At 39.0% G+C, this 52,301-nt stretch overlaps 1 protein-coding gene across 2 annotated transcripts; it reads right to left on the bottom strand.

The window, feature by feature from the left end:
* Positions 1-333: 333 nt before the first annotated feature.
* LOC120738016 (carbohydrate sulfotransferase 15-like) lies at positions 334-40,444 on the bottom strand. Of its 2 annotated transcripts, none has more exons than XM_040039022.1 (8): positions 40,167-40,444; positions 13,458-14,063; positions 11,753-12,092; positions 7,862-8,002; positions 4,343-4,499; positions 2,946-3,102; positions 1,402-1,549; positions 334-857 (listed from the first exon to the last, which is right to left on the bottom strand). In XM_040039022.1, the coding sequence occupies exons 2-8, from the start codon at positions 13,896-13,898 to the stop codon at positions 835-837; spliced, it is 1,407 nt and encodes a 468-aa protein (XP_039894956.1). In that variant the 5' UTR covers positions 13,899-14,063; positions 40,167-40,444; the 3' UTR covers positions 334-834. The 2 variants fall into 2 exon arrangements, with proteins under 2 accessions (XP_039894956.1, XP_039894957.1); XM_040039023.1 differs by lacking the exon at positions 40,167-40,444 and adding an exon at positions 37,175-37,447.
* Between the last annotated feature and the right edge of the window lie 11,857 nt (positions 40,445-52,301).

A 52,301-nucleotide genomic window follows, 5' to 3' on the forward strand; every position in this document is an offset into this window, starting at 1 on the left:
AGACAAACCATTGTATTAATTTTGAGGATAACATATATTCCATTTCACATCTGTGTTTTTAACCTTTTAGTCTTGAATGAGGCCAATTTTAAGATTGTAGTTACATCTTCTTCACAGTAGAGGGCGCTGTTGTTTCACTAATCCATTGTGCCCCTACAAGCTCGTTTCACTATGCCATATTTACAATCCTTCTGATAAAGGTACAATCAAAGTAATTTGTCTCTCTGAGTATAGCTATCTTGGAAGAAAAGGACCAAAACTACTAGATCTCATCTTTCAGTCCTGTCAGACGTCTTCCTCTTTAAATTAATTAAACATAAAGAGACAACGTAATATCTTCAGTTTCACTATTTAATTTTTGTACATCTGGTTAAAAAAACAACAACAACAATCAGGGCCAAGAACAACTCAACTCTCTCTCACACACTCTCACACAAAACCACCACACTTGCTTGTGCTATTTTTCTATCTTTGATTCATCTCTGCTTTTATAACTTAAAAAAATAATTTAAATAAAAAAACATAGATTTTATTGTTTTGTTTTTTTAATGGGCACTTGAGAGAGATGAAGTCCAAAGGGGCTGGTTGACACATCAGTGGTATTTTTTTTCTTTCTTTCTTTTTCTAAAATAACAGGAGTTGTGATGTTGGGATATTCAGAGTTTAGAGTTATTCTCCCAGAGGAAGGAGTCATTCTGCAGCACTTTGGCCAATTTTTCATTGAACGGTGTGTAGAAGTCCCGCAGGATGTCTTTAGTGATGGGCAGCATGGGTCCTAGGTTTTTGTCGGCTGGCCTCCTGGTGTTTGACGCCGGGCTTCTTGTGATTTCTGACTCAATTTCTTTTGTCAGCAGGCCCTGTGAAAAACACAGAAACATTTCTTTCACACCCCCTCGTTCTGGTCCACTTATTTTGATTTTGATGCAGCACTAAACAAATGGAACAAAATAGTGAGAAAGGCAAAAGATTCTCTGGAAGGTAATCACACCTTAGATGGTGTTGGCAGCTCTTTGAAGAGCTAAGTCTGAGCTTTGGGGCAATTACACTGTGGGATAAACCAGTGAGTTCAGATAAGGAAGCTTCCACAAAGCTGGAAGGGGCTGTTTTTGGCTGTCATATTCATACACTCAAACCTGTGTGCATGTGTGGTAAACTGTTCACGATTACTCCTAAGTGGAGATTTTATACTCCCCTATTCTGCATCGACAGATTTTAATTATATCGTTGCATGCCATTTTAAAGTGACATTTGTTTGCACAGGTTTTAGGTCGGCGCATTCGTTTTTCTAATAATCACAATCACTGCTACACTACATATCCATATTTGTATGTATCTAGGGCACTGTTTGGAACTGTACTGATCAGAGTCCCCATGACTACACTTACTCACTTGTTCACTTACCCAGGTTAAGGAACTCGAAGACTTGATGCATTGTGTATTTCCTGTTAGAGGCATGGTCTTCCAACCTTAGGACCAGAATTTGTTTCCTGCTGAAGATGGTCAGCCAGTCCATTAAGTACACAATGTATAAGCCAACTTGCAATCTGACCTGAGGGCACAGAAGAAGAAAGTCAACATGAGATAAGAAATTCCTATGCAAGGCGCTTTTTCTTAGCAAAATGGTGCATGCATCCTCTTCTTTAAGGAGATAAACAGGTGGAGGGAGGAAATTTTAACTGCTTTCTTTTTCGTCTTCTCCATGAATTCGGCTCAGTGATGCTAGATGCTGTGTAGGCATGTAAATGTGTAGTGTTTATTATTTGAAGTGAGAGAGGGAGATAAGAAGGAGGGAAACCTGCATCATCATCACAACCAAACTAAATACTTTACGGCCAAACATTATATAGTATTTCAATTTAGTTTTGCATCATAATAAGGTGATTTTCCCTCTTTTGTAAAAGTGCAAATTGAAATAATCTAAAGATTTAATAATCTTTAAATTATTTTCTGGTCAAAACAAGTATTTTAAAGATCTCAACTTGGGCTCTGGGAACACAGGATAGACGTTTCTTTTAATTTTCTGAGGTTTTATTTGAGACGTAGATTAAACCACTACACAATTCATCAACCCCAGAAATAAATGAGCACACTGATCTTTTGTGAGATCTCATCAAAGCATTTGCTCGTAGCCTAACCCTTGTTGAAATTGATTTTTGGATTCCTTTGTGACAGTTCACTGCAGAACAGTAGGTGTGCACAAAATACCCTGTCCTTTCGCCTTTTTAGCGAAAATTGAAAGGCCATTTAGAATCGATGATTACAAGCCAAGTCAGCAATTCCTTCTTTGTTAAATCAATTTGGTACAACAGTTTAGGTCAGACGTGTTCTCATGCTGGGGTTTATTTGTTTTTTTTCTCTAAGACATTAATCCAAGCTCTAAAACCTTTATCAAGAAACCACAGGCATGAGAGTCTGCTGTAGGGACAGCTGTAATGCTTCTCACGTGGGCTAATAACTCTTATAGATATTTGCGGATGAACAATTAGGTCATCGCTAGAGAGCAAACATGCTCATGAAGGGCCATAAAGACTGTTGGAGAACCTCTAAATACAAGGCAGCATAAAGGGAAAGCCAACAGAGGACAATCCTCATCCCCATCTCACACAGTCTGCCTCAGGGTGCTATGAGAAAAGCTGACCTAACACCAGCCCGGGCACTGGCTGGCACTAATACGTGGTCCATGAGTAAGAAGCAAGTTCACAGGAAAACGAGCTTTTGTAGTACACAAAGAGGCTTGAGGTGTTGAACTGCTCAGTGGTCCCACAGTGCTGCCAATCCTTTCCATTAAGTCTGTCCTGCGAACTTTAGCGTTTGCTAATGAAGCACGGACTTCTCTCCATCTGTCTTTTCTTACTTTCTTCGTTCCCACCAGCTAATAAACTGGTCACTAAGTGCCGCTTTTCAGCGGAGCTTTGAGACAAAAGCAGGAGGCGGGGAACACTCACTGGCATGGCGTTGTTGACGGTGGTGTTGTACACACAGGAGCGCATTGTGAACTCCGTAAGGCACCCCTCAAACAACTGCAGTGACTCTGACACCTTCTCGTGGAAATCCTCTGCAGACTTATTGGCACTACCAAAGTAAAGGTAGTCAGAGTACAGCCTGCAAGACAAGAGACAAATTTGAACATGGAAAAGACACCTTATTATGTTTCAGGTTTTTGTCTTCAAGCATTTACAAGCTGTAATATCACAGGTATATTTCCTCTTCTCTGGTATTTTTAATATGTCTCCTAATTAAACTGTAGACAGTCATCATATTGGTCCAGCAAGAGGAATCCCCAGTGCCTCAGCCTCCTCTGACAGCAAATTCTTTTAGCTTGTTAAGCCAGCCAGATGTTTATTGATGCTGGCACTGGTCTTGACTCTTATCTCTGTCATCTTAGTGCTTCCATTATACTTCTGTTGTTCTCTCTTAAAATGAAAAAAGATATTTCGATTTTAATTAAGCTGCCAGATTAAGTGACAATTAAATGAATCAAAATAATCATTTGGGGTTCAATTTACTAAAAATTGCTACTCTTGTTTGCTTTCAGCCAGCCCTTGTGAAAAATTTCTCTCTGTAATTAATTTGATCAGTCAGTAATGGGTTCCAGAATTGACAGGCCTTCACAGAGAAACCCAGATGTCCAAATTAGGACCTACAATTTGGTATTTTGTCGTTTCCAGTCAGTCTGTTAATGTTTTGTATTTAGGCTTTTTTTCTAAGTCAACCAAAAATATTCACAGTGAACTCAACTCAGTTCTTAATGGTTGACTCTATGACTGAAACATGTTTCTGCTGCCTCCTGTCAAATGAGAATGAAAGGGAATTGTGGCGACACTGATCCATATAAACTCTAAGTTGCAATTTAGTTTGAAATGTAAGATCCTATAGAGGAAATGCGGTACAGGGTGTAAACTGATCTCACCTAATAAAAATGACACAGCTAATCTAATTGAGCATGCAACTCATTTTTTCCTAGAATTGTTTCGGGGGAGAGGTTCCACGGGCCACGATTTGACAGACAGAAGCAATTACAGAGCATGCTTAGACATTCTCAGAAGTAAAAATCAACATTAACAGCGTTAAGAACCCTCCCCACCCCCGTCTAAACACATTATCACACAGGCATTCAGCTGTAAGGTCTCCACATGTCTGATAAAGGCATCATAGTGATACTTTTGTAGCAGCCTGTCTGAGTAAAAGTCAACACATCTCTTGTGACAACAGGTCTTTTGTTTCTTATGAACCTGGAAAATGTCTGTCTGTGTCAGCAGTGTAAACACTTATGATAGGGGTGCAAAGACATGCACATCAGAACTAGATCTGCATCATCGCTAGCAAAGCAGATTTCTCCCACCTTTCCACTGGATCCCTGAGCATGACAATGAAGCGGGCATCAGGCTGCAGGGCATGGATGAAGTCCTGGATAAGGAAGGGAGGCTCTCCCTTTGTTGTGTTGTCATAGAAATATACCCAAGCGTTGTTATCCCACATGGTGGATGCGCTGGCTTCTCCTGGAAAATACAGCCACAGTGCTTCAAGTAAAAACATGCACACATACACAAAAATATTGTGCAGTCACAGACACTTTTAGTTTTTAGTGTAAGGCTCATTATTTGTGTTTTTTGTATATTTTTACCAAATATACACAGTACAGGATCCCTGTTAAATTACATCAAATTGCTGTTATATGTGTTATCTTACACCTAATAATCTACAACAACATAAAAACATCATACTAATACACTTTTGTATTGTTATTTTAGCGTTACTATTCTTATCACCATAAACGTATTTTATTGTAAAATGTGATGTTGATTGATATTTAAAAAAAACAAACAGGATTTGGTATCTCGTTTGGCTTAAATGTAAACTGGCCAAATGTTATTAATCACTGAAAGTTGGGTTTTAGATGGTGGACAATACAAAATAAACAGTTTGGTTATTAAGAAATAATGGGCATGTATTGGGAAAACCATTGTTGTTGTTGTTTTTGCAACTAATTTTTAAGCCTATTTTCATTTTTCATTTCCGTTTTAGTTTGTCATTACCTGCAAATGATTGTCTGAGATTTAAATCGTTGTTATGAAACTTGAAACATACAGCCTCTAAATTAAAGCTTGAAGTAAAACATGAAAGCAAAGGTCAATAAAATGAGATGTTCTAAAGCAAGTGCTCAATGGGAGAAAAAAGAAAGAAAAAAGACAAACAGCAAGGGCAGCTAAATAGTACAATGACTGCAGTCTTCAAATCCTTGTCCAGACTGGTGCTCATACCAAGTCAGAGGACATTGTTTCTCAAACAATTTAGGACCATAAACTTTATCAAGCCAAGCTGAGAAATGATATCCTGGATTCATTAGACTGTCTGCGCCTTCATTATCCTCTTATCTGTGAAGCAAAGCTGTATTTGGAAGGAACACAACAGGAGCCTTATCTGCCTCCCTTCCTCAGAAAAAAGGGACGATAGCCAGGGCCTATTTTTTTGCGATGAAAACGGTGAGAGCGAAACAGGATCACTGTTAATGCTGTTAACACCTAAAATGATACACACTGTGATCAAGTCTATTTAAAGGTCTCTGTATCCATTAAAAGGGCTTATTTTGGTCCAGAAGGAGGGCTGTACAGGACAAACAAATGCAGGAGCCAGACTGGTCTCTCTGGTGTTTCATAGTGGCTGGGTCTTGGCCGGGGGTTGAAAAGAATCAGAAGCCCAAGATCCTGGCCATAGGCCTGCGCCGTGCTGGGCTCTCCCAGGGCATCGTGTGAATACTGAGTGGGGTTTTGCTCCCCCACACCCCTCTAACTAGGATTATTTATTTGAAATCGCAAACAAAACAGTACAACATGCTAAGCTGCACCCAATGCAGCGAGCCAAGTGTGAAAAGCCTGTTGTTGAAAATTGAAATCAGTTTTTCTTTGCGACCGAGCAATTTCTTTGACACAGTGTTTAAGCGATGGAGGGGGAAAAAAGACAGAAACAGATAGTTGCAGAGGGGCTGGAGACAGGATATGCAGATAGAGGAAGGAGGTTTGTAAGACTTCACCACCCCACTGCGGGTATTATTGCTGTCCTGACACACACACACACACACATTCACACACGCACGCACACAAAACAATGATTCCCTTATACAGCACTTCAGTGAAGTGGCTAAGTGAGGCAGACGGAAGTCCAGTATTATTAAGCTGTTAGAGCCTCTCTTTAAGGCTGAGTCACTAGCTCGTTCAGAAATACCTTCCCTCACTGAAGTGAAAGTGGCTGCTACAGAGCGGCCCCATGCTTCATCCTCACTACCTGCTGCTTTAATAGTAGTTTTGTAATATTGGACACAAGATTACAAGCGAAGTTTAAAGTGAGTGTCAGGTCACCCCAGGCCCAATGCTATTGGCTGCAGCCCGACGAGGGCACAGAATGCTGCAGGACCACGTTCTATAGATGGATCACAACAGATACATGACCCGAGTAATTAATAAGATTCTCAGTAGAGAGTGGGGAACAATAGCTGTTCCCTGAAGCAGTGAAAGAAAACAGGAAGACAGAGGTTACACTCAACAGGAAATGTTTCCGCTTAGAAAACTACCAAGAGATGCGATTAGCAAGAAGTCAGGCAATGTTTTACACACTATCGCCTGTATCTTGTTGGCTTAGCTACCCAAAAACATGTTATTCTGATGATAATCAGTCTGTAATAGTTGGGTATTTTTTTGTGTGGGGAAATGCTGATATGCAGTTTCCTGTCATAATGTGCAACTCAAAGTTTGATTTACTGTGCTTGCATAGCACAAAAAGTGCAATATGATATTCAGTGTTTGCATTCTGCGCAATCTTAGTTCATATTAAATGCAAAATGTAGCTGGGTCACTTTGGAATATGAAGGTTTTGATGACAGTTAGATTTGAACTGGATCAAGGTATGATTCGTTTGAATTATACCTGCTCCTATCACCTCATATTACTCACGGTGTATTTATTCAAGAGACATTTCATTTAAGAGCATCAGTTCTTGTTTTCTTGTTCAAATATTGCAACAGTCCACTTCAAAACTTTGCCTTTGGACTCAAATAAACCACATAGATTTGTTCCTCTACTGCGCAAAATTGTATGTCTGCCCTGAGACGGACTGCTGCCCGCACAGGCATCTTGTCCTCTAACTGAACCTCTATATCGTTGCACTCAAGTCATTTCTGTTTGCTTGCAAAACTTCCACTTCTAAATCTCTGCTCCTGCTCCCAGCATTTTGCATAATGAGTGACAAACCAATTGCCAAGTGGTTAGTACTTATATCACATGGCTGCTAATCATCTGAGCAATGGGTACCAGGTTTTATGACCTTTCCCTGCTCTTTGGCAGTCCTTGTTAGATCCATTAAATTACTGCAATGGGACATAAACCAGGAAGGTAATGTTGCTCACATCCACTGGAGGCTGCTGTGCAGTAGGCATAGGGCAACTACAGTATATGTAGGTATTCAGTTGTGCTGACTGTTTAATTCTAAAGATTATAATCTTCCATTGTATAACTTTTAAAGCCTTTGTTAGCAAGTTACAGTAGCACCAAGTAGAAACGACACAGAGTGAATTTTCAACCACCCGGAAATTAAACTAGATTTGGGCCAGATGGTGGATTTGAACCAAGGACCTTCTTACTGTAAAGACCACCATGCTGCCCAAAAATATTTTAAGTCTATTTTATAAATCTCGGTCCCAATATGTTACTAAGACGATAATTATCCGTGTTATCCACACTGGCTAACAACTAGTGGTGCAGAGCCCAGTTGGAAAATGCTTCAATAAATTTTAATTCGAAGTGTTGCAATAATATATGTTATAATAGTTTCATTTCTACAAATGGGAGCTGGCTGTCATCTCACTTACCTATGATCATATCAGGTTGGCTGGATCTGCTGGTATTTGCTGTGAGGTTGCCCTGGATTTGGTAAGCAGCCTGATCGAACAAGTCCAAGTAGTCTTCCACTGGGTATCGATCATGGAAGCCCTCACTGAGACGAATGATACCTGACAGAGAAAAAGACGTTGACTTTAGGCAGGTATATTTTAGAATTTTTTGCTAAGTTATTACACTTAAAAAGCTGTTGGAGTGGATACGTTGGCTTTAAATGGGATTCTAGAAGCAAAAGTGGGTGTGTTTTCAGTCCCGCCTTCTTGTTTCTCTACATGTGTTTCTGTGCTCACACTAAAGGGGGTCATTAGGGTTTTGTTGTTGTCCTGACTGCAGGATGACCTAATAAAATCCAAGTAAAGATCCAATCCAAATTCAGCAGGGAGTACTGTCTCTGCTCACTTTCTTGTGTTTCCAATTAAAGGCCAATGTCAAGTTAATCCTTAAAATGCAGGACTAGCAAATGTGTTTTCCATCTTAGCTGCTGTGGTGTACATTATAATTATAATTTAGTAGGCTATCGTGGAGATACGGTTTAGGACTTGGGAGTATCCGTGCAGCATAAGGATAATGAGGTAACTCAGGCGGCTGTTACTTTCAGCGATGCTTTGATGGTGTCCTATTAAACCACCTTTTCTTAGGAGGAAAAACATGATTAGAAAACTCAAGTAAACTCTCCAAACACCCAGTCTGCATCATTACTCATCCAGAACGGTCACACTTGTATGAGGTGTGATGGCTCTGGCGAGTCTTGCTTCAGTGCTTTTCTTTTTTTTCCCCGTCCCTGTGCTTTTTCATATGAATTAAGCATAGAGCAGTTTTCAAATAGGCTGTGTTTCTTGATGGGAACTGTACACAACAGACACATCTGCTTAAGATGCAAAATGCTCCTCCAAGAAAGTTATGTAGCACGGATCGCATCAAATCACCTTTTTACTGCATCGACCGAGCAGCGCCTCGAGGGGGATCGAAATAAATAAATACAAAACAAGACCATTTGAATTCTGAGAGCTCTCAAAGGATGTCTTAAGAGAAAAGTGCTGATTAGCAGCCCGAAGTTCATGACTAGAAGGAATAGAGAGAAAGAAAGTGACAGCAAAGATGAAAGCGCACCCAACGAGGGGGGACAGTAACTGAGGGGGACCTGTGTCCTTGGGATATAACTGCATTTGCTGCTATGCAACATCACAAGCAGCAGAAAACACGGAGCATGAGGCAGACAAATTAAGGCAAACAACTCATCCACAACCCACAGCTTTACGAGCTTCAAATAATTATCAACTCAAACTAAACCCAACACATTAAAATAAGTATTGCATGCAGACTGATCAATCCACCAATTAGGTTTTGTGAGTCTCGAAAGGATTAGGGGCATAGTCAGCAACTGGATAAACTTCAAAGGGATAGATTTGGCTGTGACACTTAAGCCTCTTTTGATATTTGTGGTGAGAATTTGGATGATTTTTTTTTCCAAAGATTGTGGCCAATACTGTATGTAGTGCCCTTAACAAGGAGTACACCAAAGCCATGAGTGAATTTATTCAAATCATTAAGTAACCTTTAGACAGACAGCTGCTGGAAAAATAAAATGTCAAATTAGTCGTTGTTGAGTAGAAGAATAGCCCCCATCCCCAGAAATCACGGTGAAAATCGAGCGCTCGTATTGCACTCGTGTTATAGCGTAGCTTCATTTACTAAAAGATAATTATAAAATAATCTGAGCACTGCATATACAAAATTCAGTATAAAGCTGTTGTGTTATTGACTTCTGATTTTGAAATCAGAACTGAAAACAGAGCCATCGGTCAAAAGGCAGATCGCTCCCCTACCGTTTAACTGCTGGGCTTTGTATTTCTTTATTTCAGGCACACATTAGTGAGACACACGCGCTGACTCACTCGCTGATGTCCGCATCCTGGGCTGATGAAGGATTCCCATTATTCATGAGTCTTAATGACTCTTTCAGTATCAAAGGGAAACAAACAAAACCTCATAGGTATGATGATCTGCTTGTTTAGAGACAACAATGCAAGAGAGAAAAAGAAATCTTGGCCTACTTAAGATTTTTACTACAAGCCTTATTATCAGCTATATTTGTAATTAAAAATATTTCAGATGTAAGAGGAAATCGAGTAAAGCCTTCGTGGTGTCTAAAATCACTAAATCAAACCAAACAAGTGATTTAACATTCAACTTAAGGGTGTCCAGGGGGTTTTCTTCTCACATGAGGTGCATTCAGTCTCACTCCCGGGTCTTGCGTAGCTTTTAATCCCATCTGTGATGGTGTGGTGGTTCTTTTTACATCACAGATGCTCATGGAGGAAGAACACCACAATGTCAGCCACACTGTTAGAACTGCCATACGACCCAGATGTCTGCTGCGAGGCGGCTCTTACTTCTTGACGCACAGGGTTTTCTCTTTGTTTGTGCAAATGACTTGTTCGAGTTACCACCTGTTCAAACGCCTTGAGTGCCAAAATTATAAGCCGGAATTTTGGCAGTAATTTGTGTGCGTCTAAACAAACAAGCCAATATATTAACAGATAGTGTTAAACTCTCCATGAAATTGGCCAGTATTTTCACTATTTATCCATTATTTATTCAATATTCTATCCAATAAGAAGTAACAACTTTAATTGCCTTTATGCAACAGCTCTATCATAAAATGGAAAGATTTGTTGTGTAATTAAATAAACCTATAATTGCTCTGTTACTCTTTTCAAGGAGAGTGTAAAATTCAAATTTATGCACAGTGGGAACAGCCCAAATGATGCACCTAGAAGCTGAGGGAAGCAAATTTCACGGTAGAGAGATGTGTCGCAAGGAGCGACTGCAACATTAACGTGCTAAACAAGTCCAAAATAACAGCATGCGTGGGTTCAGTGTGCCTGAAGAAGCTTCGGTTGTTTTTATGTTCCTTTCAAGTGCTTTCTACCACAGAGATAAGTCTATGTCACAGATGACAATAAAGTACAGTTAATCTAGATCCTTCTGCGTATAGTTCTAGTCGAGCTGTTAATGAGCTTTGTTAGCACATAAGCTTAACCACACATACCAAGATGAGAAAGTTGCACTGGTAAGAGTCTAATGAAGGTGTAAAAGTATGCAGGAGGGGAACAGGGAATGGTTATAATTCAAATTGCTGCATAAAGATTGTAAATATACAATTAGGGATGTTGATCTGGGTCAACTCTCAGGCAGAAAATTAGCAGTTTCTGTTAATTGTAGTGCTTTTGTTTTGAGTATTAATTTCCCTGTAATTATACTGTAATTGCACTGGGAAAAGCTTATATAGCACCTTTCTTCTTAATTTTGAGCACTGAAAGCACTTTCTACTATAAGTCTCATTCACCCAGTGACACACACATTCATACAGTGCTTTTATCTATGCCTAAGCACTTTTATCTAACATTCACACAAACATCAGGGGCATCAGGGTTCAGTATCTTGCCCAAGGTTACTTGGGAATATAAAATATATTAATATAGATACATAATATGCTGGACAGCCGGGGTAGAAATTGGTAGAAAGCCTGAGACAGCCAGAAACTGAACTATATGGAACTAAATGTAAAAACAAATACATAAATGTGTATTTGTTTCAGAAAAGTCTTACTCTAACATTATTGTCAGTCAATACCCAAAGAACTCAAATTACCTACTAAAATATGCAGAAACTGTGCAATTCACGCATAAAACAATATGATGATAGTTATAGTATAGACAATTTCAATATTATGTCACTTAGTGGTTTTGTGGGGTCCACTGAGGCTATTTCACTGCCAAAATAATGACAGTGACTTGAGCTTAGCATATGTCATGGTCCCAGGCTCCCGTACCGCTCAAAATTACGTGTTCCTTACTCACCAAAACGTTTGCGGGTCCACCAGTGTGGCTCTTTGAAAGTTGTGAACTTCACGTCCGGGTGCAGCTTTAGTCTATCATACAGGTCTGTTGTGCCGCACTTTGGCTGACCAATGATATAGAAATAAGGAAGGCACCGCATGCGGTAGAGTTTCCTGTTGTGATGAAGCAAATGTTCGTGGAAAGTGTTCCTCAAGTGCTGGAAAACTGTTCTGAAGCGCCGCGAATAGCGTCCATATAAGTTTGTCCTGTATGGGTCGGAAGTGATATTCCCAGTGTATTCCTCATACCAGCAGGGGTTCTTGACACCAGGCAGAAATTTGCGAGGGATAACAGAAAACATCTGTAAATGCAGAGAAAGCAGGTTGCATCAGTCTGTTAGGCCATTTAGACATTTCACGCAAAACTTTTTGTAAACTCTCAATTATCATCGCACGGTAGAAGATGAATATGTTTGAGGTTTTTTGTATAGCCTACAGACCATTATTTTGGTAGGACTAGGCAAGCACTGTGTGCGTTCATGACAAGTTTGTGCAGCTAGAATGTGGTCTCTGGCAGATCAGACTTATAATAAATTAGAAACACAAGCAAGTGGCTTCATGCTAAATTTGTTGAGCAATGTTCCAATAAACACCAGCACACTCTATCATATCTGTACTGCTGATGCTCAGCCACATAGTCCAGCCATTCATACCTTTTTCCTTGTTCTGGAGGCTTTTTTGCATTCAGTCTGGTCTTGAATAGTTAAAACGAACATTAGCTGAATTGTGTTTGAGGGACTGATTTGGCCAGAAGGGAACATTGCAATTTGTGGCCATAAAAACAATCTAACTCAGATCCATTATCCACCCTCACACTCACAAAAAGAGCTTCAAATTCATTGTTGAGTAAGTGTGGAGGTGCAAACTCACAAAATGTTAACTTTCATTCTGGTAATTTTGTAACCAGATTAACCTCTAATCTCATCTCACACTTTCTGGTAGCAGTACACATGAGCATGCATGCATTCATTCACATTGTTAAGATGTTATTTTTTTCTTTTTGTTGATGAAAGGCAGCAAATAATCACGTCACTATGACTTGCTTGCACTTTGTAAGACGTGGCTACTTTAAGGACAATTAATGCCGGATCCGTCCACAGGTGCAGTATTGATTGTCCTGCAGCCACTCTCTCCAATTCATTAGGTTGTTCAATAAGAAATTAGTTATATTGCAAATAGCCCAAGCACAAGCCATTATCATTACGATTAGCAATTAATTGAACTAAGCTTTGAGGTGAGACGAACAGTAAGAAAGCCTTAAGGCCAACATGCTGAAGGACCTCGAGATGGCTTTGAGCTTAAGGGGACCTATGTAATTATCTGGTTTGGCATAAAGAGTTATAGAAGGATTTCAGTGCAGGTTTATCTCTTTATGAATTAAATTAGACACAGTAGCCAATGGGGAATTACACCAGAGTAGCCGTATTCAGCCCTGGGTAGACAGCATGTAGGCAGGAATGCTGATTTCAATCACCTTTTCAACACATTTAATTATAGCACAAGGCTCTTCGGGCTGATTAAAGGAGTAATATAAATAGTTATATAGTACTGAAGTATGAATTTAATCAGTTTTAAATAAATCAATTTTGTGATAGCATTTGATATTCAAAGCCAAAGTCCATGCGTTAAATTGGAAAAAGAATATATAGAATAATTTGGATACTCACATGTGGCTCACTCTTAACCAGTGCTTTAAGCTCCGGAAGCTGTCTACTGCTCTGAAACTCCACCTTAGATGCAATGGATTTGACCACCATTTTAATATGTATGTAATCCTTGACCGAGGAGAGATTAAAGGTTAAAGGTCCTGGGCTGACCAGGCTGCTGAAGTGATAGGGAGAAGGGGTGAGGAGAAGGCCCTTTTTGTCCCCAGTCAGAATGTATGAAGCCGTGATGAGGAACATGACAGCCAGGCCAAACAGGAAGCTGTAGACACGGATCTTTCGGAACCACCCCAGGTTGCTCCATCGTCTTGGTAGATCCCGTTTTACCTCCAGAACTGCAAACAGGTTCATAGGTGTTTCATCCACCTGCAGGAGTAGCGGTCTCTTGCGGTAGTCCTCCACCGTGGAGCCCAGCAGGCTGTACTTGTAGTCCATCTGTGTCATGATGTCCACAGCCTGTGAGTCCCGGGCGTCCCAGCTCAAACACAGGGAGGTGTTATGGAGCAGGAGCCTTTCAGACAGGATGTTTTGAGATGGGTAAATAGCCAGTAGTTGATATCCATAATGGGTTATGGAGAACAGCCCACCTCATCCACTGACTTCTGCTAACTAAATGGAGAGAGACAGAGAAAGAAAGAAAACTAAGTGCGATGACTAGGAGTCAACATTATCTCACTGTTTTCATTGTCTGGCTGAAATATTGTAAAAGAGCAGAATTATTATAAAAAAACTCATTTAAACCTCTCTGATTGTGTGAAATTGTGACGTTGCTATATTGTAATTACCTGCTGTGAATATGAAGAAAATATAAAATTGCAGCAGCTCACAAAATGTCAACATTTCTACCTCAACAAAGCGGTATAATCATGAGAAAAATGTAACTAATTGGAATGACTTCTTAAACTTCCTGTTTCAATCAGACATTACAGCAGCACTCTACTCATTGTCCATCCTCCCATCCTTCCTGTGCATTGGAATCACAATATGGAAGAAACGATAAGGATGAGAGAGACATTCAGCCCAGAAACTATGAGGCTCTCACGGGGAGGGACATGGATATAAGAGATACGCAGCCGGGCCTGGACCACAGGAGGGATTATATTATCAGAAAATAGTATTCCTCACTGTGGAGTCACTTGGATCAACACTCACCTGCAGATAAAAATGAACGCCAATGTCTAAAGGGTGAAAGAAATGTTGATCTTTAAAGATAATGCTCTTGCAGTACTACCTTCTGGTTTTATCCTTGAGGTTTTCTTTGTGTCTAAAGGTAAGCCATAATGATTTGCTCTGAACAAAATACAGCAGGATGACAAAAAGCATACTTTTTAAAAGGGTGAGCAGAATGATTTTATAGCTGAAGGTTTTGGAAATGTTTCCCATCTTCACACTTGGAGCTGCATATATATATATATTATACCCATGCAGTTGAAGCTGATGTATGCCATTCCTGCTCTTGCTCGCATACATCATAAGATAAGGGCACCGTGGAAGTGAGTCATTGCTCGTCCTCGCAGCTGCTGATATTGTCTACCCACAGCTACCCATTGCAGCTCTGTATTCTAGCAGCTTGCAGGCAGAGCTGATAAGAAGACGGAGTGACTGCCTCCCTGCTCAAGCAATGTCATTTACCCCCCGCTGGGCCATCAGGTTCACCCCACAGCAACAGTCTTTCTAGGAAACAGGTGTCGAAATAACAAGCTCTGCTCTGAAAAGGCTCCTTTCCAACCTACAAGAAGTTCATCTGACAGTACCTTCAGTTTGAAAAAGAAAGACGCAGATGTAAAATATGTTTTTGCTTTACGCCAGCAGAATAATGGATCTTAATCGATAGCTTCTTCAGTTAAAGGATTGTACACTGTAATCACAGCACTAAAGTTAGGATGACATTTACAGAATTAGACCTAACAAGCCCGCTGATTACTGTTGATGAGCATATCACTCTTCTGTATCACTCTTCTGTTCTGTTCCTTTATCAGTCAATTGGGGGTCATGGCAAAGACTACAAGGATGAAGGCAAAGAAAAATGGTGCATGAGGGTTACATATGAAGAGAGATCGAGACAGGTAAAACAGATGGATGGAAAATGCAAAGGCAAATAAGGGACGGTGTCATTGACACAACAATGTCACTCTCAAGGGAAGTTGCATCTAAATCAATCAGTCAGCTAGCTGTAGCAGTGGGTGACTGGCAGCTTGACAGATCTGCTATACTCATAAAGCAAATATGTTGCTCCTGTCCATCAAGTATGATGAAATAGCTTAACTGGAACTGAAATATGTGTAGAGGGCAGTGGACAAAGAGAACACAAAGTTGCATCATCTACCTTTTTCAGCTGATAAACCTTTAAATCTGTAATAATTAAAGCGTGGATTTGAAGACTATCTGCACTGAAGGCCACCCGTCACATTCATTTTTCCACCTTTAGCATCCTTAATGCCTCTGAACACTGCCTGTAAGAAAGTAGCTGAAAAGTTTTTTTGCAACTAAGTTTTAAAGCATTAGTAATAATTCTTTCAATAATGTGTAATTAATCTATATTAAGCATTAAAAAGGCAAATATTTTAAAAGAAAAAATCTTAAACTATTATCTGGCCACTAGCTATTCAGTTCAATTCTTCCTATTAAATTCAGTGTACTGATACTGTGTTGCACCAACAACAAGTCAACCAAACAAATTTAAAGAGGAAACACAAAAATCTAGGTATAGTTTTACTGCTGATATCTATCTGTACTGACATCTATAAATAAGAGAAACACCCTTCAATCATCAATATTATTATGAGTGTTGACTTTGCATAGTTTGTTCACCAGCTTCCCTTGGCAGCACACATGTTTGAAACGCCACAGACACAACAACCAGCTGAGCAGAATCGCGTGAAGCGTAAATAAAAAAAAATACAAATAAATATTATGGAAATCTGTTTATGTTTCATGTCTTTAAAAGAAGAAGAAAAATGGCATAAGAAATATTGGATTTTTTTTTTTTAAATTGACAAATATTGGTATCTGTCCTAAGAGTCCTATTGATCGGGCTCCAATGCCCTGCAGCTTGTGAGTAGTGAGACTAAACCTCTTTTGAAGAAAGAAATCTCATCTGTAAATATGTAAATTATGTATTTAGTCTTTACTCAAATGTAATGCAAATGACTGTATGTGTGTTTTTTAAAGATAAAACTTGATATCAGACTAGGCTGAGATGTTTTAGCTATGAATAAAAAAAAATTGTGTGCATCTATCTGAATAGAACAGATTTGAGTGCAATATAGTATAAAACCATTTGTGTGCGTGTTCTAGTATAAAACCTGTTGAAAAGCTTTTTGTGCGTGCATCAGTACTTCATTTTCAGGTCTTTTTCAAACCACAGAATAATAAGACTGGATAAATTTGATAATACGATTTCTCGCTTTGTAAAATTAATAATGATCACTAAATATTTAATAAATTATTATCGCACAATCAATATCACCAGTAGTTTCAGATTTTATTTGAAATTGGCACTGAGAAATGAAATATCACTCATGTAGGGAGACCGCAGGTCAGGAAACTGGTTTGGCTGGAGAGATCAAACACATAACCACACAGATAACTCAAATTCATAATAACTGTAATTAACTTTGAATACATAAGCCTCAGTAGTAGTGGTGTACGTGCTGCGCTGACGGCTCCTTCCCTGTGTGGTACAAATGGAATTGGCCACAGTCTTAATAACTCATGAAAGCGAGGCCTCTCCATACTATCCACCCTGTCATTTAGGGACATATCAGCACAGCCAATCAGGCTGATTTGTTTAAAGTCTGCTGTCTGCTTTCCTCCAAGCTTCCCATCCGGGCTCTGGAAAAAAACAGCCCTCCTCACACCAGCAGTTAATTGCTATTCTCTTTTGTACTTTCCCTTCTTTCACAAACAATTATTTTCTTTGTGTTTATTTCTGTCAATACAAAAATGTTTCTTTGTGTGAAAAGCCGCTGTGTGTAACTCATTTTTTGGCCAATCTGAATCTATTGTTGGCGATCACTATCACGCTATTGGCTGTAGCAAATCAAATTTAAACAGGCTATGCTACAGCTTTTCTAATGTTCTGAAGATGAAAATTTGCTTTCTTTGGCATTGATTTTGCACACACACAAAAAAATGGAAAAGTGGTGACACAAAAGCAACATGTCCATGCGTTTTGGTCTCGTTCTTAGAGAAAGCGAATGACAAAAACACTCAACAGCCCTTTAACCATTCATTGCTCAAACCACAGCAAGGAATTATTGTTATACCTGGCTGGAGAAACAGTCTGTGTAGCAGAGAGTGCACTGTCCTACTTCCTCAGCTCTCTGATATTTCAAATGGTGGAAATTAATTGCTGGCCTGCTGATGGGCCGTCTTTGTTTTGATTCAAAGCAAACCAGTAGTGCTTTCTCAGGCTACGGAGAACTCACAGGAAATGTTTAAAATACCATCGCTGTCTTCATTTTTGACTCATGGAGAAGATTAAAAGGTCTTGTTTCTACTGGGTTTAACACTAACCCATTTTCAGAGGAAATGCTTTCTCTTTGAAACATTGTGCAAGAAACTCTTGAAGATGTTCCGCAAGATAAGTTGGCCGAGTATATGTTTGTGTCCTCTTGTGTCTCCGGGCGTTCTTAAAATGTCAGACTATCTTTTAATATTCAGTGCTGTTTACACTGCACGATAGCTAAAACTTCACTTATCTGGAGAAGCAACAGGCAGATTAGAAGTTGCACTCGTGGCTGGGATGCAGTGAAGCGAAATGCTATATGAGGTTTTGCACAGGGTCAGTTGATAAGCTCAGGCGAGCCCGATTCATATCACCAGAAAGACTCAATGAAAAATGGTTGAATCCTCAAGCATTTATTAGTCACCGGAAACCCAATCCATAATCAAGTGTTCAATCAGAAATGTGGGTGATGAAGGAATAAATCAAGATAGAAGGAAGAAAGCAAACATTTATATTCTCTTGTAGTGTTGGTCCTTATATAATCTCCCTATATAGTACCGCCTCTGCCAACAAGTCAAGTTGCACTTTACAGCCATGTAAATCCAAACATACATGTAAAGATGCCTTCAAAGACATGTAATACGTGGGCACCGAATATTAGTTTCACAAATTCAAAATGATGAAAAATCTGGACATTTCTTCCACTTCTGTTCTGAGGCTATGGTGAATAATGGCCAACAGTATGATGATGCACTAAAGTTGACCTTTGAATATAGCTCCAGGGCTCGGTTGTGGGACACAAGCCACTGTACTCCTACTGCCGGTCCCAAGTCTGGATACATTGGGAGCCTAGTGTCAGGCAGGTCATCTCCTGTGGCGACCTCTAAACAGAGCAGCCAAAATAAAGAAGAGGAAGTAATGTTCACCTTTGAATCTGTGGCTTATAAAGTATTATCAATCATCATTGAATCACATAGATTTTCCAGTGAATATGGCATAAATGAATTGTCTTTTGTCCTGTCTTCTTCCTGTTAAAAGGGAGTTTTTCCTTCCCACTGTCACCAAATGCTTCCTCATAGAGGCTCATTTGACTGTTGGGGTTTGTTCTGTATTATTCTAGGGTCTTTACTTTATCATATAAAGTGCCTTCAGGTGACTTGTTGTGATTCGGTGCTTTATAAACAAAAACTAAATTGAACACAATCACACCAAGTGTAACATGTGTGTATTTTATGAGGCTTTTTTTGGGTTACTATGTGCACCAAAATCTAATCAGTTCAGTCCAAGTGAAAGGTTGTTGCAGATGTAAAGAACATTTAGAAGCTATCAACAATATCTCAAATTTATTAGAATGGATGGACTAATGAATGGATGGCAGAGTAATGTACAGTCCCGAAACAATCCCAAAGACATAATGCCTCTAGCCATGGCCATCGACAGCATGGAGGTATAAAAATAGATGAACATAAGTGGAATATGACAATACCATAAAAATGAAATCTACTGCCAGTTTTCCTCTGCAGCGACAGAGCCAGAGAGCTCAATACCATTGCATTGCTCAAGGTGCAGAGAAAAATAAAACATGAAAACATTATGACAGAGTGGACTGCAAACCCTGCAGTGGAGTCACTTGAGAGACCTTGAGAACAGAACAGCACATTCTGTCCAGAGAGTCCTTCTGGGCAGCTACCCAGAAGTGCTCTCGACAGGCTGATTCCAACTATCCATTGTTATAGTGAAGAAACGGTTTATCATTCAGGGACGATCCTGTCCACACACCATTATAAAGTCATTTCCCTTTTAGGACCACTTACAAAATAAGCAAAAAAACAGAAGAACAGAGGAGACAGCTAATGAGCCTACTTGCCTGCAGACTCCAGGCAACTTCCTGTTGTGGTGTTTTGTACAAAAACAGCTAATAAGTTGACTGTAAAAGCCAATAGAAGCTGAAAACGTACGTATTTACTGTAGGTTCACATCTGTGAAACCATCTGGTCCTTCTTACTGCCTCACCTCTCTTAACATTTCCAAGAGACAGGAAGTTGAATTTGGTTGAAGTCCACCAAAAACACAGGAAGTACTGGCAGGGGAAGAATGTGATAGAAGTAGTAACATGGAAGAAGAAAGGAATTGTAGTTGCTGTGTCAGCTGAAAAAAAAAAAGTTTTTCAACCAGGCCACTCACAATAATTAAAGTTCAGCATGAGGCCACTGCCAGGGTGGTACAGCCATTAAATGCTCTCTGACATGTGACACTGCGGCAAATGCTTGATTGGTCATATTGGGATTGTGATAAATAACTGCTGGTGACAATGACATTGCCTCCTTCTGTGCTGAGGCTTTTTTATTCTGCCAGGGTGATATAAAGGGACAGAAGCTCTCTTATAATAAATTATGCATATGTCTCATATTTAAATATTAATTTCCCATTAACATGTTGTCTATAAATCTACAGATGAGTGTTTAAAAAAAAATAGCAAGGCTTCAAACCTGAAAATGTTGTGTAACATTTTGTTTTCCTGGTTTAACAACCTGCTTCTGCTAAATTGTGTGAGACTGTGGGTTACTGGAAGTAGGACAGTGTGGGCTTTTTTCAAACTATACTAATATCCATTAAACCACTGATCTCATTCTCAGAAGCAGTGACATGATTTTCTAAATAAGGACATGATGTTTCTTACTAATTTTTCTTAATAAGGTATTACACAAAATGTACTGACTCGAGCAGCTACAAACATTTCTCTTGCAATTAACTTAACTCTTATAACAACATCTTTAAGTTATATTAGGTTTCCATAAACTTTGCTTTCCTATAATTCATCCAACCATATAAGTTGTATATAGAGTTGTTTACATAGGTATTTTTTATAATGCCTGTGAAATGTATAATCTAGTACTTACTTACTGCGTGACTTACTTACTAAGTAGTAACTTACACTACTTAGTGATATTTATATATTAGCATCCTTAGGGTAACGTTGGAATATTTTTAGTGATTTCTGTTATTGTAACGTGATGTATGCTAATGTATGTTAGGAGTAATATATGTATTTGGTGTATATTATCTGATGTTTCTTGTATGTATGTACAGAAATATTCACTCTTTCTGTACATACATTAAATTTACATAAGGGGATGTTTGCTTGTGCATAAAACATCTAGCATTGCGTATAAATATCTTCATTATCCATTATTTTATCTGTAATAAGATGTCCAAAATATTTGACTTTATTAGAGATAATAAGAATATTCTCTAACAATTTTAATTTTTGAAATTCTAGATGTTTGCAATCCTTGGTTCTCCAAGTCATGGAAGCGCTCTTACAGTCGTTATATCTGATGTCATGCTCGACACCAAAAGCATATGTGAAGGAACTACTGGAGACCAGTACTGCTAGGACTATATACCACGTATATTCCACATATAATAATATGGTTCACAAGAATCCTACCAGTCATACACCCAGTTTTAAAGGCTCTTAGCTTTTGTTTTTGGCAAATCAGCATCGTTTAAAAAAACTTGCAACAAAACTCCAAATGAGGCTTGCAATGTTGGGTTGATGCACAAGTAAACCAGAACTCACTCTTTGACTCGATTTTAACAATTTTCTATTGATTTACATGATCAAAACCTTTGGAGGCATTGATGAAACACATGAATATTGATGAATTCTTTCCTCAGACAACTTTGGCTTTAAAGCCAAACTGATTTCATTTAATCTAAAGCTTCTTTTAGTTGCTCCTTTATTCAAGAGGTGTCACATGTTTTTAACACCAGATCCCGTTCCGGATACAACACTCCAGGGATTTGTGCCACTTCTTGGGATCTTTTACTTGTTAGGAAAATTTGTAAACCACTACACTATGGAACTACCTAATATGCACATTTATGTATATTAAAAATTGGATTTATAATAGTATACATAAAATTAACACAAATAATTCTTTTTTCTGTTTAGTTCTCCCTTCCAATTTTTTTTGCTTGCAGTTACTAACCTGAGGCCATTAACTTACTAATACTTATCAGACATCTGTATGCACAAACACATGATAAAGATGAGAAGGAAAAATAAATGACATTACTTTCTGGTTTGTTGAGTATCCCTATGGCATTAGATGAAAGGAACGCCAAGCTCCAACACGTGAAAAATTTACTTGCTTGATGTCATTATGTATTAAACTCCTTATCAGATGTAATTACTCATTATTGAAGATACGTGGGTGTGCAGCCCCATGGACAAGGAGGGCTTGATCAGTGAAGTCTAAAAACAGAAATCAACAAGAAGCACTCGGAAAGCTCAAACGTCCCCCAAGGCGGCTCACTCTCTGGATAGTATTTATGGTCAAGGGAATAGTATTATATTTTGTATGCAAACATTTTGATTTCTTTGTTATTTTTTAAATGTACTTTAAGATGTTTGCATTGCAGTAAACATGGGACATTATCAATGGATAAGCTTATCCAGGGAAAAGTCTAGGGGTTCCCAGGCCAGCCGATGCAGTTAGGTTCATACATATTTAGACGCTGACACAAGTTTTGTTTTGTTACCTGTTTACTAAAACATATTCCAATTATAATTAGATAATGGACATGGGCATAATATGTAGCCTTTCAGCTTTCATTTGAGGGTATCAACATTCAAATTGGATAAAGGGTTTAGGAGTTTCAGCTCCTTAACTCTCTCAAGGCAGGCGTTGCAGATTTGCAACAGTTAGAAGCTAACAACCTGATTACCCCACATACATATTTTATGAGGTTTTTTTTTACTCAGAAGTACCACTGCAGGTATTCTTTTGTGCATTAGCAACAAAAACTTAATTTGAGCCTGAGAGGGTTAACATGTGTCGCCCTTAGCTGTCTCCTTTCAATGTGGAGGAGCAGCGACTATACTCAGAGTTCTCTTGGGAGAAATTTACTTTGGACAAGTGAGGGAAGCAACTCATATAAGGTACCCCACAATTGCACCTATTACCATTTAGTAATTTGACTGATAATGGCACTAGAGACATTTTTAACCCACTTAGCTTAACAGTTTTGCGCCCTATAGCTTTTGGATTTGACCTCACCATGGCTATGTCCACATATTTTCTATGCAATCTGAGTAAACAACAGTAGAGCTAATATGCTGTTGAGTGTTAGAATCTGTAAAAACAGACGGTGAACCTTTTTACCCATATTAATATATTTTTCTAAAAACAACAATTTAAATGTAATAAATGCTCATAACGTGGCAAAAAGAGAATTATTAGCTTTAACTTTGATGTGTTTATTTGAAAGCAACTGAAAAAGGCTGGTTAGTGCAAATAAAGTGAGAACCAAAGCTATCTACTGAACCATGAAATTACTCCTTAGTATAGTTTGGGATTACAAGACAACACTTGGAAAAGGGGATTGTAATGTATTGCATGTCTACAGTGTGCCACAAAGATGTCTGATAATAGAGTGAGCAGGAGCACCCTGACCTGTCAGATATGTCACTCCTTCTCCAGCACCCCCAAAGGTCTGTGGCCCAGTTCAATCATGTAAATCACAAGCACACATAAGAAAAACAAGGAGAAGATCTGTATTCACTGTGGCTTAGAGTGGATTCATTTGTCATATTACCCAAGGAGAAGTCATCCATCACATTCATCCGGATCACACACTCTGTGGCCCAAAAGATCAGAATCTAATCCCCAGGAAGTCAATCTGACCTCAGCCTGACCAATGAGCACACAGGGTCAAATTAACAAACACAACCATCAGCCGCTCTCACCCCCGAGGAGGGTGGTGAGAAACGTGGCCTCTGCCCTGCATTCATAACTGCTTCTCAGCTGGGATCTCAGACGGCTGGAATCCCAGTTCAGCACTTTCCACCATCTTATCTTTTATTCATTATTTTAATTTCAGTGGCAGCACCTTCTGAGGTGAATAAGTGCTTATGATGGCGTCATTAAAAAGCAGAGAAAAACAATGGCTCCTATTTAAATTATTGATTGTGGTAATGGATATGCTGTGAAGAGCTGTTCTGGGCTCCAAACAGAACACAAATAATGAGGATAAACTAGGCCTGAAAATGATAACAGGGAAAGTGACAGGTCGTGTGTCTTATGATGGGAGTATACTTTACATCAAACCCTGAACAAGGGATGATGGTTTTATTTGAAGAGCTCTGTCTTTAACACAATAAACAATTAAGGTGTATGTGTGTGGATAAAATGGTGTTTCAAACTTGAGGGGCATATGCAAAACAGTGCAGCGTTAGCACAGCAGTTTCAAATGAATAATTTATCAGGATGAACTTCGATGTGATGTGTCTGTAACTTATTATCTAACTTTAGAAAATTTATACCCATGTGAGTAAAAATAATTCTGAAGAGATCCTTGTGTGCATTTCAGCATTTTCCCTGCTACTGTTCTTTTTCCCCTTTGTTTTAAGCTTTCTAATACTAATCTTCCAGTCAATTAAATTCAGTTTCTCTGTTCTCTTTTATCAAGTGTTTTATGTCTGTCTATGTTCCTTTATGTTGATTATTCTTCTTATTTTTGTGAAATATTAATCCGTCTTGCTGACAGATTTTGCGATAAAAGAGATCCAGAGATCTTGAATACAGCACTAACTTGTCAGTAAGTTGCATGGAATGGGGAAGAAGATGTCATGAAATACTAGTTTAATTCACAGTGACTGGTTTTTCTGTTTGTGGTGGTAGAGATGAGTTCAAAAGAGTACAAACCCACATAAACTATATTACTTATCCAATTCAATTTAACTCGATTTTAATTATATAGCACCAAATCTGCTTTATATTGTAAGGTAAAGACCCTGCAATAATCGAATTACCCCCCTTGAGCAAGTACTTGGTGACAGTGGGAAGTAAAAATTCCCTTTTAACTAGAAGAAACCTCCATCAAAAACATGCTCAGGGAGGGGCAGCCATCTGCCATGACTTCTAAAGTACAGAAGACCATTTTATACCACATGAGGTGCTCTTCTGTATCTTTTAATAGCAAAGAATTTGGGGACAAATAGCACATTTGAATCACCTGTGAGTCACTCATTTTGCAGATGGACACCAAATTTACCTGATAATTATCCTTCTGCTCTGTAGCCTTGGTGATCTCAGCATAGCAACAATTAATGAGGTAGATCTCAACAGAGATGCTGTCAGAACCCATATTTGTGATACCTTAAAGTAGCGTAATTCTGACCACAAAATATTTTCTGTCTATCATAGGTACTGTAAGCAGAATGGGGTAGTATATGGCTACAAGTAGTCTGTTGTATCTTTACATGCTGAAGGATGACCACAGGCACAGGGAAAGTTCATAGTATAAAAGATGGACATAGCTACTGTGACGTCAGCCACTGGTTTCCAAAGTCTCATTTCGAGGTCTTGAGAGGCTAAAGCTGTCTGCCAGTACAAATACAGTAACTTGAACCTGAACTCCGATGCATAGATAACGAAGGCATTAAGGTGCAGGGGGATAACTTGTTTCCTAAAGGCAGTATGCAAACAATGCTATCATGCTTTTCAGATCAAGGGAGGAAATACTTCCAATCTAGGAAAGCACCAGAAAGTCCAGCATCCAAATCTGTTTGGATTTAAATGGTAAAAACAAATAATTAAAAAGGTGAACGTGCTTCAATTCAACAACTTCATCCAATATTAGTCTGAATGTGTTATCTTTTGAGACAGCTGACATTGCTGTTACAAAATCCCCCACGTTCCATAGGCTTAAATGTTTGCAGTGGTTAATGCTATGCAGTGCACATTTAAGTATGCAGGATAATCATTTTCTTTTGCTATCAAACTGGGTGTCAAGTTGGGTATCGTGACATCCCTTCTTCTCACGTTGTTTAAAATGAAGGCAAAAGGAATGTGCAGTGTTGTTTTTAGATTATAAGGTGGATGTTACACCTGGGTGGACTGCTCAAGTGAACTCTGTGTGCCTGTTTGAATAACACTGAGTGTAATGAGAGTAGCTGTTAGTGGAGGCTTACGTCTGGAATTTATAATTGCCAGCAATGCACGTTGAATATGCAAGCCATAAACATGTATAGGATATTGTGCACCATCAAAATCTGAGCAAGCCACCTGTTTTCTTGGAAGGTAGAGTTTAAACATAAACAGATAATTGTCGAAATTAGCTAGTTTCGGTTATTTATAATTTTCAGCCATTGTAGCAGCTGTAAATGTACCTATCTGTTATTTGATCCCAATATCAAAGTCATTGTCCCCAGTGAGTGAATCCCACTGTCTTTGGTGACACAATAGCACATTGCCATTGCAATTTTAAAGTAAAGTTTTTGTGCTGATATTATTGTCAATTTTTATGTGTATTATACTGTCTGGTAAGGTGTAGATGATTAAAATAGCAATAATGCAAGTTGAAAATTCAAGCCACAAACCTCTATAACATATCGGACAACATCAGAATCCCAACAACGCACCTGTTTTCTTATAAGTTAGGTTTAAAAAAAGACTACTCACAAACAATGCAAGATAAACATAGAAAGTTTCAAACTTGCAATAACACTTTTGTAAAAACTTCAAAGATCTGTACAAGAGACAACACTAAAAACAACTACAAGATGCTAGAACTTGTCCCTTTTACCTAATCTGACCTCTTCTTTCAGACATCCAACTTTTCATTTGTTCAACAATCCACCAACACCTGGTCCTACTCGCCTCCTCGCGCTTTATGAGACCTGACAGGCAAACTCTCTACATGTGGACCAAAGTTCATTCCACTGTTAACCTCCATTCTGACAAGAAACAGACAGAACAGAGGAAAAGGAGTTGGTAATTAATCCAATGGGAATGTTTACCATTTCCAGTGGAATGCCTCTCAACCCACAGAGCGGCATAAAAGATTTTGATCCCTACAGGCTCGCAGAAAAATTCAGGGGAAACTATATTCAGTCAATAACACTTGTATTAAAAAAGAAAACATATGCTGTGGTTAAGACTGTCAAGACTAAATTTAGATGTAAAACAATACTGCAGTTGTATTTTTCCATGCTCAGTGTCTTGCCCAGTGACCCTCTTAACAAACACATCTGTAAATGCTATTTTATACTTTGGAATCACGCTACACTTCAAAAGGGTGAACCACTACTAAAATACGATTTTATGGAGCAGCTGTGCATGCATAAATATATTTAAGGTTTGGTTTACACTCAGTGGAATTTGGTGAGAGTCCAGGTTGAGAAATTAAAGGACCTATGCGAAAATTTTCATCATGTTTTCTTCCCCAAAACAAGGCATGAGCATTGAATGTTTTTAGAGAGAAATTCCAAACTATTGTAATCTTTGACTGGAGCTGAAACAAATAAAGTGTTGGACAGATAATTATCTAAATTAGATTCGATCTCATTCAAAGTGTATTTTGTTGTTTGTTTATGCAGTAGTGTCACTTGAGCACCACGTGGAATGGGTTTTACATTGCCCTATGTAGGAAACGCATTGAGAGCACAGGTGGAGAGAATTAGAGCCAGGAGGAAGCCACACAGATCTTTCAACCGTGTGGTTTTTGGTTCTGATGGTAGTGTCGTGTTTTTATCTGTTTTTGCACTGTGAATTTGACTTTCAGTCATTCTCTCAGATTTGTTTGTTTTTTGTTTGTTTGTTTTTTAAGAATTAGATGATAAAGTGTTAAAGGTATTGGCCATGGTGGACGTTCGTTTTTTTCACCACAGCAGCTTGGAAGTTACTTCAAATTGAGTCAAGTGGCCTTTTGGTGCTTGGATCATCACTACAATGACATGGAAACCAATACAAATATTTATGGTAACCCAAGTTTAAGGATCAGAAAATGTTTCCTAACACTCTGATGAAAGCATTGGGAGCAACTTGGCATTCAGTATCTTGGTCAAGGATACTTGACATGCCGAGGTCAAACCATTAATAGATGACCTGCTGTGCTGAACCTCCTGAGCCACAGCCACCCCAATATAAATATATTTAACTAGCAAAAGATTAAATAATAGCATGAGTTCAATGAGTTCTCCTTTTTCCCCAGCTCGATTAAGCAAAGAGGTTTGCATGACTGCCACATGAATGGGAAATATATCTGAAATATTCTTTATCATATATAAATGCATTGTTATATATTTGCATCAGTTTTACATAACATAAATATTGTATCTGCTTAACCTAAGCTTTTAAGCATATGAGTGCAGCCTTGCCCAGACTCCTTAGAGTGAATCAATGTGTTTTCATCTCACCATGCACATCTGAGACTGGACTATCAATCAATATATCAACTGACATAAACAGATACAGTATATACAGTGTTATTTTATATACACTGTGTATTTTGAGAATGAAAAATTATAAAGTCATTGCTTATTCAGCTTTCAGGGACATAATTTTCCATCTTACCACCTTAAGTGAAAACATTTAACTCTTCATTGCTATCACTATTACCTGAGCTGCTTTGCTGAACAAGATATTCAGTGACATTTAGAAATTACCCACCATTTCTAGCATTATGTACTAAAAACAACTTTAACATCCCAGGGAAGAAAAAAATATACCTATGAATTAAGTATTCTTACCGTTCCTATTCATTGAATCAGCCCTTTTTTGCAGATCTTTTGATAAGAAAATACTTATTTGGTGATCAGAAAAAAATGTTTCGGCAGTTAACAGATTTATGAGTTTATCTAATTGTTTTTGTTAATGTATTTGAGCACATGATGAAATTAAAACTATCAAACATGCTGTACAAACTGTTAACTTATTTTTTGTTTAAAATTGCAGCTCCCGGTTCAATTCAATTATCTTAATTCTAATGTAATGTTCGATGATTCTTTTGTAATATGTATGATGGTATTTGTCTTGATTTGTAACTGCTGAATAAAAGAAAACTTGTATTTGCCTAAAGGATATATATAAGTATAGTGATGATATGCTGAACTCATTCAAACTCAAGTAACTACGTACTGAATAGTTAAGAAATTAAGATATAATCTAAATAAAACTGAAACTGATATATTAAGTCAAATTAGTCTTAATAGAAATTTTACATCCAGCTGAGCTCATTCTACACTCCACTCCAGTTTCCTGCAAATAAACTTGTTTACTTGTGAGACTCTGACTAAAGCTGGAGGAAATAAAATAAAATCCTGCTGTTTTGAGGATTCCAGAAGCAACTTGACATAATCAGAGAAATGCAGCCTCTCTCTGCAAATACAACTTGGACGCTCTTGATACCCAGCAAGGCGCCATCTCCACTTAGTAAACTGGAGTCAGACAAGTTTTCATCTGCTACTATCTTATGATGAGGAGAAGCATCAAAGGCCATGACGTGTTTAGAGCAGCTTCCTGTTTTATCTGTAATTCATTGATTTCTGCAGGTTCTCTAGTAGACATATATGGTAAGCCTATGCAATAGTGTTTCACACCTAGTTAGCAGTCAGAGCTTGTCTTGCCAGCTATGAGCATGGTTTGAGTCTTAGCCTATGACTGCCAAGAAAACGTGTGAATTAACAAAATGTAAGCTATTACTAAGTCAGTTGGCTCCCTCACTAGGGAGCAGGTCTGATGTAAACAGTTTTAAGAAGGCTACTCAAGGGCATCCCACCGGATCTATAATAATAAATTGGCCTGTAGGATTTCAGCTTATAAGGTGCTGTGCTTTATTTTCTTCCTGCTACATTATACAAATGACTCAACAGTAACGAAGGCTTGGACAGGCTTAACAGACAGCCAGGCAGGTTAATTTTCCAAATTAAAGGTGAGCATTAAGAGGTCTCCTTTTTAATAGCTAGGATTAATTCCATGGTATATTTTAATTTATAAGGCTGTCACTATGTTTCACCTCTAGCAGAAGGATTACTTACACTGTAATTTGAGTGTCAGGTAAATCACGGTAATACATCTGTCCTGTTCCTCCTAGAAGTAGATTATATATACACAATTCTACCTGCCTGGCCATATCCTGATGAATTGCAGCAGGCTGAGGGATGCTCTAACTACAACAGCACATCCATCTTGCAAAGTGTAACAATTTCTCTGCTACACCAAAGGTTCATATTGGCAGCAGCTGCCGGCACAGATATAAAACTCCAGCTCCAAATTAACTTGGCAGGGATAATCCCACGAAATGATAGCTAAAGCGATGGAAATAACATTTGTACAAATTCCTTGTGACCCAAGCCACATCTGTGTCCTCACTGCCAAAAATTCACAAAAAAGTAAACAGCCTTACAGGTACGTCTGACACTTTAGCTAAACATTTCGGACCTGTCTGGTAAACGGAACTCGGTGTTGGCCTTTCAGCTAAACCAGACGTGCTGCCAAGTTGCATGTGCATGCTAAGATGCATCCTCTTCTTTGGGTTAAATAAGCCCCCGAGCTGTTGCTGTTGGTACTTCTAATTGCAGCTTTAACCTTGTGTTAAGGTACATTGCAAGTAACACAGAGTAACACACAACCAAAAGCAAAAGCTTTCAGCATAGTGCGGTTATTTAAAAAAAATCTCATCTCACAGGTGAGAAATGACTGGGACACTGAAAGGTTTCCCAGTTGCTCATCAAAAAAAGAGTAGCCAGGGGTAATTGGGAAATCAACACATCTATCTGTGGTGCTCTATTTTGTTGAGGTGCCCACAGGTCTGTGCTGAGGCCCATTAGAGTGACATCTGGAAGAAAGATACTGGAGTCACACACAGAGAACCACTAATTCTGTCTTTCTACTGCCCTGCAACCCCAAGAAATTCCATGGCAACATACACACACACACATCTATCTATATATAGATATATAGATATATCTATAAATAGAGATAGAGATAGATATATAGAGAGATAGTGTGATGGTATGCTGGACTCATCCAAACTCAAGTAATTGCGTACTGAATAGTTAAGAAAGTAAGATATGATCTAATATGTTAAGTCACATTAGTCTTAATAGAAATTGTGGTATATATTCGTCTGTTCTTTAAATTTATATTAATTAAATATTTCACAAACATGAAAAATTTCACAAATATGAAAAAATGAATAATTGATGAGAAGTAGTAGGTTTCACAGTAGTTCTCATTTTTTCATGAAATGTTTGGATTGCTTGTCACAAAATGAAAGGTCACACTGGACAAGTTTTTCAGCACTAAATAATAGAATGACAAATGTTGAAGATAACAGTTTGACAGGCCTCAAATTGTATTTTTGAAAAAAGGAAGATGATTCCAAACAGCTATTACAGGAAATCGTGAATTATCTTTGGTGTGCAGCCAATCCTTAAGAAAATTTGTAAATTTGCCAAGTGGAGAACAAAAAAATTACAAAAACTATTCTTTTTACAGCAGATGAATGTATAAGTCATGTCCTTAAGAAATAGGAAAAAAGATCAGACACAGTATCTGAGAGATAAATCTCACCTTTCAGCTGATCCGCTTTACTTTTGGCTAAAGCCTCAGCAGAAATGATTGATCATGAAGCCCGGAGAACCAGGCTTCATGATCTTCCTGAGAGCTTCCTGAAGACTGTTGAAAGAAAACTTGCCAAAAAGAGTTGCTTTTAGGAATAAAGGTGGTCATCCAATAATATTGTGAATATAAATAGTTTAAAATATTTCATATACACATGATTCTTGTGCTTCAATCCTGCTTTGCCCAGCCACTGGTAGGATTTCTTGATATCAGCCATTTTTTCTCTCTGCTTTACTAAGATTCTTTATCACTACTTATTTTAATATCATACTACACATCTAGACCTAGTGGTTTCACAAACCTCTGTTGTTCAATTATTTCTCAATTATCTAAATTAAATTTTCTTCCTTTTCCAACCCTTTTCAGTTTTTATGTTCTCCTGAGAGATATAAATGTCTCTGCTTTTACTAAACAAAAACAGTTGAAATCACTGAACTTCTTTTTGAATATTTAGTGGAAAACACAATATTAAACCTTGCATTAAATAAATAAGATGTATATCGTGAATGTGGATATTTGCATAATTGCAAATAGTTTTCTCTGCACACATTATCCCTTTGTGCCACAGTCCCATAAATCATACCACTGGCTGCTAAGGGGGGTTGTTCAGCTCGCCAAAATCCATCTACATGGCACAACTGGATACAGATGGTGTGGGAAATAAAAGCCAGTTCAGCTCCCCATGCATCATTAATACAAGCAATGACCCCCAGCTTGGCAGTGTCACGCAACCGTGAGTTGCCAGACATACTCAGCACCTCAAAGTCCCAGTGAGATGTCTCAGTAGCACAAGGTTTGTTGCGTTATTGAAGAAATTTGAAATTGTTTCTCACAACAGTCATTTCTGCACATTAAAACTCGCATGCTGCTTGAAAACAGGTTGTTTTTCATGTGATTTTTTTTCCTTACCTTTAATTTTTCCCACTTATCAGTACATGTAGTAGCTTATAATTTTTTTTATTCATTGCTTTAAATTTGCAAGGAACCAGAGACAAACCACTGTTTGACTAGCAAACCTTTGTGACTTATGGGATTACACCAAAAAGAAGATGAAGCATGTGACTTGCCATTAAACTTCCCATTGTTTACTGGAGCCAAATGAATTTTGCATGCAAGTCATTCACTTGATAAAGCAGATGAATGTCTGTCAGCATGGTAGCTTAATCACTGGATGCTCAGCACAATGACAAACAGCCTCAGTCCACCACTTCACACAGACAACATCTTCTGGAGTGGTTGCTCCTCCACCGCCACATAAATCCTCTCCTCTGATTCACTAGTCTCATCAGGAATACATAACATGACTTCATTGGAGGATCCATCTATCACCGGGCACCCTGCATGCACCGTTAGTTTCAAAGTCCAACTCCCACACTAAAACACAGCCAGAATGCAGCCGGATACTGTTTCTAGTACAGATCATTCAGTCATACACCGAAGCCCGCTGTCACTTAGACGCAAGCTTACAAAAACACCAGTCTGTTTATGAAAATTTACAAAGGCAACAAAGGATTTCCTGTGACAGGCGAGAAGCTGAAGACGACATCTTTAAGAGCCGACGTCTCTTTTGATAGACTGCTTGAATGGCCTAAGACTTTTAAATAGACATAGAGAACAACACAGCTTCTGACAGCCGGTTTGTTTACGGTGACGCAAAGAGCTCTTTTGCATACTAATGAGATACATGTATGTTTCCACTAAAGTCTGCAAGATGTGCAGTCTTCACGGGACAGAATTAGTTGAATGATAAAGCTCTGACAAATAAATAAAGTCTTCAAATTACTTGTTTTGCTCAAACATTGAAAACACCAAAAAATATTCAGTTTTAAATTAGAGAAAATCTTTGAATACAGAAAATAAAAAGAAGGTGGAAGTTTTTTGTTTTGTTGATAATATTCTGTTGACATAAAGGGAGGGTAAACACTTTACAGATTTTGAGGGTTTCAACTAGAGATGGACCGATCCGATATTACGTATCAGTATCGGTCCGATACTGATGTAAATTACTGGATCGGATATCGGAGCGAAATAAAAAATGTAATCCGATCCATCAAATATCAAAAAAGCACCTCACAAAACTTGCCACACGGCGTAACTCGGATCGTAACCGTAGCACGTGGCAACAGTATGCCTCATGTGATAGAGCAGCTGTGTGTATTTGTAGCCTCGCTACCAATCTGGCATTTCATCTCCGAGGAAGTTATCCCAGAGAGAAGTAAAGCAAATGTGCAAGTTCATCTCTTAATGTTTGTAAGCTTTACAACTGATATATGGAGCGACTGCCTCTTCTCTCTCCCTCCCTCTCCTGCTGCTACTTCAATCATGAAACTGATCAATGATCAGCTGATCTGCTTTTCTGTCGCGAGTCCGTCTCTCTTGCTTGTCTATCGCCCACTTCGCGCCAGAAAGAGGAAAGCAGCGGCTGAACAACAGCAGCACGTTTAAGCTTGATAAGCTGTTAAAATTTATTTACGTTCTACACCAGGATCCTTTTCTGTGTAGCTGATGGCTGGTAACTGTGCAGGGGCGGATCTAGCAAAGTTTATCCAGGGGGGCCGATAGGGCATTAACAGGGAAAAGGGGGCACAAAGACATACTTTTCTTTCTTATTATCATTTAAAATGCCGAGCTTTTAATAAATAATTATCTGAATCTTACACCCAAAGTTTTAATCTGATGTAAAATGTATAGAAGTCCATTACTGTATATAGTGACTATTAAGTCTAATATACCCTAGTAAGCTATAGTACTTTTCCCTTTGGGAAGGTACCATCTGTGCAGTCTGCAATTCTGTTGAAGAAAGATGTTGAATCTATTTAATTATTCTTGAAAAATAATTTATTTCTGTGCATTTTTTTTTTCACACTGCATCAAATTAAAGTTGATTACGTCAATTAAGCATCACAAGGTGGAGGGTGGGGTGTTCCCTTTTTTTTTTTTTTTTTTTTGCTGGGAGTTTTAGAGCCCTATTAGTTAGGTTGCTTACTCTTTAAAATACCAGAATAGGGAGGATGGAGTAGGTTTAAGTTTATTAGATTGATCAGTGTTGCTGAACTATGAAATATTTTGGGTGCAGTGCATTTTTTGCATACAGGTATAACAGAATAGCTTTAGTGTTTTTTTTTAACTTGAGTATGAACTTATACAAAAAGCAGCAAGATATTAAAAAAACAGTTTTATTGATTAAAAAACACACTATATCGGATTCATATCGGTATTGGCAGATATCCAAATTTATGATATCGGTATCGGACATGAAAAAGTGGTATTGTGCCATCTCTAGTTTCAACACTGACCAGAAATCTCTTAGCCAAGTGGGTGTCTAACCCACAAAGATTAGTTTTCAAAACAAAACTGCTCTGCGGCCGTGGGCACAGTTTAGGAATGCACATTGCAGGAAGACAGGTATTATAGGGTTTTTCCACTGTGGTGGGTTTAGTCACACCAAACTATGCCATGAGCGACTGAGAGCAACTGAGATGCCCTGGCTCAGTGCAACTTTTCACCTTGATGTGTTGTGGTGTGACAGTGGAAAACAACAGCGAGGACCAAGACACGTGCCGACCTTTTCATCTCGCTATGGCTGCTTCTTTTCATACGATTCTCCCACGCAAAACTCCGTAACTGACCAAACAGTACAGAATCTGTACAACGCTGCATTTCTAATAATGCCTTCACAGCAACCTTTTAAAGGAAAACATGGATGTGTCAGTATGCGTCAACAGTAGCACAACGGGGCTCCAATGACACTGAAAATCTCTAATAGGAAAAATGACACAGATATCTAAAATTGGAAAAGCAGAACTGAAACTATTTAAGCAAGAGGTGAATACTAAATATGGACATTTTCAAAAATGTAAGTTTCTCTCTAATCCTCGGAGCAGACTCATAGACCCTGAGGACACAGCTTAACTGAAAAGACGTCATGTTGTGGGAGTGGGAGGGGTTTGTATTGCTGAGGGTTGATTACATACTGAATCTACAGCATGCAACATGCAGCCAGTGCTGAAGAAAACAAAGGTTTCGTAAAAAGACTGAAAGGAGGGTGAAAACTTGACAGATTTTTTTTCATATTTCGATATGTCTAATGATCGGTGCACCAGTGAAAACTTGATATAAAGCATCCTGCAGCAGTGGTTGAATTTTTATTTAAAAGAAACAAGACACAGGTCAGATGCTTCACTTGTGAAACACAGTTGTGCTACAGGATGGAAAAAGGCCATGTAAGAGAACAAAATGGGTGCCAGTTATCAGAGCAGGGCTGGAATGCATGAGTCACTGAGAAAAAGAAAGCTGTGTTCAATATCAAAAGCACTGATCTGTGGTGTGGTGTGAGGTACAATTTTGAGGAAGCCAAGTGAGACAGTAACCCTAAACCACACGATTGCATTTTACACAAAACATGCAGATACAGGATGTGCAGAGAGTATGCAACATACCCGATGCTGACGTTTACCGACATGCAGTGTGCTCTCTTTCCCAGTGCAATCAGGGGACCTTTGCTTACAAACCCTGTTTTACTTGCCTGATGTACAATGATACTGTCCATGCTTCCTTATCATTTAAAGCTAGATCAAATGTTCAGGGCCCAGCATAACAGACTGAGAACACAAACAAGCCTGCACAAGCTGTAAACAGCCACAATCTCTCCAGCATTCAGAAGTACAGTGCTTCAGTGCATTTTACAGACGAGTCCTCAGTGATGAGTGAGAAAGATAACAGGAGGGGAGAAGAATTACTGAAACTGTTGGACAGATTGTTTTTTTCTTTAAATAACAACTAAAATCTGAACAGAAGGGGGGGTAGTTGGCTTCCCTTGACCACCAGGGAAAAAATGCCACAGGGTCTGATCAGAGGCTTTTGGGATGAGACAGAGCTGCTCTGGGACACACTGTTGCCCCATCTGGTGCAAAATGTCCCAGACGAGTTCTCACTGAAAACAAAGAAATGTGGGGCAAAAGGAAGCTGGCAGGAAGACAGACCATGCACCAGTGTTCATTAATACTTCCGCTTTCTAGTTCATTTTGATAAATCATGACACTGCCGGGGCCTCAGCAGAATATGAAAACGTTTCGAGATTTATGGGCTGGATTATCCCGGTGAAAATTACACCTAAATTAAAACTGCATGAATAAACAAACGCACCGACGTGGCAAATGCATGTGACACTAAATGCACAATGGCACGATTCACATGAAAGTCTTCACTTCTCTCTGCTAATAAAAGCTGCCCCACTGCACAAAACACTTGGGTTCATCTTGTGCACTTGCACTAATCCAGTGTGTAATTCATCCTTCGTCCAAACATTGGGATACGTTTCATCACTGTCAGTGTCTAATGACTTTAAATCCATGACTCTGAAAAGACCACAGCCCTTTGCATATTTTCTTTTAAATTCTCTATGGTAATTGTAATGGTAAAGGTCACTTAAATTGAATTCCTATAGAATGCATCTGCTGTGTCTATTGCATCCCCTTCTCCTGAGAAAATTCCAACAGAGATAGGTTAGCATTTCTTCTTTATCAAATTTACAATATATAACAGCCTATAGCTTGGGTGTAGTTTATAAAACTACATCCTTGGAAATAGACTTAAAGTTAGCCTTTGTCATTTGCTCAACAGAATGCTTGATTTTGAATACATAAGAAAATGCATTAGGAAAAACAAACCCTGCTTAAACAGCTTTAGCTTGTTATTTACATTCCTGTGATCTATACAAATCTCATATCAACTTAAATGAACTCGGCCCCTTTTGAAAGATTCTTGGTGAAAGTAGAGGCACTTGGAGCCAGGCAACATGCATTATTCATGGACTAAACGGTGGGTTGAAAAACAAAGGAAAACGCACAACTCACCGCTGCAGTGAACAAAGATAGGTCTGAAAAAGAGAGCTGCAAAGTTCAGTACAAGCAGCTTCCACTTCAAAACCAGCAGAAAAATCATTTACATCAAGTCTGAGCCATCGATTTTGTAAATGAGATATAGACACGTAACGGTTTGGAGATGACAAATTTTAAGCCGCAAGTTTTTTTTTCAGAATCAGAATCAGAATCAGAATCAGAAAGGGTTTTATTGCCAAATGTTGAGCAGGTTTACAACATTAGGAAATTGCTGCGGTGCTTCAGTGCAAACATACTGTCATAAATTACGCTTAAACAGACATGAAAAATAAATAAATAAATAAATAAAAATAAGAATAAGAATTTAAAGTGCTAAGTAGATAGGTATATACACGAGTGCAGGTGGTGATCAGTGCCAAACATGGAATGATGCAGTGAACACAGTGTATGGTCATGTGTTAGTGGTGGGAACAGTCATACGGTTATTTTTATCATAAGTTCTGCATTTTGGCCATTGACATCACTTCCACTCCTTGCTCAGATGTCATGGGCGGGAAGTGGAAGTGAATCTTTACCCATTACGAGGAGTCACTTGTCAGTCATTTATGGAGTAACAACTTGTCATAGTCATTTTCTGCTTATCATGTGTTTTACGTCAATTTAAACCTTTTCTTGGAAAATAATTATAGTGCTGCAATAACCCTTAGGGAGTGAGAACGTGTTGGCAATAAATATGGCTTGAAACTTGTAAATAAGGCCAAAAATAAAGAAATGTATACAAAAGAAAAGTATACTGAGGTCATAAATCAGGAGAGAAGTAGGGTTATTTCTCTTAAAGTTCTCTCTTCTTGGCTTCTGCTGATCTGCTCATGCATTCCCCATCGTTTTTCAGAACCCGAGGCATCTTTTACATACACACTGTGGTCTGCTTAGCAATAAGATGATCGCCACGTCATATTTATATGCATTTTTCACATCAAAACTGATCTTATCCTTTCTGTGAAAGAAGCGTGATCATCTTCAGGACCGGAGAAAAACCAGTGTTTGAAGCTGTTAATCCCGCTGTGCTCACATTTACACGTAATCAAAGCCTCATTGAAAAAAATCTTTCTCCTCATACTTGACAGAAATATTATTCATTCATAGCTCTGCTTCTTCAAGTTGCGAAATGAATGCCTCATCAGCCCAGTATGAAGAGAGACGTTGACGCTACACCAGTCAGAAGTTTGATATGATAGATCAACTTGGGCTGGCCAGAGTAATTCATCAAAGTGCTTCAGTCACTCCAGAAATCTGTTGTGGGTAGAAATCTTTAAAAAAAGAGCTCAAACAAAAACAGTGAGGCTGCTAGAGGCCACGCACGCTACCCTCAGTCGAGGCATTTAAATCATTTTAATCATCCATCCCACTCACTGTATAATAATATACTGCAGTGAGAAAGAGAATCCCCACCACACTTACGCCTACGACTCGGCTTCCCACATAGACTGTGTCAACTTACAAACAGCTACACATCCTGTCACAGACACACACACACACACTGTATATATCCTGCTGCGCCAATGTAAACAACATGACATGATATATAAGCTTTAAAAATAAGTGTTCTTTACGGATGATAGCAATTATTAATTTCATCACTGGTTGTTCTTTAATTTATTTTTTGAATGAGTGCTTAGTAGTTCATGATATGTAATTAAAAAAAAAAGATGACGTCTTCACATTGCTTGCACAGTTAACTGCCCTTAAAACCCACAAATATGAGATGTACGGTGACACAAATCATTTAAGTTGATGGTCGCTATAGGATGCGTGGCATTTCTGCTTGATAAATGTCTCAGCTCTTTAAACACTTCATTAATTCCCTGGCATTCATCTAATCAATGAACTGCTCCAGCCAGCACTAGTGCTCTTGACAGATTTCCCATCACCTCTGCATTGTCCTGCTACTTAAGTGCTCTTTCGCCGATTAAGTTCTCTCAGCGTTTGAGACCACTGCAGCCACTTTGCTACCTGTGCTCAATTAAAAGCTCAATTACAGTAATTAAAATCCCTTGTAGTAGCTACTGTGCACATTAACTTAACCAAGCCGAAAGTTAAGGGGGAAGGAGGTTAAAGTGAGGTGATTCACACCGAGGGGCATGTGTCAGCTACTAACCAAGCACATCACATGACTCCATAAAGCACCAGCATATTCTAATTTAAATGTCTACCTCCTGCAAATTCTTTCAGGCAGTTAAAGATAAATGTGCAGGTGGTTTCAGATCCTGCTTGACTGTGAGGTGCGCCTTTACGCGCAATCTCAAAAAGATGCCGTCTCCCTCCCAAACACCCCCCGGTCAGGCGGGCTTCGCGGCAGGCATCAGTGGTCGGTCTGGTGTTGTTGGACAAAGAGAGGACCGCTCCGTCCCTCCAGAGGCTTCCCCTGCTCTCATTGGTCAGCAGGAAACCTTTTGTTTGGTCTCTCACGGTTGAAAATCCTGCATCTCATGAATGGAAGCCACATTTTCTCGCAGGAAATGTGACCAAAGACCTCGCTGTGGTTACTTTAGAATAAAAGCGACCGCTTCACTGATTGCGACTCGAATAAGATTTCCTCGATAGTTTTGCGAATGATCTCCACGATGTTCGCCCACGATTGGCGCTCTTGTCGGTAACTCTCAGGAGCGGCGGCTCTCTCCGCCGCTTTAAAATGAGTCAAATCTTGGGTTTGATTAGAATACATAGTGACCTATTCATTCCCTTTAGGGAGAGCGGGCGCCTCTGCGCTGAAAGGAGTCCGTTATACTTATGATGTCTCCGTAGCTATACACTGTGCGCGCACAGTCAAATCAGCCATAAACTTTTCCATTTCTGCACCCGCTCCCTTCAGACACACAGCCAGAGAAGCGAGTGCATAAACTATTTTGAACTGGCGCAGACAACAGGTTTCACAGCAGAAAACTGATGTTAAAAAGGTTAAACAGCCGTGAAAATACAGCAGGCTGCTGTGTGAAATAAAACTTACCATGATTTTCTTTATTGGTGCCGGCAGCGCTCGCACGTCCGGTCGGATCAAACAACTTCTCATAGCCGGCTCATATTCCCTGGTCAGTGGTCACGAGATTTAAAGGCATTTGTAAATCCATGCAATTGTTCTGTTTTCTTCTTCTGTTTCTTTCCTTCACGGGCGGTTACATGAGAACAAGTTAAAGCATGCGAGCCAGGCTGTGTGACAGTCTTTCTTTCGCTTCTGCCTCTCGCTGAGGCTCCCGACGCGAACAGTGGGAGTCAGTCTCTCTCTCTCTCTCTCTATCTCTCTCTCTCTCTCTCTCAGTCTCTCTTTGGTGTTGTGTGGTGCTTGGGTGAGAGGTCAAACGGATGACACGCGGGTTTCCTAAGAAGAAATGTAGAAATCAGTTCTAACTGTGGAGTCTGGGACCTTCAGCAAAAATTCACAGAAAGGGAGGGATGACCCTGCAAAGAGTCATCACTATTGTGTTATAAATAAGCTGACACCAACAAAATAAATTTTAAATAAAAACTGTTTAGATTTCCAAAGTTACTTACTATAATTTTCAATGTAACATGAAATGTACAAATAATAACAGAAAAGACGATTTAAAGAAGAATTCAAAACACAATTATTTAAATAACTCAACTCTAGAAATGGCAGAGGTGGTTCTGCCGGGATCTTCTTTGTCTTTACATGCCAAAAATCCATGATGCATTTGCTGTGGTGACACTTGGGAAATAAGAGAGCATCTGAAATGACCTGCTAGACTGGAGAGGACATATTTATTTTCAAAACAATGCCCTACACCACACAGACTGGTTATTAAGTATTGATATAAATACTAGCTTTTCTGCTCTGCTGCTCGTGTCCTAAATCCAACGAACTAAGTTAACAAATGTCAGACATCAAAGTAAACAAAGGAAACGACGCGATGCTAGACAAAGTTATCCTATGCAAGTGCCTCTTCCCCAAGGCGGGTTCTCTAACTTAGGTTCATTATGAGTGATTTACATCAGCAAATGTAAGCATGTTTAGATTACTATGAATTTCAAAAAATAATCAGTGTTTTTTAATCCAACTGAAATATATAAATATGTATAAATAAAATATACCCTAAGAATTAAAAAGAAAAATAATTAAATGGCTTACTCTAGAAATGGCAAGAGTAGTTCTAGTAGTTAGCACATTTCCCTTTTAGACCTAAATCCCTGGTTTGATTCTGGGAGGAGACACAAGCATCCAGTGTAAAATATGTGACAGGTGGATCGATCTGTGGTGTCCCTTGGGAAATAACCCAGAATCTGAAATTGCCTTCTTCACTAGAAACAGCCAACACCATTCGTGCCCTAAGACCATGCTCACTGTTTATGAAGTGATAATACTGTAAAAATAGTCTGATCATACTAGGCTGCTCATCCAGCTAATTTAACTAGCTAGCTTTCCATGATGCACTGAGCGTTTCTCCTTCATTTATCTCTTTTCACACTCTGTCTGTTTATACACCACTGCTTTATTTAATCATTAGAAATAATTAAACTCTGTCCTACAGTTTCCCTTTTGTCCTGTTTCTCTCTGCTCTCTTCTCTTTCCCTTCATCCCCCAAACCGTCACAACAGATGGCCGCCCCTCCCCGAGCCTGGTTCTGCCTGTTAAAAGAGAGTTTTTCCTTCCCACTGTTGCCAAGTGTTTGCTTATAGGGGATCATGTGATTGTGGATGGTTCTTTTGAATTATGTAGGGTTTTTTCTACCTTGCAATATAAACCACCTCAAAGCAGTTATTGGAGTCAGATGGGAGGTAAATTGTCTGGTACTTATATAGCATCTTTCATTCGCCCAACCACACTCATTCATTTATCTGACATGATGCTAACTAACATGATAACAAATGCATCAGGGACAACTCAGGGTTTAGTATCGTGCCTGAGGACTGGAGGAGGTCGGGGTCAACCCATCCACCTTCCGATTGTTAGATAATCGATTGCATGAGCCATGACTGCCCCTAGGTCAAGGTTCTGCTATTGATAGCTGTAGTTTAAAGTTTGTCCGTCCTAATTATTGGCTAGAATAAACACTATAAAACGTAAAATAACTATTTATCCCGGTAAATGTGTTTACATAGTCAGCAAATGCCAAAAGATTAAAAACTACAACAAGATGTGGTCGCCATAAATTCTATAGTCACATAGAGCAGAGTGTACATTGAAAGGGTTTTTTTCAGTATCATGATAGTTCTGTTTTGTTTTTTTTAAAAAGTGGATTTGCTATGAAGTGTTATAAAGCAGATTTACACGGAAAACCATTTTGCTATTGCTGAATAATAAAGACTGTATAAATGAACCAAAAAAATAATTAAGAAATGCAGTTGCTGAAATGTCCACTTGAGGCAAGATCACAAAAGCAAATCTGTCCTCACAGAGTCTCATGAAAAAAAAGGCCCAAATTTGTCTTATCCAGCTTCCTTATTCATTAATTTATATGAATAAGGAAGCTGGATAAATATTACCTGATGATTTATGGGATTAAATATGTGTGCACTAGGGATGGGTACCGGTGTCCGGTGCCATGATGGCACCGGTTCTGACATAAACGGTAGTAACCAGACCGAAAAGCAGCGCACATTTCGGTGCTTTATTTCGGTGCTTTTTTTTTCCTGAGCTGTGATACACTTCTAGCCAATCATTTTACGTTTCTGAGGATAGTAGGCGGGTCCAGGTACGTACGTTCTTTTAAAGCAGAGCTACAGATTAAAAATGCCCAAGGCGAAGCGGTCAAAAGTCTGGCTGTACTTCACAGCAAAATATGCAAACTCAGCAGCCTTCAACAAGTGCTTTAAGCTGATACTGTGATACTGTCAAAGGAGGTAACACCTCAAATCCGATGAAACACCTGGCGACGCATAGCGTTTTTTTTTAAAAGCCGAGAAATGCGCCGTATTTGATAGCTTGCTGCGAGACCTCACACCGTGCACATCTACTGCGGGTGGGTTGCCTGTTATCGGACCCGGAGCAACATCCCCCAAAAACCCTGAAGAGGAGAGTCCTGGCCCCTAGCCCTGCCAGTGTAGCAGAAATGATGACGGATGATGATGGCAGCAGCAGCCGTTCTTCTCTGGGCGAGTAGCTTAATGTTGTTCGTGTGTAATTTACGTTGTGTAGGCTAACCACGTTATTACATTAATGCATGTAAGGTGAACTAGCAAACATCATCATAGCTACATGCGGCTGTCTTCTTGTTTGATGGCAAATACTCCCTTCACCCTGGCCAAAAGGCTAAAATGACCAAAGAAAAAGTGGAAAACAGCTAAACATGAGAGGTTTTTGGACAAAGTTTGTGTTTTTTCCATTGTTTAAACACTGCTTCCAGCCAAGAGTGATACCATATATGCCCCATAGCTGCAGAAAAGGCTAACATTGTTATCTTTTTACAAAAAAACAGCTGAACATGGGAGGTTTTTGGACCAATTTTGTGTTCTCCATTATAAGCACCGGTTTGAGCACCGGTTTGAGCACCGTTTAAGCACCGGCACCGTTTCAAAAGTACCGGTTTGGCACCGGTATCGGATAAAACCTAAACGATACCCATCCCTAGTGTGCACTTCTTCCTACTCCTTTTCGATATGTAAACCAAATCAGAATAGGTGGAGCAATTTTGGAGTGTATGTAATGGGAACATGTGAAATAACCAATTCTAGGTTATGTAGGTTACTCGTGCCAGCTCTGCATCTTAAGAAAAGGGCAAAAAGTTTATGTTTTCCATATTTCTGAGTCTATAAAACACAATGGAAGTACATGGAATTACTTGGAGGTTTAGACATTGCACTGATGAAAAATTTCAGGCTTGTTCTGATGGGTTTTTCCCATTTATTTTCCTATAACCTAACAAATAAAAACGGGTTTTAAGAAAATGTGAAAGCACATATTTGTTAACATGTTTAAATATTGCATTGGCATAAACCAACAGGGACAAAAAGCAGCGAGAAACTGATTGTGCAAAAATGTTTTGATCTTTTGATGAGATTTTTATGAAATATTATTGTAGTAAATAACATAGAAGTGGAATAGTAATCATAGTAGTGAAAATAATGTGTTATAAAACATCATAAACCTGCTACTGTTCAATTCATCACTGGACTGCTGTGAGGCTTTTTTCTTCAGAGACAGGGGTGACAGTGTGTAAAATGGGATGCCTTTAAACAACAGCATTCTGTTTGCCCCAAAGAAAAATGAATATAGCATAATACACTTACTTTAAAAAAAAACAAAAACACAAAGACCACAAGTGACACATTCATGTTCTTGGGCTTATTTATTTAGTTATTTTTAATCTTGGTGTTTCAAGAACAAGCGTGCATTCTTATATGATGAAGACCAACAGGGAGATGCAATCTCAGCCAGAGATGTGGGAGATGATTCATCGTGACGCATCTGGAGGATTTAAAGCTAAACGGGTAATAGCTTGACTGTGGTGACCGTACAGCACGTGGACACACTTCTATCTGCAAGCAGCTGGGTGGTGGTGGTGGTGGTGGTGGGGGTCCAGTTAAGAGAGCTCTCAGCTGGAAAATGTGTTGTCTCATATCGTGTTTCACTGATGCTGCCGTTATTCTGTAACTGCTGTCACTGAGTCAGCAATCACATCATCATCGCAATCATTGCACTGGATACCATTAAGCCTTCAGACGCTGTCTTCCACATGCTGGTTTCATAAGCTTCCAACGTCCATTACTGCTAATAGACAAGATACCCAATAGGTGTTATAGATTTTCAAGAATTTCATCTTCTCGCAATATGAATTTTTCCTGACTGCTGGCTGCATTTCACTCATGGATAATATTAATGTAATCCACTACTGAGACCAACAACATGATGACGATGATTATGAGGAAGGTGGTAGGCCTGGTTTTTTTTTCTTCAGAAAGTCACCCAGAGCATATGAGTCACCCTGCCTATCAGAAACTGCCTCCACTTTGTTTATGCCTGGTGGAAATCAGAGAAAAAAGGAAACAGATGCAAAAAAAACCACAAAAAAAACCAGATGGTTTTTGTTTGTTTTATCTTCCTGTGTTGTTTTTTTTATTTTGTGTATTAGGTCACATGTAACTCTGAGGACAGGGCAAAATATGTGCGTTCATTTGCAAGCAGCTTTTTCTTTGAGTTAGTTCAAGTACTGAATGGCAAGGTATTCGTACCACAACCTGATGTAATTCAGTTTGTCAGTGGTATTCGATTTATTATTTCATCACACACATCCTAGGATTGCTTTTTTAAAATATGGCTTGCCAAAGATCAAAGTGCTAATTTTTGGCAGCGTTGCTAGAAATGACTAGCTCCTTTATAAGCATTAACATGTCACTGCAATATTCAATCAACAGTGGGGCAGTGGAAAGCAGTATCTTTAAACCTTCAAATTTGATCAAAGGACTACAAAATATTCCATGAATTCAAGTTCTCTTCATATATTTTCAAAATTGGAGCCAAGGTAGATCAAATTGAAAAGCTTCTTTTTTGCAGTTTAGTCAAATATAACTTTGTTGCACTTTCTGCTTCAGGTGTGCAGTAGTTCAGTAGCTGTCACACTTGGATTGAGATGAGAACATTTCTTCTATCCCAATTTAACTAAACTCTACAAAGAGTCTCTGAACCGAGCGAGACGCTTCACGGTTTGTCTGTTAAATATCTACCGTTGAGTCATTCTATGACCCGCAGCACTACCAAATCTTAACATGGTCTCTTTTGTATTCTGCATAATAGGAAGGGTTTAATTTGTTGCAAAGAACTCAGCAGGACAGTCAGATGAGATTTGAAGCAGAGGCTTTTGCGCAAGCCTGTTGGTGAGAGGGGGTGGAAATGATGTCTGATAAAATCATGAGTCATGATAATTGAAGGATAAATGCTGAGCTCATGCATAAATGATTGGGTTTCCATTGAATACAGTCTGTTTCCAGTATTGGTCATGAAAGGGGGGGGGTAAACTGTGTTTATTTCGTGCTCTGTGAAGATGTGTTTGTTGCTAAGTCTGGTTTAAACTCCAATGGGGTCAGGCAACTTCTGCCATGCTGTTCTTTCCAGCCTGCGCATTACTCATCTCTTTCATTTCACGTTGTGTGAGTGAAGGCTGAGCAGTGATTACAGCCTGACCCTGGCGATATGTGTGCGCTGTTCAGCACTAATATGAGGACTAAACAAAGACCCTGGGATGCAATTTCAAAGATTGAATAATGATTTTATTATTTCTCGGTGACAGTCGTGCCCTCAGGCATTATGTTTTTGAGTTGGTAGTCCCATTCACAAAAAGGCATTTGGACTCAAGGATGAACTGATTAGAGTTTGATTTGGTAAAAGGTTTAACTCAGGAATTCGTTTTAAAAATGTTTCATACAAATGCCTCATAGCTAGAATGATAAAAGGTCAAACCTCAACCTCACACTGACACACACTGAATCTTCAGCAAATTTCTCATTACCCTAATCTTTGGTGGCCACCTATTAAGGTCCTCCCTATTAAAAGCTTCACAAGCCACTTTGTTAGGTACACCTGTTCAGTTACTACACAGGCATCTAATCAGCCGATCACATGGCAGCAACTTGCATGGTCAAGATGATGTGCTGAAGTTCAAACAAGTACCAGAATGGAGAAGAAATATGATTTAAGTGCAAGATAGGGTGGTCTGAGTATTTCAAAAATTGTTGATCTACTGTACTGGGATTTTCCCACACAACCAACTTGAAAAAGAAAAAAGAGAAAATATTCAGTGAGCAGCAGCTTCCTGGGTGAAAATGTTGTGTTGATGCTAGATGTCAGGGGGGAAAGGCCAGACTGCTTCAAGCTGATTGGAAGCAGAAGAGCATCTCTGAATACTGAACTGAAGCTACAATTTACATTATTTCAGCAAAAATGGACAGTAGAAGATTGGAAGAATGTGGCCAAGTTATGCAGCAGAGCATCTCTGAATGCACAACACGTCAAACCTTGAAGTAGATGTGCTACAGCAGCAGAAGACCACATCAGATGTAAGCTGAGAACAAGAAGCTGGACCTACAGTTTGATTAGGCTCACCAAAACTGGGCAGGAGAAGACTGGAAAAACATTAGCTGTCTCCATTTCTGTGGCAACATTCAATTGGTAGGGCCAAAACTTGGTGTAAACAACACAAAGGCATGGATCCATCCCGCCTTATATTAATGGTTCAGGCTGCTGCTGCTGGTGTAATAGAATGGTTGATATTTTACACACCACGACCTAGCTGAGTATTGTTGCTGTCCATGTCCATCCCTTTATGAGCACAGTGGAATCATCTTCTGCTGGCTGCTTCCAGCACAATAACGCACCATGTCACAAAGCGCAAGTCATCTCAAACAGTTCCTTGAACATTAAAATGAGCACACTGTATTTAATATGCCTCCACAGTCACCAAACCTCTATCCAAGCACCTTTTGGATGTGGAACAGGCGATTTGTATGTTTTAAGCACAATGTTGAATCTATGTTACCAAGAATGAGGGCAGTTTTGAAGGCAGAACGATGTTCAATTTGGCTACTAGCAAAGTGTAGCTAATAAAGTGAATTATATGTCGTACACTGCAATAAAATTTGTAGTGCTGTCACCGTTAATCTCATTAAAATGATGTTAACGCCATAACCGCATTAACATGGCAAATCTCCGTTAGCGAGTTAGCGCAGATCACCCCGTGCCCCGCACGGCGCTAACGTGTTAACAAGCTAACCGTGCTAACGCGTTGACGCCATGCAACCCAACTCACGGGCCGATCCACGCTAACTCGCTAACGGAGATTTGCCGCGTTAATGCAGTTAGTAAGTAAGTAAGTAAGTAAAATTTATTTATATAGCACTTTTTAAGACAAAAACGCTGTTACAAAGTGCTTCACATAAAAACATGTCAAACGAACAATATTAGAAGAAATATAAAAGCATATCAAACAAGCAATAGTACAATATAAATATAAAATAAGACAACATATTACCCAAATGCCTGTCTAAACAGATGAGTTTTAAGCTGTTTTTTAAAAGAGGCCACCGTGTCGATGGTGCGTAGTGAGGAGGGTAAACCGTTCCACAGTATTGGAGCCAGGGTTTGAAAAGCGTGATCCCCCTTTGTTTTCAGACGAGTCCGTGGAATAGATAGACGACCACTATCAGTGGATCTAAGAGTTCGCTTTGGAGAATAGGGTTTGAGAAGCTCCGAGATATAGATGGGGGCCTCACCTTGTAGAGACATAAACGTAAAGGTGAGGATTTTAAACTTATATCTATACCCAATCGGAAGCCAATGCAAGGATTTTAGTATAGGAGTGATATGGGAAAATTTATTGCTGTGGGTTAAAAGCCTTGCTGCAGCATTTTGAACCGCTTGGAGCCGATTTAGTGAGGCCTTAGATACACAGGAGAAAAGTGCATTACAATAGTCTAGCCGGGAGGAAATAAAGGTGTGGACAAGCATCTGCAGTTCGGTTGTGGAGACAATAGTCCTGAGTTTGGCAATATTTCTTAAGTGGAAAAAGCAGGAACGGGTCACGGATTTAATATGAACATCAAAGGACAAAGATTGGTCAAAAATTATCCCAAGATTCCGAGCAGTGGCTTTTATCGTCGATGAAAAGTTAGAAAGTTATGGCGTTAACGTCATTTTAACAAGATTAACGCTGACAGCTTTAAAAATTTGTCATTTTGCTGAAAACCCACAGTCATTAGGGTTAATCAGTATTGGACTTTAGACTAGTATGTCCAAAGTCCAATATATATATAAAGTATTACCCCAGAATATGTTTGTTTATAATTATTTGTTAACAATAAGACAGATGATGAGCAACAGTAGCCTAAGTAAATTAGATGGCACCTATCTTCTTTGAATTTATTGTAATTTTCCGTTCTAAGCATGTAACACCCCTAACTATTCAACCACTTACATCTTTTCAAAATATTTTTGATGTAATGTAAATAAAATTAATGAAATCAATTTGCTAATCTTTTCCCAATACCTTCTGCCTTCCCTACCTTTCCTGTGGCCACAGCTCTATCCCTTACTACTCAAAAGATTCCCCAAACATTGCCAGTCTTTAAAAATAGGTCAGAAATATATAGTTTCCATTTTTTAAAGAAATCTTTTCCTAATCTTAACCTCACAGTGGGCCTCAGTGTCTCTTTATCTCCACCATACACCCTGGCAATCTCCCTAAAACTTGTATGTGGCACAAAATGGAGCATATTCTTAATTTAGAAAATGTTCCTGCTTTCCTGAACACAGTCCAACAGCTGAGATTACATTGCCCTCTAACTCTGTTTGGTTAAAAAAAAACACGACTTGATTTGATTTGGTGGAAGGCAGTGTTGTACACTCGTATAAGGCTTTCCAGAAGATGATGTTTGTGTCAAGTTGGCTCACTGGTGTGTTTTAGCAGTTTTTGAACAATAATTATGGTCTATGGCAGAGAGGAATATAACCGTAGGATTTTCCTGATGTTTTTCACGTCTTACGGCAAGTTATCAAAGTCACAGTCTGCAAGTGATCACTTTTCTCAGACATGTTAAAGATAAAAGAGAATTTATCATTTTTTTAAGTGTGGGTTTTCATGTTTGGGTTTTTCTTGTAGACTTTTAAACGACCTCTTCAGTGATGTATACTGGAAAGTGCTTTGGATCAAGACCATGTGAATAAATCACAGAAAATCCCCTAATGGCTTTGCACAGAATGGGGGAACAGTTGATGATTTTCTCAGGAAGCAGGGTTTTTTCTGTGGTCAGATGACTAAAGCTGATGTGGACCCATAGCCCAGATCAAAAGAACAAATATTACAGCATGTTTTAATCTGCTTTATGCTTGCTAAATCATTTGATTCAGCAATCGCAGGGAGACATCTGTACCTGACACCGCAGTGAACGTTGCTGCCTCAGCACTTCACTAAACCAGGACTTTGGGCCAAAGCTGCCACAGTGCATTGTCTTCGTCATACGTCTCTGTGCATTAGGAGGCTGCTCCTTTTGAATCATCAAATGAATGGAAAAATGTAATATTTCTGTTGCAGTACTCAATAAATTGCATCATGTGTTAACTGAGCTGAGCAAAAAGAGTCACTGCAGGGAAAACAGACAGATTTTCTTAAAATACATGTTTGATTTATCAGCGCCTGTTTGTTTGTCTAGTAGAAAGACCATTTTTTCGAGAGGAGGACATTTCTCTGGAGAGGGCCAATAGAGAAAATCCTGCAGTGCTGAACAGGATCCGATACATCAGTTTAGCAGGCAGGGTCATCACCCATTGTTTTTTTATAACAACACAACACACTTCCCAGAAATACATACACAGAAATGAATTCCACGTGTGCCAGGATAACCTCATGCAGGCTGAAGAGGGTTTTTTTTTTTTTGACATTATGACTGCAGTTATCACTTGGAAAAGATAAGTAAATGGCATTTGTTTAATTAATTAATGCTTATTATTTTTTATGCCTCTGCTTTCACCTTTAGGAAGAGGGGACGAGGTCCTTGTTCAGATTCTGCACTGCAGTGCTGTGAGTTGTTGAGTTGACTCATTTTTAATGTTGTTTTTAATGTTATGGAGTCTTGAGCATTTAACCGGACAAAATAAGGAAAATTAAGACAACATATGAAGAAAAAGTGTAAAACATTACAATCAATCAATCAATCAATCAAAAGAAGCTTTAAAAGAGAACCACTGCACCTCACTTTAAAAGTGTTTTGCTTCAAAATAAAGTGATAGCACAAAAACCGTGGTAGTCACATATCACAAAGACACACTGATTCATTTAAAAGGTTTCAGCAAGGTGAATAGAAACGGTCTGATTGTCTCCATCTTAACCTTGAGCCCATTGTCTTTCAAGACTGACTGTATGTTTGCTGAAAGCACTGAAATAATACACCCGAGGTTGGAACGTACAAACAGTGCAGATAGCACTCAGTCTGAAAGTCTGTAGAAGGAAATATAACGTCCCTTTTCTCTTCCATTTATCATTCATACATCATGAGATGTATTTGCATGCATGTACACTCAATGACCGCTTTATTAGCTATATTTAATTAGTACCGTATTCAACCCCTTCGAAAACTCTCCCTATCCCACCACATCCCTAAGGTGGCTTGTTGGATTGACATAAGGTGACCGTGGAGGCAGTTTTAGTGCAGTGGGCTCATATGGGGTGGCTGTGGCTCAGGTGGTAGAGCAGATCAGCTGCTGATCGGAAGGTTGGTGATTCGATCCTTGGCTTCCCCAGTCTGCATGCCAAATATCCTTGGGCAAGATACTTACCCCAAGTTGCCCTCCGATGCATTCATCGGAGTATGAATGTGTGTGAATGTACTTTAGTTTGCACTTGTGTTTAGAAGTGAATGAGTGAATGAGGCATGTTGTATACAGCGCTTTGAGTACTCCAGGAGAGTAGAAAAGCGCTATATAAGAATTACCATATTTCATGTTGTTTATAATAAATTCTGATCCTGCCATCTGAATGATCTGGACTCATCAGACCAGGCAATGTTTTTGCAGTCTTCTGTTGTTCATTTCTGTTGAGCCTGCAAGCCGTAGCTCCAGCTTCCTGTTCGTAGGAGTGGAAGCCAATGTGGTCTCCTGCATAACTTGGTTCTAAACCCATGACTGTACAAAAGACAAGTGGTTAGTTGAGTTACTGTTGCCTTCCAGAAGCATTCTGCCTATTCTCCTCTGACCTCTGGCATCAACAAACTATTTTTTGCCCAGAAAACTTCCGCTCGCTGGATATTTTTTCTTTTGGATCCTTCTCTATAATCCTTAGAAATCCCAACAGAACTGCAGTTTCTGAAATACTCAGACTAGCCCATCTGGTACCAACCCGGCCACGTTCAAAGTCACCCTAATCACTTTTGTCCTCCTCTCTGATGATCAGTTTGAACTTCAGCAGGTCGTTTTGAGCAGCTGAACAAGCGTGTCTAATAAAGTTGGAAATCAGTTTATAAAAGATCATTTTTCATAATAACTGTGAACAAGAACCTTTTAATAAAATGTCAATGTTATTGGCGGTATCAGTTGTTCAGGTTATTGCTGGGACTCTGCATTTCCACATGTTGTAATAGAAGATTAACTCTATTTTTGTGGGCAGGAAATTCTTTCACTATCACCCTTGTGTCTTCCAAAATTTAA

This window comes from Simochromis diagramma, unplaced genomic scaffold (assembly GCF_900408965.1).
Source record: "Simochromis diagramma unplaced genomic scaffold, fSimDia1.1 OVJJ01000402.1, whole genome shotgun sequence".
Taxonomy (NCBI): Eukaryota; Metazoa; Chordata; class Actinopteri; order Cichliformes; family Cichlidae; genus Simochromis; species Simochromis diagramma.

Bases quoted from the DNA above. Each gene is read 5' to 3' on its own strand.
- LOC120738016 (XM_040039022.1), bottom strand. From the start codon at position 13,898: ATGACACAGATGGACTACAAGTACAGCCTGCTGGGCTCCACGGTGGAG. The intron at 12,093-13,457 runs GTGAGTATCCAA...CTGCATTTACAG, and splicing joins TGGTTAAGAGTGAGCCACAT to ATGTTTTCTGTTATCCCTCG. The intron at 3,103-4,342 runs GTGGGAGAAATC...CTTGTCTTGCAG, and splicing joins CTCAGGGATCCAGTGGAAAG to GCTGTACTCTGACTACCTTT.